Genomic DNA, 72,089 nt, shown 5'->3' on the forward strand with positions numbered 1-72,089 from the left:
GTCAACCTACAGTTGACCTGACTCGCCGAGTTGGGTCGCCAACTCGCCGAGTCTCTATTCTCACTTCTCAACCCTACTCGTGGCTACTCGTCGAGTATGTCATCGACTCGACGAGTCCCCTCTCGATTCAAAAACTCAGGCAATCTGCATCCGACTCGCCGAGTCATATGAACAACTCGACGAGTTGTTCTTGAGCTAAGAAGATTGTCTTGGACTCGCCGAGTTGTATGAACAACTCGTCGAGTCCCTCCATCACTGAGTCTGCCCTCCAACTCACTGAGTCCACTCTACTACTCACAGGTCCCCACTCGACATCACTTAAAAGGGGGAAAAATCAGGGACTCGCGACTTGACTCGCCGAGTCGTTCTTCCGACTCGCCGAGTCGCATTCATGCAGCTACTCTAAACTCGATTCTGCTTGAATCCAGCGTCTAAAACTTATAGATCTGGGCTTCCTTAGCTCGATTAACACGTAAAGATTCTATCTTTACGTGTCCATAAGCATCCATGAAGATTATAAGGCTCAAAAAGCCTAATAAAGGCTAGATCTAGGGTTCTCATGCAAAGCAACTTCAAAAAGGCAATAGATCCGGACTCTACAACTCCTAAATGAACATATCTAGGGATATCTCGACCTATTAAGGCCTCCATATAACTATAAGGTTGGAAAAATACATCAAACTAGCCCTAGAAATGTTTTAATGGAGGTTTTAAGCATAACACAGAAGGATTCCGGGTAATACCTCAATGAACTCTGATTTTGACCTTGGATCTTTGCTCTACACCTCTTCTCTTTGGTCCTTTCTTCTTCTTCTTCTTCAAGCCTTCAAGAATCCACACAAAACACTTTAATCAATCAAGGGATGGGTTTAGGGTTTCTCACAGCTCTCTGAGGGTGAAGGAGGCGAGTTTGGGGCACATAACACTGCTTAAATAGGGAGCAAACCCGAGGATTTAGGGTTTCTTCCTGGCAGGCAGACTCGCCGAGTCCCGAATATGGACTCGCCGAGTCGCCAACTAACACATGCTCGAAATCCCATCTCTACTCGACAAGTCGGGCTATAGACTCGCCGAGTCCCTCTTGAAAACTTCTAAATAAATTTCATGGAAGCAACATACCAGAGACGGGTCGTTACATATTATTATTATATTTGTGTAAATAATTGGTTTTGATGCATCATTTTAATCCCTTCAATTATTAAACATAAAGATATTCAATTATAAATTTATAACATACATAGGTGCATATACATGTTAAACAAATCACATATAATATATATATATATATATATATATATATATATATATATATTTTTGTAAATGTCATATGTAATTCTTGTCGTAGTAATATAGATAAATTACTTTCATATGAAGAACATATCATGATAAGTCCATCATAATTACATATCAAATGTTCAAAATTATGTTATCTTTTAAATATTGTCTTTTAAATATGTTGTGTAGGATAACCTAAAGAAAATATAATAAAAAATTAACATAATCAAAATAGAAAAACTACAATCAAATAAATAAGGCATTGGGTAGTTGAATATATAAATAAAGATGTTACATAAACATACATTTAAATAAAAAAAAAAACTAACATTCGTCAACTTTGCTCGAACAAAAAAACCTATATCCATTCTATGAATCTTCTTTCTTCATTTAACAACATTCAACTATAGAAACTTGATGACAATTCTTCACTAACCTGCAATCAAAATATTTTTCTTGAAAAAGAAGAATCATAAAGATATTCCAAGCAAAACATTGATTTTTGGAGAGTCACGTTCAAGATTGAGTAATACACACAAATCACATATAAAGATTAAATGAGAAACTGAATATAAAGAAAGAATAGAAAAGTTTCATTTGTTTTGGTTGAAAGAAAAAATCATATTACAATTACCATCGATGCGACATAACCCATTTCTTCAAATCATCATATTTGGATCGACATAGCCCATTTCTTCAAATCATCATATTTGGATCGTGAATGCTTCAACTACATGAAAACTTTTGAATCACAATATCTTCAAATCCTTCTTACATGTAAGATTTTATATAACATAAAAGTCACAAAAGATTGGCCTTTTTATACTAAACTTTTCACTAAATGCTAATTAAACATAATATAAGTTATAAAACTTTTGAGTGTTAAATCATAATTAAGAAAACTTTTGAGTTGCATTAGTTAAAAAAGTGGGTTTCAAATGAATGTGGTTTGAGGAAGTTAAAAAAAGGAGTTTCAAATGCATGAGATTCAAGAAAAAATGCTAGATTTATAAGTATGTATGAGGTTCACTTTCTTGATTGTATGTGATTATGCATGATCATGTATGTGTGAGATTGTATGTGCCTATGTGTGTGTGATTGTATGTGTGTTTTAGTAAGTGTATGTATGTGATTGCGTGTGTCTGACAATTTAACTTTATAACATTAGTAGTTCTTTGAAGAAATCTCAACCAAAGTAAGGAAAAATATCAAGAAACTTTGCATAAATTGTATTCAACAATTTAATTTTGTATAATAGTGTTGATTTCAATCTTATAATGAACTTGTTGTGTTAGTAAATGTTGTGGTATGTATTGATAAGATTTTTGTATATTTCATTAAATCTTTGTGTAACGCCTGGGTTTCAGGGCTAAGCATTTTTGTCAATGTAATAGTCTAGGTCAACTCTTGTAACTCTTTTTGAAGTAATAAAGATGAAATATTTGAGTATTATGTGAATTATATGTGTTTATTATTTAATTATAAATGTATAATTAATAAAAAATAAAAATGAGCGTCAAAATTAAAGTGTGAGATAATCCCGATATCTCTACATAAAGTTGTAGAATATGTCTCAAGGTTTCCGTGCATATAAGGAACGCCGAAATCCGAGTTATAACGAAGAAGTTATGACCCGTCGAAGTTTCACGACAGAACCGGCACGATACCGGGAAGCGTGAATAGTGAATTTACGATAGAGCGAGATTTAGCCTTAGTGATCTAAACGAAAGTCGTAGAATATGTTAAACTAAGAACATCGATAAAAAGAACGCCCAAATCTGACTTCGTATGAAGAAGTTATGAGATTTTAAACAGACCAATCCTGTCCCGGCTTGTTAAAAATATAACTTTAAAAATAAAATCAAAATTAGCCGACGGAGTCTAAACGAAAGTTGTAGAGTACGTCTTCACCTACGCGTGGATATAAAGAACGTCAAAAACGGAGTTTGTATGAACGAGTTACAAATTATAATAGCATATTTACGTATTAAAATAAAGTATAAATCATGTATACGTACACATATATATACATATGTATATATCATTAGAAAGGTATCGACGATGCGGTCATTATAAGACTAATGTTGAGTTCTTTCGACATTAGTTTAGTACAAATATCATTAAATCCATTTATAATAGTATTATAGAGGGGTGTTTAGTTGTTTATATAACTAAAAGGTCATTAAGTAATTATGGAGGGTAGTTTTTGAAAATTCAATTAGTATAAATAAGAGCCTTGGGCTCTCATATTTCTTGCACCATTCTCTTGATTCAAGAGTCTTTCTCTCCTTATCCCCCGAGCATTTCGGTCCCTCGTGATTCGACTTCTCTTTCTGTAGCTTAGTATAGTAAGGTGAGCGCTGAAGCGCTGCACGAATCTTTCTTAGAAAGATTCAGCGACGAAGTTCTGCCCCTGCAGAGCCCGACTCCTAGCTAAAACCCCCTTGTAAGTAAGTTATGCTTACCTTATTTTAATATAGCTTATATTTAAAATTAGTATTGTTATTATGAACTTATAATAAATATTTGAGCTATTATTATAACTTATATAAGTGTCGTTATAATATTTTTTTAACTACTCGCGGTACGGGGAATCTGGTTTAAAGGGCCGCATAGGGTTGTTGGATTTCAGAAGTGCTATATGCCAAAATGGTCCTGCCCTCCGGTGTTTTATGTCTGGCCCCTGTCTGTACATAGTGGTTGGAAAATATTGTTTAACGCTTATATAATAATAATAATACTAAGACTAATAGTTGGTCACGGTAAATATTAGACTAAAATTTAGCGATAATAATGCTAGGTTTCGTCGAAGGAAAATAGAATCGTTAGAAGCAAGCGCTGCCCGATTTTGGAATCATCACCTTAACAAGTGAGTGCATAGTTACTTTCAACTTACACATAGATATGGAGTATTTTATATAAATTACGTGCTATGTGTGCATATTATCTGAATACTTGCTATCTATGCTAGATGAACGTTGTTATACATGTTTTCAATGATTTAAACTGTATATGTATTTTATATCTACGAAAATGTTGGGGTAAAACATGGGTAGATGCAATAGGTGATGTGTGATAAAATGATGAGAGGCATCGATGTTGATGTTGTTGATTCTGTCATCTAGCGGAGTATGGATGACGACCACAGACTCTTCTAGACAGTCCAGTGGAACACTAGCAGGCTCGCAACCTGTAGGTGTTTGTGAATGATATGTTCACCGGTGTACTCCATCCTCCACATGGTTGCCTTTAGGACATTTATTGCTGAGGAATCCCCTTAGCAGTAGTGTCCGTCCCGATGATGATCCTTAGGCTAGGTCCCTTATGATAGGTGTTTAGGGACGTAAAGTGAGGATAACGGGAACGGGTAATCAGGTTATTGTTGATCGATGAAATTAATAAACTTATTTATTGTGGGTTGAAAACCCTATGTGCTCACCAGGCTCCCAAGCCTGACCCACTCAGTTTTATGTATTACAGGTAGTGGCGCATGAGCATAGGTGTGATGTTTTGGACGAGGGATTACGGATATAGGCCTGTAGATATGAAATAATGTAGTAAGGCTTATATTGTACTGTTTATGCTTTTGATCTGTACGAACATGACATCCCGAGTCTTTTAATGAAATACATTTCTATGGAAATGCTTTTGATAAATCTTTATCATATTTTTGTTTTGGGACAAATTCCGCAACACTTTCATTTAAAATGTAACTCTGATTTTTAAACAAAGCATAAACAAACCGGTCTTTTCTGGCCGTGATTTTGGGGATGTCACACTTTGTAATGCTCTTCATTAAAAAAATTAACTTATTGAGTTAAGTTTTCTCTTTATAAGGTCTTCTCCATGTATGTGTCCTATAAATGAATTATGAAAATGATAGCATGATCTAGTTATCATGTTTCCCTTATTCTAATACTAGATTGGTTCTTTTGTCTTATAGTATAAATAACGTGCACATCTAGATCACATATGTTAGGGTTAATGACCTAAAAAGGTAACGAACTTTTGTCTTTGTCCACATCTAGGTAATCATGTTTTTTTCATTCATATTTGACCATTGAACTTGTTTGACATGTTCAAAATAGGGTAATATGACCGGTAATTAGCGGTAACATTACCCTATTATGAACAGGTCAAACAAGTTTACTGGTCAAATGTGTACAAAAAAACATGGTTACCTAAATTTAGACAAAAACCAAAGTTCCTTACCTATTTTGGTAATATTGGGTTCTTTATGTTAAGTGCAAGTAGTCATAAGATCCATTGATGTGAAATGAAATTGGGTTGTCCGGTCTTGTGTATGAGGAGATGGTTAAGTCTTGGGCCAACCCAGTTTAGGCCCAGCTAGTTAGGGGTTAGGTTGTATACGCTTAAGGGGCTAGGTTGTATGTGTTTTAAAGACCGAGCAACACAGCTTAGCCCATAACTAGCCGGGACTAAACTAGGTTAGACCAAGCCTAACCTAATTGTCCATTAACTGTCGGAGCTTGATCCCAGGGCACACAGTTGTAACACCTAAAATTTTCAAACAATTTTTCAAATTTCAAAAACATACTTTCATTCATAAATGTTATAAAAATGTCATTGTATCACATATCAATCCATAGTAACACATCCCAAGATCATAATATATAAAAACTCCTCATGTGTGTACTAGTCATGTCGGCGCCTTCCCACGATCCTCACTAGTACCTGAAGCACATAACACAACACCATAAGCATAAATGCTTAGTGAGTTCCCCAAAATACCACATATAACACATAATATCCACTCGAGGCTATAACTCTGTGACCCTCCGGTCCTAACTCTGTGACCCTTATGGTTCTAACTCTGTAAATCCTGGAACATACACGTCATGAATCACATAGAAATAATGCAATGCATCACAATCGCATAAATAACATACAAGATACTCTGTCATATACTCTAATTACCACTCTAGGTAAAGTATAGTGAGAAGACTCGCCTCGGGTAACTCGGTAATCTTGAACTCGGTAAAATCTAGTCTAGCCTCCGCCTAATCACATGGAATAAGCACTCTAATCAATACAACTCTCAAGGCTAGACTATTCCCTCTCTTAGCACTCTCAGAAGGGTAAAAGACCATTTTACCCCTCTCTTGGCTCAAAGACCCTAACGTTGACCAAACCTTAAAAGTCAACAAAAGTCAACTCTCCGGGTTACGCTGCACGAACCAAACCTGTATGCTGGGCGTACCCGGCGACCTCACAGAAACGGGGAACGCGACCCCCTACGCCGCGCATACTAGGATTACGCCTCGCATAACTCTTAGTTTCAGACTCCTTAGCTTTTGGGGTCTTAAACAGTTAAGGCAAACGTCCAGCTTTCAGATGACCATCCCTAAGCCTCTTAATCCATAAAATTGGTGACTTTAAGCCTTTGCATGGCTGCAATAGTCACCAACACCCATAACATTCGATTTCCAACCCTAGAAAGGCTCATAACTCAAGCATGACCCCATAACAACGACCAAATTGGGATTTTTATGGATCTACAACACATATCACTGAAATGGGATAGATCTAGGTCCATGGAGTCCCTTATGCTAATAAAGTCTCCACCTTTAGGACTTTAACCCTAGAAATGGTCCATGCAACACCAAACCAACATAAAGAGGAAAGTTTTGAGCTTTTTACCTCTAGATGAAGCTTCTCCCTCTAAAGAACTCAGATCCAAACTTGAACCTCAAACTCTAGCCTCTTCAAGCTCCTCTCCTTCTTCTTTACTAACACACAAATGCACTTTTAGATCAAAACACTCACACACAAGCTTTGGGACGAAGGAAATGCTCTCTTAGGGTTTCACTCTCTGATATGGTGGCTGGGGATAAAGCCTTAGCATTCCTTATATAGTGCACAAGCCAAATATTAGGGTTTGCATCTGGGCCCGCTACGCCCAGCGTAACCCTGGGTACGCCCAGCGTACCAAGGCAAGTCCGCGTCCAAATTAAGCGCATGAGTACGCGCAGCGTACTCTCCAGTACGCCCAGCGTACTCATTTGCTACAATTTCCACTCAAGGGCTAGTCCTGACAACTTGACAAAAGAGAAGGGTTAAATAGCTTTACCTGGATTTCGGGATGTTACAACAGTCCCTAAGACGGTTCTTGTCCAGTATTACCAAAACGGGTAAGAAACTTTGGTTTTTGTCCGTATTTAGGTAACTATGTTTTTTTCGTATACATTTGACCAATAAACTTGTTTGACATGTTCATAATAGGGTAATATTATCGTAATTACCGGTCATATTACCATATTTTGAACATGTCAAACAAGTTCAATGGTCAAATGTGAACGAAAAAAACATGATTTCCTAAATGTGGACAAAGACAAAAGTTTGTTACCTTTTTAGGTCATTATCCCCATATGTTATTACCAAACATAAAAATAAAATCAATAGATTAAAAATAAAAAATAATAAATAATAAAAATAAAATAAAAATAAAAAAAACTCATATTTTCCACACGATCCAAGCTTTGCATTGTTTCAGAAGCATTAGATTTTGGCGTTTTTTTTTTTACCAAAAGATTGTAATTTGAGAAAGTATTTACCAACTAATGGCATTTTAAATTTTATTTACCAAATAATTATAGTTTTGTTAAAATGTAAAAAGAACACCGAATCTGATTCACCTCACACGCTCTTCTTCCTCAGGTGAATTCAATGTTCAACTCTTGAATGTAAGTTAGTCATCTTTGTTCTCTAAATTTAGTCTGAATGATATTTTTTACCAAGTTTTAAATATTCAATAGAGCTTTGTGATCTAGTAAACATAATAATTAAATATTTGGTCCCTATATTGCATAATTGCATATATGGTCCATGTATTACATAATTACAGAAATACTCCCTTGTGATGTTTTATTTATATTTATGAGAAAAGTACTAACCCTCTTTTTTATTGTTTCAAATGTATTAGGCTATCTTTTTTAGGCACATAAAGATGTGAACGGATTTTTGCAACCATATTATGTGAAAGAACGTAGAAATGGAGGAGGCTATGTACTTTCTGTTATTGTACTTGATAGTTTTTATGTTGAGAATACATTTAATGTTTTTTATTTTTAACATGGGATGTATAAAACTACAATACGCTATTAGTTTTGTTTTAGTTCTAGGAAACTAATGTTACAAATATTTGTATAAACGTTAATGTTACTTTGCAACATTTTATTGTAGTTAAACATTAGTTTCTACTTGCGATAAAATGCCGTATTAAGCATTGGCAAGTGTTGTGTTCATACATGGAGGTGTTGCACATTCTTTGAAAAAGTGTTGTCGTAGGCTATTAGAAACAAAAGAAATATTGCACTTTGTTAAAAATAAATGTTGCTCTTGATTTAAAAGGTGTTGCACTTATAAAAAAATGCAACACTTTAAAAAAGATGTTGCATATACTAAAAAAAAGTGTTGCATTAGGCCTAAGGCGACATTACCTAAGGCAGCACATGATAAAGTAGTGTGTTAGGCATAATGCAACATTTTTAAGGCCTATTGCAGCACTTTATGGGTGATGCATTAGGCTCGTTTGTTGTAGTGATTGTAACATTAAAAAGGTAATATTTTGCATTCAAAAATCAACTAAGTATACTATGTTGAAAGTTGAAATGTTTGAATCATAATTAGAATAATAAACGATTAAAATGTACTAGAAAAGCCAGAAATGAAAATATGAAAAAATGACATTTTTTAGAAGATATAAAATCTGTAATTCAAAATTGGTGGGTTGATTAATGCAAGATGAAGAATGATAATTTCTAATAAGTGTTTCAAAAATATGTAATGTTTTTTTTTTCTTACTACACTTTAAAATACAATGCTTTATTTTATGATGGTCTATTTTATTGTTGTAAACTCTTTAAATTTATGGGCTACAAACTTTTATTTCCTATGTTTTGTTTTCTAATTTTATGTATTACTTTTCAATCATTTATATAAGTCGATCAAATTCATTGATTATTTCCTATAATTTAATGGGTTGATATTCTGATAAACAAAATGAGCAAATATGTGCATTAATATTAATTTACTTCTAAAACGATGTTAATGATCTTATGTTTATAATTCAAAGATTGTCTCTTAATCAGATGCATAGTAGTTGTTATGTCTCGTGAGTATGAGTCTCACTCATTATATAATTCTTACAATTATCAAAGTATTACGAAAGTGTTTTTAATATATTTTTTAATATTTTCGTTTTATTGTTTATAGATATAATATTACGTTTTTAAACACGTAGGCAACTTCCTGTATCGGTTTCTGGATCTTTCCCTTGCCATGAGTATCTTGGAGGTCGATGATCCCTACAACAACTCCACATGAGCAATCAGGTGATCTTGTAGGATTCACAATTTATCCCAAACTTTCTTCAATTTAGTAACATATGATGAAAAAACTTATGATCCTTGTGATAGAGAATATAATTGTTGTTAAACTTGATAAATCGGGGCATCGATTATACATTTGATTTAATCATCCCATATCTTATTTGCAGTTCATAGCAAAAGAGCACTATCTGTTGATAACCATGAAATCGACTCTGATTCCAATGGAGACATGATTTCTGGTTAGGATATTTTGTTGATTTTGCAGGGGCAGAACAAGTCCTTTTTTTACCAAACAGGGAACAGGGCATAGGAAAGCCAATTGAAACAGGGGACAAAAACTGCTATATGATAACAAGGGTAAAACTGGAAATCGGCTTTTCTAGTCCTGTAAAGTGAGCACAGAGTACAAAGAAGAAAAGATAATACTTGAGGCAATGTGATACTTCTTTATTCACTGAACAGAGAAAACAAAAGTCTGGGATACAGCTCAACGTTCACATGCCTTCCAATTTAAACTAAGAACTTAGCAGAAAAATAGGAACTACCTGGCTACATGCTAAAGACTAGGGAATCATCTTCACACGTGGTCTTTGATTTATTCAATGGGAAAAAACTACTTAATACTAATAAAAAATTGTGCAGAAAAAAACAAACTCTGAATTATTTCAACATTTTCCCTCCTAATTCAGAGTTCTCAACTTTCTTCATACCAATCAACTTGCACATTTCCTCATGCTTCACTCTAGCCAGGGCTTTTGTAGGTAGTTCTGCCTTCTATTCCTTTCCATCTACGTGTGCAACTGTGATTTCACCATTCTCCACACACTCCCTGATAAAGTGAAATCTTACGTCTATGTGCTTGCTTCTTCCATGAAAAAACTGGATTTTTCATGAGTTCAAGTGCTGACTTGTTATCCACATACATTGTCACTGATGGGATGTTTTGACCTGTTATTGATGACAAGAGCCTTCGCAGCCAAATGCCTTGACATGCAGTCATAGTGGCTGCCATAAATTCAGCCTCACAGGAGGATAGAGCTACACATCTTTGTTTTTGTGAAGACCAAGAAACCAGATTTCCATTGACATAAAACACCATCCCTCCTGTACTTCTTCTATTATCTAAATCCTTTGCATGATCACTATCCGAATACCCTGCAATATTTATCTTCTTTTCTCCTCTTGTGTAGACCAAACCATGGTCTAAAGTGCCCTTTATGTACCTGAGGATCCCTTTCACAGCTTGAAGATGAGCCATAGTAGGTCTCTCCATGAAGCGGCTTACTACTCCCACTGCAAATGCCAAGTCTGGACGGGTATGAGTCAGGTACCTAAGTCCACCCACTATACTCCTGTACTCAGTGGGGTTGACCAGCTCTCCACCTCCTTCTTTAGTCAATTGGGTCTTGTGCTCCATGGGACTTTTGGTGGGATTACACTCCATCATATGGGTCTTTGCTAGGAGGTTTCTAGCATATGCTTCTTGCTTCAATGAAATAGAGTTATTTTGTTGATTTACCTCAATTCCCAGGTAGTAAGTAAGGAGACCTAGATCACTCATCTCGAATTTTGCATTCATCTCCATCTTGAATTCTTTCACGTCAGCAGTAGAGCTTCCAGTCACCAACAGGTCATCAACATAGACTCCAATAATTAAAATGTTTCCATTCTTCAACCTGGTATATACAGAGTATTCTTGGGGGCACCTTTTGAATCCAAGACTTTTCACGTAAACATCCAAACACGAGTTCCATGCCCTAGGCGCCTGCTTTAGGCCATAGAGTGCTTTTGACAGCTTATAAACCTTATTTCCTTCACCTTTTTTCTCAAATCCTTCTGGCTGTGTAACATATACTTCTTCTTCTAACCTTCCGTTTAGGAAAGCTGACTTCACGTCAAGGTGATGAACACCCCAGCCATTTGAGCCAGCAAGAGCAAGAATAACACGAACAGCTTCAATTCTAGCAACAGGGGCAAATACCTCATCATAGTCGATTCCATATTTCTGCATATATCCTTCCAGTCGGGTCACGCTTTATTTTGCCACGACCCTAGCTTTGTGCTTCAGTATCCTTCCAGTTGGGTCACGCTTTATTTTGAAGACCCACTTCAAACCAATTGGCTTCCGATTTCTTGGGAGATCGACTAAAGACCACGTTTTATTTCTTTCAATCGAGGCTATTTCAGCCTCCATCGTCTGTACCCACTCCTTCTTGCGGCTGGCCTCGGTGTAGGTTGAAGGTTCGTCATCGCAGCTCACCATCATGAGTTCTTCCGGTGGTAATTTAATTTCTTCCGTGTTTTCGTATAGGTCAGTGAGCAATCGGTAACGTTTGGGGGCTCCACCACCTGTGGAGCTTGACGCGCTGCTTAGAGTCGTTACCGGAGCTTGAAGATTTGGAGTAATTGATGGACTGGGTGAACCCGGTGGTGTATTAGCGGATGCATTAAGTGGACTTGAATAGACTGGTGAGGTACTGGGTTGAGGGGTCTCGGCCCAAGTATTATTAATATGCGATGATCCAGTTTCTTGCTCGGGTATATTTGACCCACTTCCATAACCAGGGGTATCCGACACCCATTCAAGATCTTTGCTATTTGCCTCGTCACTGAAGTCAAAGCCTTCAACAGTGAACACCATCCCTGGTGACGACTTGATCTTGGACGTGCTCTCCCATACCCATCTCCGATTTTCTTCAAAGACTACATCCCTACTTACATACATAGAGCCTGAATTAGGGTCTAGAAGTCTGTGAGCCTTCATTCCTTTTTCTGTTCCAAGATACACCAGTTTCTTTCTTCGATCGTCTAATTTCCTAAGATGCCCCTTTGCTACTTTCATGTGAGCAACACAACCAAAGTTTCTTAGGTGTCTAACATGAGGCTTTCTTCCTGTCCATAATTCATACGGTGTGGTTTCCTTGAGGGCTTTCGTGCTTAATCGATTCAATACATAGACTGCGTGAGTCACAGCCTCCCCCCATAAGACATCGGGAACCCCCATCGACTTCAGACAGCTCCTTGTCATCTCCAGCACCGTCCGATTCCTCCTCTCCACGACCCTATTTTGCTGTGGAGAGTAGGGTGCGGTGTAGTGACGCTCCAATCCGGTTTCTTCATAGTACTCATCAAATTGCTTTGACAAGAACTCCCCTCCACGATCTGTTTTGAGTACTTTTAGCTTCTCACCGGTTTCATTCTCAACCTTGCTCCTGAAGTTCTTGAAGGTATGATAGGCTTCATCTTTAGTTTTCATTGGATATACCCACATGACCCTGGTATAATCGTCAACTAAGAGCATGAAATATATGTTACCTGCAGGTGTTGGAGGTGAGACTGGTCCACACAGATCGCCATGGACCAGTTCCAATTTCTTTGTGGCCCTGAAACTTGTGCTTGCTGGGAATGGAGTTCGAGCTTGCTTCCTTTTCAAACAACCTTCACATGGTTCTAAGGGTACCACCACCTTGGAAATTCCTTCAATCAGGCCCTTATCAGCCATAGTCTTTAAAGAGGTGAAATTCACATGGTCTAGCCTTGTATGCCACAGCCATGTTGGATCACTTAGATTGGTCATTAAACATCTTGGTGCAATCTCTTCTAGATGAATTTTATAGAGGTGGTTTGGAGATTTCTTCACTTTCATTAGTAGTCTTCATGTATCATCATGCACCCACTAGAAAGGCTCCTTAATTCTGATCTCATCACCTGCTTCAGAGAGCTGTCCAAGGCTAATTATATTGCTGCAGAGATCAGGTATGTAGTACACGTCCTTCAATCTTCTTTCTTCCCCATTCTTGCACTGGAGTAGAATCGAACCTTTCCCTTCGATTTTTACTTTGGTTTCATTCCCAAATTTCACAACCCCATGGATTTTTCTGTCCAAGTTTTGAAACTTGTTTTTGTCCCCAGTCATGTGGTTGCTGGCCCCAGTGTCAAGGTACCACACCTTGGACTGATTCAAGGCTCCTCCATTTGGCTTCACCTCATGTTTCACTTTTTCTTCATTTAGAAGTACTTCCCCTATCTCTTCAAAGGCTAATAACAGCAAAGCTAGTTCATTATCATCATGGACCAGATTTGCCTCTAGATTTCTTTCTTTCTTTGGGTTCTTACACTCTGTTGCATAATGCCCAAACTCCTGGCAATTATAGCACTGCACACTACTTTTATCTTGGCTGCTGGAAGTACCTTGGCCTCCCTGATTATGGTGACCACCTCTGCCACAGCCACTGCGACCTCTTCCTCTGCCTCTTCCTCTGCCACGTGAACCATTAAAGCCACCCCGGTTTGTCTTTGCCTTTGAGTCACTATCACTTTTCTTCTTGTTCTTCTCTGACCATTGTTGATAAGTCATGAGGAGCTTTCTATCTTCTGGCTCAGCATGACATTTCATCCATTCTTCATAGGCTTTAAGCCTTCCTATTACTTCAACGAACATGGAGTTTATATCTCCAAATTGCTCAATTGTTGAAGCAATTTGGAGAAACTTGGACGGTATTGCCCTTAACAGTTTCTTCACAATGTAGGCCTCCTCTATAGTGTCCCCAAGGGTGCGCATGGTGCTCACAATGTTGCATACTTTTGCAGCAAAGTCATCTATGCCTTCTGTCTCCTTCATTGTCATGGTCTCAAACTCTGTCTTCAATGTCTGTATTATGGCTGTCTTCACCCTATCTGCTCCCATAAACATGGTTTTCAAGGCATCCCATGTCTCTTTGGTTGTCTTCTTCTCTGCCAAAGAGAGTAACAAATCTTCAGGAATACCTTGATAGATGGCTGCCAGAGCTATCTTATCTTTCTTAACTTCCACCACTCTATTCTGAGTCCTGGGCTCCACTACTTCCCAAACTCCTTGAGCTTGCATGAAGACTTTCATTTTTATAGCCCATGCACCATAATTACTTCTGGAAAGCATTGGGTAATGAAGAGTGATCTGACCTTCCTTTTCACCATTTCCATTATTTCCAGACATCTCTTCTCGTGACTGGTATTTGGGCATACACCTGGAAGCTCTGATACCGAATGTTGATTTTGCAGGGGCAGAACAAGTCCTTTTTTTTTACCAAACAAGGAATAGGGCACAGGAAAGCCAATTGAAACAGGGGACAAAAACTGCTATATGATAACAAGGGTAAAACTGGAAATCAGCTTTTCTAGTCTTGTAAAGTGAGCACAGAGTACAAAGAAGAAAAGATAATACTTGAGGCAATGTGATACTTCTTTATTCATTGAACAGAGAAAACAAAAGTCTGGGATACAGCTCAACGTTCACATGCCTTCCAATTTAAACTAAGAACTTAGCAGAAAAATAGGAACTACTTGTCTACATGCTAAAGACCACGGAATCATCTTCACACGTGGTCTTTGATTTATTCAATGGGAAAAAACTACTTAATACTAATAAAAATTGTGCAGAAAAAAACAAACTCTGAATTATTTCAACATATTTCACCATCAACAAATATGAACTTGTTTTTTTGGAAGACATTGCAAATATCATTAATCGTCTCCAAGCTGCAAATTCAGCTCCATCGCATACATGGATACAAGTATAGGACTAGGATTATCAAATAAACTGAGAAAAAAGTAACTTAAAATGTTGATAAAATTGGATTCATCTGAACATATCCTTTAAATCTTTGAGTTTTACATAATTTGATTAAAGTAATGAAAGAAGATGAAAAACATATAAAAAAAAATGGAAGATCGGTTTGAATGCTAAATCATAGATCCATTTTATTGATACTATGGGTGGCAATAGGTTGGGTCATTTTGGACCTGCTTAACTAAATGTTTTGAAAAGCTCAACCCAACCCAACATGTTTAAGTAAACGATTTGGAATTGGCGTAGGCTTTCTATGGGACAACATAAGAGATTTTCAAACAAGGATTTGAATGCTCTAGATTCAGACAAATGCAAGAAATAACAACACACTCTGAAATCTTGAACAACATTTAAAAAGAGAACACAACAATTTCAAACAAACTAGTATCGGAAAACCACAAGGAGTTGAAAGAATTCTATACTTCACAAAGATAGAACAAGAATAACATGAACTTGCCATTTTAAAATTTCACTTCACTCCTATTTTTTCTTCTCCAGATTTCCGCAGTTTCGATCACCCTTTTTACCCTTTCTGGATCAAGCTGAAAACCAAAAAAAAAAAAAAAAAAAAATACATAGTTTTAATTTCTCCAATTATTTCCATGTCAAGATTAAAAAAAATACAAATTACAAATTCATGGTGTTATTTAAGAATAATTATGATCCAAATCATTTCACCATAATTAAAAAAAGAAAAAAAAAAATTAAATGCAATTTGTCAAGATATATACCATAGGGTTGTCTCCATTTTGGACAAAAGCCTCGGCTACATGGCAAATAATGAAATTTCTCATGGTGTACTCAAGAGTGTATTCGCTCAACCTGTCAAAAAACAAAATAGCATAACAAGTAATTAGTAATCACATAATCTATAAATGACACATCAAAATCCATGCAAACCAAGTAGTATGACTCACTTGCATAATGTACTTATTTTTGGAAAGGGTAACACAGCCACATCTTGATCAACATTCAAGGGGTGCGGATTTAAATTTGTTTGTGTACCCTGAGATTCATTATGTAGAAAACATGAGAAGCATGAAGCACCAACAAAAAACATAATATATATATATATATATATATATATATATATATATATATATATATATATATATATATATATATATATATATACACACACACACACACATCACCTGAGAAGTCTCTAGTTTGAGTCCCTCCATCTCCAGCTTTAAAGGGTCTACTTTGAGTCTCTCAAGCATTAGCTTTTCATGAAAGTAAAAGGTCCAATAATCCATACGATTACTACATTTCATATACACATCATGATACTTCAGCTCTGTCCCATAATCAAGCTCTCTATTAAAAAAAGGAAATCATCATAAAATCAGCCATTTTGATTTTTGAGAAACAAAAACCAAAAATGAGTATTTATCTATTTCAATAAAATAACCAAAAAAACAGATTGTATATCAACTTTGTATAATATTGAATATAAGCTAGACCTAAACCCAAACTTATCCAATCCTTCAAACGGATTGGTATCAACCCTCACTTATCTTCTCCTGAAAGTAGGCCAAAAAAGTTGACAACTATAGAAGACTTATATGCAAATACACAACCATTGAATTTTGATTTTCATGGCAAGAGTAAGCAGCACATCAGGATTAAATATAATTTTATTCTGAGAATTGGTCACTAAATTAAAAGGGAAGTTGAAGTTGGACAGTACTTTCTTGGAAAATCAAGAACCCAAATCACATAGAAACAAGACAAGACAAACCCTATACCTTTTACTTCCTCAATTTTTGCTTGACTGACAAAAGTATCAGCCATTATTTTAGATCCAGATCCATGTTTCCTCCAGTAAGCAACAAGGTAGCTTGTCACCCTGGAAAAAACAAAACAAAATCATATATAATATAACAAGTAATTGATATGCTTATACTGACTAAAATTTAAATCACTCACAACACAATCTCCTCTCTGGTAAGTTCATTGGTGTCCATTACATCCCAGAAATCGCTGGCGTCCATCATATCCATGAAACTGCACCAAAAAGAAGAACAATAACAATCTACTCGCTACGTAACAATTTCACATATAGAAACACATTATTAAGCTCGATTTTTGGTCGATTGCAGGGTAGGGGAGTCTGTTCTATTTATTTCAATAACCCAAACGCTAGTTCATCCCATAATCACACCCGGAAAACCATCCATTAAACGAAACGCAGCAAGGTTAATCGACTCTTACCGGAAACGAAGATTGCACGATCTTCGGTCACCCGAATTGCCGGTTATGTGCTCCTTTAATCGACTCTTACCTGCTTGCCGAATACACGATAAGGAAAAGCTACCATGTATTTAAACCAAAAGTTTAATGACGAATATTTACCATAATTAAAAAACAAATTTCCTAATTTATCCGATCCTGTATTTTTTAGAATTATCCAATTAAATATCCTGTATTTTTTAGAATTATCCAATTAAATATCCACATCCCCCCCCCCCCCCCCCCCCTTCAAAACCGGATCCGGGTCTAGGTTCAATTTTCCCGTTTACTTTGTTTTATTTCGACAAAATCACACAAATCTATGTGTTTTACTTTATTTTGTTGTGAAATCTGCAAAAAAAGTCCTTATACGGTGATACTCGTGTTTGTAAGTAATAGATAGGTTTGATGGTGTTTGTTTAACTCGGCATACGTATTGTCTTGAATTCGGTAAAGTTAAAACTCCACTTGATATGAATTGTGTTATCAATGAAGTTGGAGTTGGAATAGATGAAAATGATGATTTGTTAGATAATATTAGTGAATATCATAAACTTGAATTGTGTTATCAATGAAGTTGGAATAGATGAAAATGATGATTTGTTAGATAATATTAGTGAATATCATAAACTTATAGGTAAACTGATTTATTTAATATTAGTGAATATCATAAATAGATGAAAATGATGATTTGTTAGATAATATTAGTGAATATCATAAACTTATTGGTAAACTGATTTATTTAACTATAACTAGACCTGATATCTCGTTTACTATCCAAGCTCTTATTCAATTTATGGATTCACCAAGAAAGTGTCATTTGAATGTTGCATTTCGTGTTCTTAGATATTTGAAACAAAGACCTAGGAAAAGGTATCAATATTGTTAAAAGTGAGAATTTATCTTTGAAACAAAACTATACGGGTTGCGACTCGTTTTCTTTATTATTGGTTGACACACGGATCTTACGATGGGTTACAGGTTTGGTTCGGGTTTACACCAGACTTGAAATGGAAATAAACTTGATCTATATACCGTGGATTGAAGGCTTATTTGTTCATATCTTACTTTTCCTTCTGAAGATGTTTCTCTCATTCTCTCTCGTCTCCTTCATTTGCTTTGGGATTTCACCTGTAATCTATATTCAGTTGTTTCTAGAGTTTGTATGGGAGTTTTAATCTTGTGTTTTCGTTTCCTGTATGAGCATGAGTGTTTGTGTAGGTGAGGTTTGATCTTATTTTTCATAAATAAAATATGTGTTGATGTTGTGATAGTTTTGTTTATATATATATATATATATATATATATATATATATATATATATATATATATATATATATATATATATATATATATATATATATGAGGATAGAAAATATACATTACAGTCCCACCTAAGCTTAGGTACTAAACCTCCTAAAATATGTAGTCTTAACTTATTAAATATATCTGATTTGGTTTTCACTTGTTAAATATACCATCCTCGATAACATTTCTTTCCTCCATTATCGTTTTACCATCCGTGTTTTCTTTCTTTCATTATCGTTTATTACTTCACCCTAGTGAACATTACTTTTTTTCAATGTCACGAAGGTTGAAGATAATCAATATTCTTGCTTCCTTATCAAAACTATTACGTCGATCTTGAATATTCATCTTCAAGTGTTAATCGTGAGTCCCCTAACCGTAATCTTTATATAGTAAAACGACGTATTTTCATGAGGTTTAGTATCTAAGCTTAGACGAGGGTGTGTTCTTCTTCGGATTGTTCCTTTTCACTGCCTACTCCTTTCTTTTGTCACCGGTTCCATCAGGAGGCCTCAAACATTCATCGACCCTTTGCAACACAACTACGACTTCCTAAAACCTCCAACGATTTATAAATGTTCTCGGTTTGGGTTTGAAGCTGCACCAACTTCGTCCTCACCGCCATTGACTGTCTTTTCCACCAACCAAAAGGTGTATATTTTTCTCTCTTAAGCATTATACTTTAAATGAGTTTCCAATGCTTCAAAGGTGACACTAATAGACTCTTAAGTACTTAACTTCTAAAATAACTCTTAACATGAGTTATTCTAATATAGCAATGTATAACTCAAAGTATGCAATGCAACTAATTAAGTGCCCAAAACCCCAAGTCATCTCATGCCCTATCGGGTTGAACTGATCCATTTAAACGAGCACCCATAATAATAACCCATTATGCTTTATCAACTTATATAATATATAAGGTACAAGTTGATCTATAAAATGCAAGATAATCAAGCATATCATGGCCATTAGAATGTCTCACTAGTCCAACATGTAAATAATTAGGATCAAATTTAAGAAACAACTTGGCTTACCTGGAAGTGTGAGAATCAAAGTAGATGATGATGTTATGTTACTGATTCCTTCCTCTTCCCATAATGGTGCCTTATGATTATAATCTGATGGATGGATTGAGATGCACGATCATGGTGTTTTAAAGGAGTTGGAGCATAACTGAAAGGCTCTTCAATTTCTCTCCTGACCGTTCATATACTAAGTTCATCAATTACACCTTATGGAAAAGAGATTGGAACCACACAATTATAGTCCCTTAAGTTATGGACAATTGTCATATCCATCGTACTACAAATATTTATGTCTAGGGACCTGATATGCCATTATGGCAAACGGTAACACCCTGTTCTGAAAATGTAGGGGCATTTCGGTCTTTTATGGGTCTTGAAGTTTTTATTTTAGAGGTTTGGGGCCTAGGTTTGTTGCTAGAAGAGTAGGGCTTCTCGCCACCTTTCCGTGGATATAAAGTTCGTCGGAAATGGACTTAGAACGAAGGAGTTACAGCACTGTATATAAGTGATTTGTAGAGTGGACTCGCGGATCGATATTCTTTTCTACTATCTTTTCGGATTTGCAAGGTGAGTTTTCCTCACTGTACTTTTGGGTTAAAGGCACGAAGTTCATCCCCTTTTGGATTGTTATCCTAGTTTATCGCATGCTTGTATGTCGTAATGATTTCTTATATATGTATCTGGTATATAGGATGATGCTATGCTTAGTGATCTGTTAGATCCGTACGACTGCTTGTATATGCTAGCTAGGGTTTGATATAATATATGTTAATATATGATGGTATGTTGGGTTGAAGCGGTCCTGCTATGTGCTCAAGGCCAAAAGACCCAGGGCGTCCTTAATAGACTGCAGGCCAGTTGGGCGTACCAGTCAAGCCGAAGGCCTGGAGAATATTCCAGATAGGCTAAAGGCCCGGTGAGGCGTACCAGTCATGTTGAAGGTTATGTAATCATACCAGATAGACTATAGGCTGGTGGGGCACTCCAGTCAAACCAAAGGCTCTGTATGCATGTTGTTTACTATTATTATTATTATGATTATGTGTTGTGTTGGTACTTTGGGGAAAACTCACTAACCGTTGGCTTACAGTTTTGGGTTATGTTTCAGGTACTTCAAAGGATCACGAGAAGACGAATGCGTGACCGTACACATCCTCATGTCTTGGACTTATGATTTTGAGAGACTCTAATATTGATAACGTTTTAAAAACTATATTATAAACAATTTATGATTTTGGGATGGTTTTTTAAAAGTATAAAATTTTCATGATTTTTATGGATGTTACACTTAATTTGTTTAAAATATGTTTTGTAGCAGCGAAGACATGCTCGATATCAAAAGGAAGCTATTGCGGAATTGGAAGCGGGAAAATGGATAAAAATCAAAGAAGTCTTAAAACTAGAAGACCTCATTGTAGTTTCCTCAACACGACGTGGTGATGAGGGAAATCCCGATGGAATAGTGACTTGTCAATTACGTATTTTTAATTGTTGGGTCAAAAATATGGTTTATACTTTACTTTTCTAGAAAAATGTATTTTTGTGTCTTGGACCGTAAACAACTTGGTGTTTACGGTCGTAAACAGGTTTACGACTGTAAACCCATTTACGCCCCATGTTCACCAAGCCCATATTCCCTAGTATATATATAGGTGTTAGGGTGAGGAGTAGAGATTGATGAACGAGAGAAGAGCGAAACTAGAGAGCATTTTGTGTGTGTGAATCTTTTGTATCTGAAACTTTAATTCTAATCAATTCATACAGAGATTCATATTATTCTTCTTCACCTTCTCTTCTATTTGATCTGACATCATCCGTTTGATTGGGATTCTGCACCATCAAACGGATTTGATTGATACACAGGCAGATTAGGGACTTACAATTGGTATCAGAGCTTGGTTGTATCAGTCAATTTTGTCAGATTTGGAGCATTATTTGATCTTATTTTCAAAATATTTTTGCATTTTTGGATAGATCTCTGAAAAATAAGGGGGGTTTGTTCTTCGTGTTTTTCATAAAAAAAGTGTTTTTGATCGAGTTTTGGAGCTTCAAAGTCGAAAAATAGGTGTTTTTGGTCGAAATCTGCGAGGGTGTAGCGGAGTTTGCGGCCGGTGGCTAGGGTTTCGGAGTTCACTGCCCGAGGTTCACGGTCCGGACTTTACTGCCCGAGGTTCAAGGTCCGAAGTTTGCTGCCCGAAGTTTACGGTCCGAGCTTGCGGCCTCGGAGTTTACGGTCAGCTTCCGTTTGCGGTCCTTGGTGGTTTACAGCCTCGTCCTCGCATAGCTTCTCGCCTCGCATCAAAAATAAGATGTGATTTGTGTTGAATTAGTGTCTAAGGCTATAACTATATTTGGTAAGTACTTGACCCGGTTGTGCATGGTCCTTTTGGGTTGCCTTCACCATAGCAACTTGATAGGATGATTTGTTAAGAGGGAAGAGATATTATTGTTAATATATTATGAGAATAATATATTAAAGGAATAATATTGTTATTTGATTAATATAAGTCATATATTAATTAACAATTAATTTGGTGACTTAAAGAGGTTAATTGAATAAAGGGGCATAAACTGTCAAATGTGTGATAGTTGTGTTTAGGGCTATGTATCCTTATGGATATGAGGGTGGATGAAATTTAGGGTTTGGGAACCTTAAAATCGTCCAAGCCTAGTATCTAGGAGGATCTTGGGTTGCTTAGGGCCTAAGTTATTCAATTAGGGTTTAAGGTGAAACCCTAGTAGCTCATAGTATAAATAGATCCCTAGGGTGAGGGAAATCGGCACTCATGTAAGGCAAGGAACCCTAGGGATGATTTCTCACCCTCCTCTCTCTCTCTCTCTCTCAAGATCATCTTCTTGCTAGTTGGTGTTTGTAAGCCATTAGAGGAGTGACAATTGTGACTCTAAGCTCCAAGAAGAAGAAGTATCAAGCAAGTAATCCAAGGTATTGTTCTAGATCCAAATTCATATGATTAGATTCAATTGTTTACATTAGATCTAGTATTGTAAGTCTTGGATTCAATGCATGTTCATTTAGAGAAACCTAGATCCAAGCAATTAGGGTTTGCATGTGCACATAGGAAAGTTCTTATGGCTCAAACTCAACAGTGGTATCAGAGCTTTGATTGATTTCTATTGAATTGATGCATTGATTGGTTGCTTGTTCCTTGAAAAAATCGATTTTGTGCTTCTGCCTGATGAACTCGGCGAGTTCCACAGTGGACTCGACGAGTAGCTCCAACTCGGCGAGTCCATAGTGGGAACTCGGCGAGTTCGAGCGTCAGAAAGAGGTAATTTCGGGATTTCTTGCTGTTTTACTTGAGGAAACTTGCCTTAACTGTTTTGGGTCATTAAAATCCGATTTTAACCATATATATGAGTATATTTTAGACCAAACAAAAGATAATTACCAATTAGTTGAATAATAATTTCCTTATATGATAATAATTGATTATTTGAATTGAATTGGTGAATTGTCTTGCAAGTAATATTGAATAAGATCAAATTGAGATAATTTAATTGTTGATTTACATTATTTGCTATTTGATCCTTATGTTTTGAAAAGTTTAAAACTTGTCCTCAAGTTTTGAAATTTAAGTTTTGTGATTAAAAGTTTAATTTGAATAATTTAAATTTCAAACCCTAGAATTTTACAAGTTTAAAATTCAATACTATAATAATATATTATTACAAGCTTAATATATATATATATATATATATATATATATATATATATATATATATGTATGAGTTAAAATATGCTAGTCTTACCATTAGTAGGCCTCATTCACGAAGCCAGTCTATAAGGTGGGTATAAGGTTGATGCCTACAAAATGGCGCTTAATGGGTGTACACTCACACCCACCACTTGCTTGACTGGTGGAGGGTCGTTAGCCGAACGGGTAGGATAGGGCAAACCTCTTCTCATTAATAAGTATAATGAAACTATAAAGTAATTAAACGTGTTTTATAAAATTCCCAATCTTAGTTACTTTAGGAAAAGTGAATTGATGCAATCCCATGAAATTACACTTTGCACCCTTGCTAAGAAGTTAGTGGAGCGTGTGTGGTTAACCGGCACACTAATTGGTTCTAAGTAAATGTGGAAAAGGGTGATTCATTGTTTGTCATAGTTCGATGGAGCATGTGTGGTTTACCGACACATCGAATAGGTGATTGTAACGATGAAGGCGCCATGTAGATTTGCATGGTTATTCACACCCGCTTTGTGATCCTCGGTATCCCAGTCACAAACTAGAGGGACATATCGAGATTTAAACATGTCATTGAAAGGTTTCAATGAATCTCAAAGAAATCTAGGAATTCTCAATACATTTAAAACTTAAAGCTTATGTTTTTCATGGTGAAGAATTAGTGAATCGTCATTCACTTACCTCCAAATTATTTGCATGTTGGATTATGGTATCCCTTTTCCAATATGTAGATAATGTTGTTGGGTCCTAGCCCTAAATTTTCATTTGGGTGTTAATTAGGGACTTAATTCTAATCAACTTTGTTCCTTTCTATTTGTAGATGTCTAACGCAAACAACGTTGCTGCTATCTCATTCACGCTAATGAGCCTTTGTCAAAAAGTGACTTTCGATGGATCGAACTTTAGCGAATGGATAAGACACATTCTCACAATCGCGCGTTACGAGGATAAAGAGTATGTTCTCGATGAGAAGCTCGAGAAGATCAATCCAGAAACTGCTACTCCCGAAGAAATGGCTGTCTTTGAGACCCATGAACATGATGCAACGAAAGTCCATTGCATCATGATAGCCACAATGAACTCCGAATTCCAAAAGTCCTATGAGGACATGTATCCTTATGAGATGCATCTAGACTTGATGGAGCGATACCACCAAAGCGCGAGGCACGAGCGCTATGAGATCATAACGAATATGATCACTGCTAAAATAGGAAGTGGAGAGTCTCTAACCGTGCACTTGCAAAAGATGCAAAGGTATGTCGATCGTCTTCGCAAGTTGAATGTCAACTTTGGGGAAGATTTGGCTATCGACATTGTTCTCCACTCCTTGCCCTCATGCTACAACCAATTTAGGATGACCTACCACATGAACAAGGAAGAGGTCACCCTAAGCAAACTCCAAGGGCTCTTAAGGACTGCTAAGAGCAACCTTAAGGACAAGTCTGTTGCGTCATCTCCCAACCCGACCGCTGCTCCTGTTTTGGCTATTGGGCAGGGAAGGGGCAAGAAGAGGAAGGCTTCATCGAAGAACCACCGCAAGGGAAAGTCCTAAGATGGTTCCTCTTCTAGTGGGACCAAGGTTGATCCTGTTAAGCCCAACCCTAACCCAAAGGAGGCAGAGTGTCATCATTGCCACAAAATAGGGCATTGGAAGAGAAGCTGTCCGGAATATCTGCAAGCCATCAAGGATGGAAAGATCAAGCCATCTTTCGCAGGTATTTACACAATTAAATCTAATGATTCATCTTATGCTATTTCTTGGGTTCTTGATACAGGGTGTGGTTACCATATTTGTTCTGATTTGCAGGGACTATGAAGAAATAGAGATTTGGAGCTTGGAAGAATAAATCTAATCATGGGAAACAGAAGATCGTCGCATGTGACCAAGATTGGAGTGTATTCTTTAGTGCTTAGTAATGGATTGAATTTAGATTTAAATAATTGTTGCTACTCGCCAGATATGCCAAGAAACATCATTTCTTTTCATGATTTATTTATACAAGGATTTAGATATTCGTTTAATAATGAGAACGGTTCGATTTATGCTTATCTAAATGGTGTTTTATATTTTGAAGCAATGCCTTGTAATGGAATTTATGAAACTATTAAGGTTGTAGATAACCTAGGAAATGATGTGTTATGTATGGATTCTTCCAATAGTATGGATATAGCATCTTTGTGGCATTGTCGTCTTGGACATGTCAACAAGAAGCGCATAGCCCAACTCCAAAAGGATGGAGTGTTGGAGTCATTCGACCTTAGGGAAGATGACACGTGTGAATCTTGTTTACTTGAAAAGATGACCAAGTCACCCTTCACTGGCACTTGTGAGAGGGGTGAGGGTTTATTGGATCTTATACATACCGATGTATATGGGCCCTTTAGATCCACCACAAAGGATGGGAACCGCTTATACGTGACTTTCACCGATGATTATAGTAGATATGGGTATATTTACTTAATCAAGCACAAGTCAGAAACATTTGAAAAGTTCAAAGACTTAAAAAATGAATAGGAGAATCAATTGGGCAGGAAAATCAAGATGCTTCGATCCGATCGAGGAGGAGAGTACCTAAGTCTTGAATTCCACGACTATCTCAAGGAATGCAGAATAGTTTCACAATTGACGCCACCTAGGACACCGCAGCTGAATGGTGTGGCAAAAAGGCGTAATCGAACCCTGTTGGACATGGTTCGTTCTATGATGAGTCGTGCTTCACTACCTATCTCATTCTGGGGGTATGCCTTAGAGACTGCCACCCATATCCTTAACCGAGTCCCTACCAAGAAGGTTGCCAAAACACCTCACAGGATGTGGACAGGGAAAGCTCCCTCGTTGGCACATATCAAGGTTTGGGGCTGTGAAGTTTTCGTAACACGGGAGACTCACGACAAGCTCGAACCTCGTAGTGAGTGGTGTATTTTCATCGGCTACCCGCAGAGATCCTTTGGATATCTCTTCTATAGACCGAGTGACAATGTTGTCTTCGTTGCGAGGAGAGGGGTTTTCCGAGAGCGAGAACTCATAAGCCAAGGAGACAGTGGGAGGCAAATCGATCTTGAAGAAATTCAAGAATCAAGCGATGAAAGAACCTCTACCGCTGGCACTCAACCCGAGGAGGAAACTCCGGTTGAACCGATTGACGAGTCCTTACCTCTTAGACGTTCTGAAAGAGTTAGAGTTCAACCCCAGTTTTATGGTTTTCATATTACTACCGAAGGGGACACGTATATTAGTGATGGTACACTAATAAATCTTGATGAACCTAATAGCTATAAGGAAGCCATGGCAGGCCCAGAGTCTGCAAAATGGAAAGAGGCGATGGACAGCGAGATTCAGTCCATGTATGACAACCAAGTTTGGAATTTGGTTGACAATGTGCCCGGACGTAAGACAATTTGGTGCAAATGGATCTTCAAGAAGAAGACCAACGTGGATGGGAATGTGCACACGTATAAAGCACGATTGGTGGCGAAGGGCTTTACTCAAACTCCCGGAGTTGACTATGATGAGACCTTCTCACCAGTTGCTAAGATAAAGTCTATTAGGGTGATGCTAGCCATTGTCGCATTTCATGATGATGAGATATGGCAGATGGATGTCAAGACCGCTTTCCTTAATGGGAAGTTGGCTGAGGATGTCTACATGGCTCAGCCAGAGGGTTTTGTCGATCCGAAGCATCCCAATAGAGTGTGCAAGCTTGAGAAGTCCATTTATGGACTTAAGCAAGCGCCTCGCAGATGGAATCTTTGCTTCGATGAGAAAGTCAAAGAGTTTAGATTTGTACGAAGTGAAGATGAATCATGTGTATATGTCAAGGCCAGTGGGAGTATAGTTAGCTTTCTCGTTCTGTATGTCGATGACATACTGCTCATAGGAAACGACATCCCGACTTTGCAGGAAGTTAAGTCTTGGCTCGGGAAGTGCTTCGCTATGAAGGACCTCGGAGAGGCTTCCTATATTTTGGGAATAAGGATAGTGAGAGAAAGAAGTAAGAGACTAATAGGACTTAGTCAGAATACTTACTTGGATAAGGTACTAAAACGTTTTAGTATGGAGAACTCGAAGAAGGGAGAACTACCGATACAGAGTAATGCCAAATTGAGTAAGACTCAAAGTCCGAGTACCGAAGCTGAGATAACTGAGATGAGTCGAGTACCCTACACTTCCGCAATTGGCTCAATCATGTACGCTATGACTTGTACTCGCCCTAATGTGGCCTTTGCTTTGAGCATGGTCAGTGGATATCAAGGGAACCCTGGAAGAGCTCATTGGATTGCGGTCAAGAATATACTTAAGTACCTTCAGAGGACCAAAGAATGGTTCTTAGTTCTCGGAGGGAGCGATGACTTAAAGGTGCGAGGGTATAGTGACGCCAGCTTCCAGACCGACAGGGACAACTACCGATCACAGTCGGGCTGGGTCTTTACCCTTAATGGAGGAGCGGTGACTTGGAAAAGTTCCAAACAAGAAACCATAGTTGATTCAACGTACGAATCAGAGTACATTGCAGCGAGCGAAGCGTCAAAGGAGGCGATGTGGTTGAAGAACTTCATTGGTGATCTTGGAGTTGTGCCTACCATAAAGGAGCCGATGGAGATTTTCTATGATAATGAGGGAGCGGTTGCCTTGACCAAGGAACTAAGGGATCATGGTAGATCTCGGCATATCGACAGAAAATATCACTTTATTAGACATCGAGTAGAAGAAGGACACCTCGTAGTGAAGAGGGTATCGTCAGAGGATAACCCAGCAGATCCCCTTACGAAGGGACTGAGTAGGGTTAAGCATTTGCAGCACGCTAAGAGCATTGGGCTGAAAGACGATATTAGCTTAGATTAGATAGTTTTGAAACATGTAATAGATAAATGTAATTGACATTTGATGATTAAATAAAAGAGTATTATTTATGAGTAAAGATATTGTCTTATGTTAATTGCTTAACTATTGTTTCACTTTGCATGTTTTGACTTCCTGAATGATTAAGTTATTAAGAATAATCGAATTATTCGAATGGTCCATAATCGTTCATATGTTGGAAGTAGGTATGAATGAAGATTGTCATGAATTGGTGTGTAGATTGTCTAAAAGGGTATTAGACATAGCAAAGGTTTTCTACAACGTTCATGAGTGCTTAAGAACAAGTTTTGAGCATTGGAATAAACCCGCACTTGCTGGAATCACTTTATAGAATGTGACACGAGTGATCGCAAGAAGATAATATCATATGGTCTTAAAACCAAGATATATGGTTTATTGTTTATTAATTGGTTGTGCATTGATAATGCGAAACCGCATCAGTAAATTGATGTTATAAAACGCATTGTTGTGTATAATTGATTAGTAAATAGTAAATGCATATAAGTCGAAGTTTATCTGTTACTTTTATCCTAAGAGAATAAAAGCGATATCACGGCCGCTCGATGATTTGATTTGACTTATGTGTCGGGCCCGGTCAAGACTGAATTGATGTGTTCAATAAAGTTCTATGTCAAATGAATCTGAGATCGAGAAACCAATTGCTGGACAATAAGTTCCATGAGATTGTCTGCATAATATCTAAATAGAGGACTGTACAATCCCTTATCTAAAGGACAGGAGATTGATAAGTTCAGAGTTGACAGCGTCTTTGAGAGCTACGATTGCTAATCGGTTTGTGTTTGCATATATAGTTACTAGACTTATCCAAGTGGGAGACTATTGGATTAGTGTCTAAGGCTATAACTATATTTGGTAAGTACTTGACCCGGTTGTGCATGGTCCTTTTGGGTTGCCTTCACCATAGCAACTTGACAGGATGATTTGTTAAGAGAGAAGAGATATTATTGTTAATATATTATGAGAATAATATATTAAAGGAATAATATTGTTATTTGATTAATATAAGTCATATATTAATTAACAATTAATTTGGTGACTTAAAGAGGTTAATTGAATAAAGGGGCATAAACTGTCAAATGTGTGATAGTTGTGTTTAGGGCTATGTATCCTTATGGATATGAGGGTGGATGAAATTTAGGGTTTGGGAACCTTAAAATCGTCCAAGCCTAGTATCTAGGAGGATCTTGGGTTGCTTAGGGCCTAAGTTATTCAATTAGGGTTTAAGGTGAAACCCTAGTAGCTCATAGTATAAATAGATCCCTAGGGTGAGGGAAATCGGCACTCATGTAAGGCAAGGAACCCTAGGGATGATTTCTCACCCTCCTCTCTCTCTCTCTCTCTCTCTCAAGATCATCTTCTTGCTAGTTGGTGTTTGTAAGCCATTAGAGGAGTGACAATTGTGACTCTAAGCTCCAAGAAGAAGAAGTATCAAGAAAGTAATCCAAGGTATTGTTCTAGATCCAAATTCATACGATTAGATTCAATTGTTTACATTAGATCTAGTATTGTAAGTCTTGGATTCAATGCATGTTCAATTAGAGAAACCTAGATCCAAGCAATTAGGGTTTGCATGTGCACATAGGAAAGTTCTAATGGCTCAAACTCAACACTTTGGAGGTGCTGGGGATCGAACCCGCGACCTCCAGCTCACAAACACAGCGTCTTACCATCTCAGCTAGCAAGCTCCTTGTGTCATTCCTCCGAAGTTTAAAACATAACCCGTCTTTTTCGCTTCAAGTTTCGCATTTTTGACACTTTTAACCCCAAAATTCAATTCCTTTTAATTTTAAATTCCTTTTTCATCCAAAATAAAAAAAAAAATCCAAAAAACATTAGAAAATCAGAAAATCAAAAATATGGTGTTAATGGAATGTGCTTGTAGGAGATGTTTTGGGAAGTGATATAATCATGTGATAACATGCAATCTGAATATGTGTAAGGGTCTGAATCTGAATTGTCTAGGCTCTGTGTTCGATGCGCTGGTAGGCACGAAAGATTTTAAATGGACTTGACTAGGAAGAGTTAAAACTTAAGTAATTCAAGAACTTGACTAACATTGACCTAGGTTAGATCCGTTTAGCCTGACAATACGACGCTCGGATAGGTTGAGCAAGGAGATATACATGGGAATCTACCGGTCACATTAAATAACCCATATCTAGAACTGTGGATTCACTTCTCCTCGATGTGCGGATTTTGTCCTTAATTCCGGTTGGATGGGTTGACTGGGGAATTCCGATAAGCTAGGTCTGTAGAAGGTTATTTTCTTTCTTTCTATCTGTTAGACATATGTTGATTCCTTTGCGTGATTGAAATACATCCGACATGGACTGTAACATATGCAACTCTATTTCTCTGCATCTTCTATCTATGCAATTCTTTCCATCTGTTAGCCATATACTGTCTCCTTTGCGTGGCTCAAAATCCGACCTGGTACATAGTATATGCACCGTTCTCTTCTCAATCCCTCTAAAACTTCAGTTAGTCATATGTTTCATCCTTTGCGTGATTGGAAGAGATCCGACCTGGATGTACAGCATATGCATTCTAAATCTATCTTCTCTCTTAATAATTGTCTGCTCACCCGGTATAAGGAGTATTATGGAAGTCCTTGATGGTTGGAGCATATCAGGAAGCGGGAAACACGTTCTAGTATAATTAAAATTGAACAATTACCAGGTTGTCTGTAGATCTCGCTGCTCAATTTAAGTGGACAACAATATCTTTGGTCGTCGTCAGCTGAATGGTCCTTAAGGAATATTATCTAGGAACTCAGGATCACATTGTCTTGTCACTTATAGTATGTCCTAATTTTGTCACAATCTCTCGTGTTTAAGTGGACCACAATACCGGCGATTGACCAGATATATTAATAAAGAGAGAGGTACTGATAAACGGATAAAGGTTGTCTAAAAACTTTGATCTCAAATCACTCTTAAAGTTAGCTATTATTTTTGTTTTTTTGTTAAGTTTGTTCATAGTGTTCTTCTAATTTAAATATAAGGGGGAGAATTAAAAAAACAAAATAAAAAAAAATTAAAAAAAAATCAAAAATAAAACAAAAATTAGAAAATTCAAAATCCAAAAATATTTTTATTTCTGTTTTATTTCTTATTCAGAAAAATCAAAAATCCAAAAATATTTTTGCTTCTATTTTAATTTGTGTGCTAAGTTTTATTTTAGTTTTGTTTTGTTTTGAAAAGTGATTTCAGGTATAGATAAGACTCATGGAGTTTGTGTTGAAGATTTCTGAGCTAAGGCTTCGTCCGTGAGCATCGAAGAATTCTCATTCGAAAGAGCAAGAAATGAAGATTATTCTTTCAATATTCATTCCTTCAACCCCAGTAGCAAGGTGAAGCAGAAATTGAAGATTATGTGACGGATTGCATTGAAGCCTCCTCAATCAGTCTGCTATTATCGTTGTACCCGCTGAAGTGATCCAGAAGATTTGTTCCCTCTGATGTTCTCTCTGAAGATTCTTAAGCTGAAAGCGCCATCTTTCAAGAATCAGTACAAGAAGTCTCCTCACCCAATGTGCGTTCAATGTCAAATTCTGAAGAAAAGTCCAACTGCTCAAGATGAAGTCATTCATTGAAGATTCATCAAGTACATCTTGAAGTTGTGAAGAATTTGAAGATAAATGTTGAAGCCAATCTTCCAATGAAGATTAACAAGAGAAGTCAACTACTTTTTAGGGGGAGCTTGTTGGGTCAATTAAGAAAAGAAAGTTATAAACCAAGGGAGAGATTGTTGGGTCAAAAATATGGTTTATACTTTACTTTTCTAGAAAAATGTATTTTTGTGTCTTGGACCGTAAACAACTTGGTGTTTACGGCCGTAAACAGGTTTACGACTGTAAACCCATTTACGGCCCATGTTCACCAAGCCCATATTCCCTAGTATATATATAGGTGTTAGGGTGAGGAGTAGAGATTGATGAACGAGAGAAGAGAGAAACTAGAGAGCATTTTGTGTGTGTGAATCTTTTGTATCTGGAACTTTAATTCAATCAATTCATACAGAGATTCATATTATTCTTCTTCTCCTTCTCTTCTATTTGATCTGACATCATCCGTTTGATTGGGATTCCGCACCATCAAACGGATATGATTGATACACAGGCAGATTAGGGACTTACATTAATGAAGACCACGTCGTGGTAGCGGTCAACCACGACGTGGTGGGCCAGATTCGGAAAATTATAAATATTGCGATTATTCTCTCAAACCTAACGAATGTTTGGAGTTTTAGTCGACTTTTGGAGATCATAGAAGTATTGGAACACATAGGAAGCTCAGATTTCGATTCAGGTTTAGATTTTGAAGAAATTTTAGGCAAATTTACTTCTTAAAACTTTTTTACTTTGGTATTCACTATGATTTACATTGTGAACTTCGTTTTTAAGAGTTTGTTTCCATAAATAATGAGCTAAAAACCTAACTTATGTTTAGAATAAATGATCATTATGACTATGTGTTGATTTATTGGATTTTGGATTGTTGCTAGTTTCTTATTTGTTATAATAGTTTGTTAAAGATCATTTTGTGTTAATGATAACTATCTCTTCAATTTATTGCTGAGTTTTTCTGAATTGGATGACTATTCTTATTTAGTAAACATGAATCTTATAAATTTGTGACCATCAAAGTTGTAAGACTAGTATTTTGACCATAAACATAAGGTTAAATAGAAGAATAGGTAAGTTAATGTGGAAGCTAATATGTGATGACCATTCATGTATTGAATTGATGTTATTACCCATTAATGTCAGTCATAGTTCAAGTCTAGCATAACTCAAATTAAATATTAGTAATCTTATTTGTTTGTTCACCTGATCAATGTATGAATGAATTAGCTTTACTAAAGGATTATTCTTTTAACCATAAAGTTTAGTCAACTTAAGAATCGGTATGCAACAATCAACATAATCCATTGCACTTATCCAAGAAATCAACCATAGGAGTATTGTGAATCGAATCTAAACAGAAGTTTATTTAATATCTTGTCATAATTCTTAATTTGAATTGCTTGTTAGTTTAATTGCTCTTAGTAATAATAGTTTTAAGTTTGTAGATTTGCAAAACTAGAAAAAAAAAAAAAAAAAAAAAAAAAAAAAAAAAAACCTTTTTAATTAATTGTTTGAATTAGTTAACATTTAGTAGTATTTAGTTGATATGTTCGTTCCATGTGTTTGATACCTTACTTACTTGTCATGCTATTCGATTAGGTACATTGTCTATCGCGTATTAGTTAGTCTAGATTAGTTGGTTTATTACTTAGTACATAAAATATATATCACTTCCAAACATGATTGTTACCTGACAATAAAAAAAATGTTGAATCATGAACTTGCAAAAGCTTTCTCGAATCATGTCGTCGTTGTAAAGAAAGATTGCTTCGACATGAGTAGCATTCGGTTGATCCAGATCTGCTTGACCATTTAAAACCAAACAAGTTTTATTTGCATGAGTTCGCAAAGTACTATTATTGTCTTTGCACATAATTAAGTCACGCATTTTGCATTGTTCTTTGTTGTTGGACATTTAACACAAATCAAAATGCTCTCACGCTTCCTTATTTTGATTGGTTGATAAGACTTTCATAACAATTAAGTCCGATTTTCTACTGCCAACGGTAGAATTTATTGAACTCGTCCTTGAAGAGTTTTAGGGTGTGCTCGGCAAAACTAGTTGGTAGCAGCAGGTAACGTGTAGCCAGTAGCTGGTAACCGGTAACTGATAACGAGTAGCGTTTTGTTAAACACTACATGAGATAGCTTTTAGATTTTAAGTGTTTTGTTTAAACTAGACACTAAAAGTTTGTTGTTCAAAACAGAGTGTTTTGTCAAACGCTATGTGTCAAACACGCCCATAACAAACCAGATAGAAGTGTTTTTGTGTGTGTTGAAAACTAACATGCAATATCTATTTGTGTTAAAAGGGTCATTAAAGTCACAAAAGAAAGAAAAAAAGTCCAACAAGCTGTTTTTTGCATTATTCCAACAATTGGAGAAAAAAATCAAAAAATATAGTTTTTTAACGGGTAGAAAACAGAACTTGTTTAGGATTTGGAGGTAAATATGTTTTTGCATCCGAAATGTTGAATCTGTTTGAATTTTGTCTGGTGGATTATCCGATACATTTTTGTCTAAAACCAGCCATGGCGGAGCTATATGGAGCGGTGGGGGTACTATTGCATCCCCAATATATATATATATATATATATATATATATATATATATATATATATATATATATATATATATATATATATATATATATATATATATATAAACATTTTTAACATTATTGTATCCCAAACTTAAGGGATTATACCATGTTTTTAATGTTCGGAATAGGATAACTACATAAAATATATCTTTACAATATTTGTACGGCGTATCAAAATTTATGGTTGCGCCAGTGAGAACCGGTTACAAACGAATTTGGGTTGGATCGGAACCATACCAGGATCCAATTTTCGTGTGCATCTCCAACCATGTTTCATTCTATAAACTATATGTCATACCTCCTAACATATCCACAATGTGAAGATTTTGGACACAAACGAGATATAGTACTAGTAAGTCCTAAACCCAAGCCGGACTTGAAAAGTGAAAACTAGCATTTCAACCTTCAGATAAAGTTGGGGTTGGAGAGTCTAACCTAATCCTAAAAAATTAAGGTAAACTCATTTTTTATCAATTTTAATTTTATTACATACCAATATATTCATCCAATGACACGTGAAGCAAATCATAGATATCATTATGAAGCAACAAGTATCAAATAACGAAAAGCAAAGGGAGAGAAAGAGAGCATCAAAGACTTTGTTAGTAATAATTAACATGCCGGTAACCAAAATATTTCACATATCCTACAATACAACCCAAACCAACACACAAACAAGCAAACAAACAAAAAAAAATCCAATTACAAAGCAAGTTTAGTGTCTACAAAATTATACCACACCAGTAAAATGACATGATAAAATCTATGTAGTAAAAGTGGCAAATCACACCCTATTTCCTCCTAACTTCTTCTCTACACTCGCTATACCTAAAAAAACCAACTTACCTTACCGATTCAGAATGCATTTTTCATAAAGAGACACCAGGTCTTTCTTATTAGGATTCTTCAACTGTAGCAGCTCAGCACCAAAGTTATGTTTGGTAAGCTCTTGTTTCAGTTTCGAAATCGTAAACTTTGTATGATCTTCATCGCCTTTAAAGACAGACCCACCATCTTCTGTAGAAGCAAATTTCAGTGGGCTAGTCGTACTCCTAGACCTCTTATTTACTCTTTTACCCCCAATCCCAACACCATCACCATTACCATCATCAACATCCATTTCTTGAACAGAATCCAATGTGTCTTCAACCCTCACACGTTTCCCATGTGAAGCGGTTTTTAACCTACCATCTAACGCAGATTCATTAAGGCGGACAGTAGTCATTTGTTGTTGGAGCAGATCGAGTTTCCCTTGAGTTGCTTGAAGCTGAACCGAAAGCGCTTCCGCCCGGTTATTCGCTTCTGCCCGAGCTGCCCGTTCTGTTTCCAGAAGCGCTTCCAGAACTTGTACGGTACTAGCTCGTTGTTCGTTGTTTGATTCCAGAAGCTTCTCGATCTCTTTCTCCCTTTCCCCGACTCTCGCTTCCAACATTGCCACTTTGGACACCGCGTCCAGCTCAGCAGACCGGAAGCTTTCCAGCTCATCCGCTAAATCTTTCGTTTGTCTCTCGAGATTTTCAATACGCCTTTCGGATCTTGCAATTTCGGTCAGTCGTTCGCCTGCTAGTTTTTGGATTTCGTTTTTTTCTTTTTGGGCAGTTACGGCTTCTGCCCGGGCAGTGTCGGCTAGCTGAGTTGCCCGTTTTGTTTCCTTTTCAGCGTTTTTACATCTTTCTTGGACTTCTTCAAACCGCTCAAACTCTGACCGGTATTTTTGTTCTAGATGAATCTTTTCTTGCTCTAGAATCTGCGCTTCTCGTTCGTATGATTGAGCTCTTGCGTTTGCACCTTCCAACCTCTCTCCTAACTCCTTCATTTGGCTTTTGAACGAAGATATTTCCAAGTCATAATTCTTTATCTTCGACTCTGCCGTCTACAGAAACAGCAATATACTTTATAAAAAGCAAGCCAACACATTAAGTCAGAAAGTATATAAAATATTTATCTTACCTTCAGTTGCAAGCTTAAAGTAGTGACACACTGCTCAGCATGTTCAAGCTTTGATGCCCTATCTTTCAATTCAGCTTCCTATAGAAATAAATATTCAAAGCAAAGTTGATTGGTATTATTATAAGATAAAGAAAGGTATTATATTGAATAAAGAATTGTGAAGATGTTTTTTTACCTTATCGGCCATAGTACCGGAGAATTCTGCTCTGAGAACATCTTCGCGTTGTTGAGTTTGTTTGTTTGACCGGTCTTGAATAGCAGCAGCCTTTTCAAGAGCGGTTTTAGCTTCCCTGACAGCAATGTCATATTTACGTTTCCACTCCTCGGCCTCTTCTTGGGCAGACATGGTTTGTTCTCGGGCAGCAGCTAATCGTACTTCAGCTGCATTGCTTCTTGATTTCAGATTTGCAACTTCTGAGGCGGCTTGATTTTCTGTGGATTTTTGTTTTGATAATGAAGCTTCGTATTTTCGTTTCCATTCCATGGATTCGTGTTTTGTGGATTCGATTGTTTTTGTAAGAGTGGAACATCTTTCGTCTAATGAGCTTGAGTTTTTTTGGAGATTTGTTATTCGGCTCATGTAATCTTGTGTCAGTTTGTTTTTGTCGTTTATGGCGTCCTCATAGCGCTTTAAGTAATCGGATTTGTACTTTTCGCTTGCTTCTAATTGTTTGGTGAGGAGTTCCATTTTGTCTTCGATTGAGCGACATTTTAGATTGAGAGAGCTTTTTTCAGAGGTGATTTGATCGATTTGTTTCTTTACTAAATCAAGAATTGGGCCTTCCAAACTACAAAAATAAAATGTTACTACTTAGAATATACTATATATAAAAATAGATAACAAACTGGATTTGACAAACCTTTGGCGTAAGAATGAAGTTAGTTTCTGCCATTTTTCTGGACCATGACAGGTTGATTCATATTTTGATAAAAGCCGATCAAGAACCTATATGACAAACAACAGCCATTTCAATTTTCAACAACATTAATCACTATTTAGAAATTAATTGATATTATAATAACACTTCAATACCTTCAAAACATCGTCTAATTTTGTGGAAGGAGACTGACAGGTTTTTCTTAGTTCTTTTTCCATGTTCTGTATGGCAGTTGTGCATTGCAAGTAAGCCTCTCTAAAGGCATTCCTTTTATGATCCTGCAAGAGTTTAATATAACCAATAAAAACAAAAACAGGAGGGGTTAAACAAGAAACTTAACTGTTAAATCTTAAAAAGGAGGCAAAGCACAAGAAAATTACCTCAAAAGCCTTTTTCAAAAAAGTATGAAAACGTTTTTCGTATTTTTGTCTAGCAGAACCAGATCCCACTGCAATGGCATTAAAATTGGCCATTGCCTTTTGAACAGCCTCTTCATGTGCTTCTCTCATTGCAGCCTACAGTGATTTGAGGGAAGATTTTATAAACACTTGTCCAATGGTTTATATAAAAAATAAAAGAAAATAATAAATCATACTTCCTCAGGTGGCTTTGTACGATCAAAGATTGACACATAAAGATCAGTAGCTGACTCATATGCCCTTTCACACTCTGCTTCTTCAACACTCTGTAAATTGAAAATAGTTTAGGAAAACACAATAAAGAGTAAAAAAATTATTTTTTATAGAAAACTAACCTGCCATGAAGAGGTTATTGTAGGCACTGCACCATTATTAAGAGCATCTAGAAAAGACTGAGTGATACGTGCAAAAATAGGTCCAGTCATAACTGTGGACCCCATTTGCTTGGGCCTAGTCCTCTCAAAAACAAACCTTGTTAAAGCATCAAGTCCTGCTTTGAACTCTGGCCTCATGTCACCCAACTACACATCACAAAACAAAATAGAATTAACAGATAAAACAGATGACTAACTATTAACACATTTTATTGTATTAATAATATTTAAGTTCGTTAAAATAATCACTTACCGGAATCTGGTCAAGTCGTTGGAGCTCGTTCTCATTGTTCACAGGTCTAACAAGAGTGAAGCATTCTCTATCAGGGAAAAGAGCTCGAATGGATTCACGAATCTAGCAATTATGAATTGTTAATTAGTAAAATGTTATGCACAAAATGGGTTATAGTGAGTTTGAGTTTTAATGTGTAACTAAATAACTAACCTCATTCTTGGCAGCAATATCTCTAACAGCACCATTAACAGGCCTCAAAGCAAGCTCTAGGTAATCACGAGGAGTTATTTTCCTATTATCCTCAGCTAAGTCCAAATAAAAGTCCTGTAATTTGAAAACTTTGTAGTAAGAAAAAAGGATAACAAGACCATTTGATGTAATTGTAAACAAGCAAGAATATGTTGTTACCCTTAAAAGCCAGACAAAGATTGGGGAGAATTGTCCAAGCTCAGAAGCTGTAGTCTTTCCACCAGAGGCTCTTACACGAATATGTTTAGTCATTTCTGTTACAAGAGAGAGGCGATCAAGTGCAGCCTCATCAATACCTCCCATTTGGTTGTATATGAACATGCTTGATAAGAGGACAGCTAGAGAGAAGATCTGTGTGCTGTATGTCCCCTGTATAATGGACCATGAAGGAAAAGAAATTTACATAAGATTATGGGGAAATTAGTAAAAACAGAAGTGTGTTTGTTATACTTAAATGAATTTCAAAAGATGAACTGATTTTCAAAGAAGTAAAGCCAACCGTTTGATCGTAGGCATCAATTCCTTCGCTATCTAAGAGTAACAGGCTGTATTCAGTTCCATCAAGAGCAGTTCTCTTTATAGGAGTACTCCATAGCCAAAGGCCTTTTGTACATGGGCGATGAGTTGATGCCACTTGAAATCCACTACTCCTACCAAGAAGCTACAACAAAATATAAACAAACTGTTAGAACAAAGACAATCAATCATCGAGTCCACTCACCAACAAAAGATGAAATAGTCTCTTTCAAAAAAAAAAAACACAAGATTAAATAGTAAAAAACACCAAACTGCAGAAAAACTAGAAATCAAAGCAATTATACATCACTGATTTGCAACTAATTATAACTAAAAAATGTCATAAGATATTGCAGGTTTTTATCAGAATAGATATAATGAATTCTACAGCATGTGTGACATCCTAAACTGGGAGCAGTCCAGCCAATATATGTAACCGATAGTCATTCCACGATGTTGATTCTACCTAAAGGCTAAAACCCTAGAGATTCAGAATTACTAATTCAATTGTGCACAAAGCCGCAGGTAAATCATACTACATTTTAAGAACTTCCCCTAACATCCTAAATTTGAGCAATCTATAAGCATTGTACTTGAGTTAAACAATTTCTCCACCTAAAAATAGAAACAAATTTTACAAACCCTAAGTCTTTCCTGCCAAAACCCCAAAACTACCTGATTCAAGATAAAACTCTTTCCCTGTCGAGCACGACCGCAGACCGAAACAACGCCAACGGGTTCTTTGACGAGTTGAAGAACAGAGACAGCTTCCGGATCCATCTGGAACTTCCCTTTCTCGTCACAGTAGACAAGGCGGATAGCTCTCGCTTGGCCGGAGGGTACGGCGCTGGATGAAGGAAAATTAGGAGTTGAAGGAGATGCCGTCGCCGGCGATTTCGGCGACGAGTCATCGGAAGAGCCTCTGCCGAAAAATCTCATCGCCGGTGGGTAGATCGTAGGGTGTAAAGTAAGTCCTGTGAGTTGTGCTTACGAGATTGCTTTTTGGGAACGATAAGTGTGGGGGAATTTTGAAACGGATGGCGGTCGGAGGGAAAAGAAGGGTTTATGGGCCGCACGCTACCTTCGTCGTCTATATTTTTGGGTCAAATCTTACTTATCATTGGTCAAATATTCTATCATTTAGCTAACTCGTGTAATACAGCAGATAATATTGTATCCATCCTTGTTAAATAATAAAATATTATAAATTTGAGAAATTTAACTAAATTAAATTTTAGTTTATAGGTAATAAAAATAATCATTTTTTTAAAACTAACCACTATGTGGCCATTCCGGACCTCATGAAAACGGGTCAAACCCAATGTTATATATATGGACTCGACATATAAAAATCCAGAAATAAAGGTTCTTAATTATAAATTTTAAAATTTCAAAATTGTTCTACCCGTATTTCAAACAAAGTTTTGATCATAATTCATTAAACCAGACGAGTTCTACTCTTTAAAATTACTTTTATTTTTATAGTAATGTATTAAAATGTTGTTGAAATTTTGTGTTTGCAAATAAAAAACGAAGATGTTGAGTTAAAAAATAATAATAATAAATCATCAAAAACACCTATAAAATTAACAAAAAAATCAGAAAGGTTATTAAAACTTAAATTGAAAACAGATAGAACTCTGAAAGATGAAAGCGGAGCAAGTTTAGACAGACTTGTTATAATAGACTAGATGCAAATTAATAGTTTTTGTTACGGATACGTTTTAGCAAGTTGGTTTTAATTTTGGATACGTTTATACAAGTTGGTTTTTAATGCGTATTTTAATGTATTTTAATTTCAGTTCCAACCATCCAACGACTCGATCGATGAGGATGTGTTTTCAATAGAATATGAAGTACTACGTCTTAAAGATGAGCAATGACGTCTTGTTGATACGACAACATTAGGAATGATTTGTGATTATCAACGTGTGAAACAACGAATCGTAATACTGGAAATCTCATTACCGCCTTTTGCGGTCGAGGAGCAAAGAAATTTAGCATTATATAATATGCAACCTCATTACGATGGCTGAAGATATACGACAGTTTATGAACTCAATGCACATCATCGAAGAAGCATGTAGGACAAATGCAACAACAGGAGGTCGAGTCCACATTATTGATAATTGATTCGGCCTAATCGAGACCTACATGGATTTGTTTGAAAATCATGTAGACACCGCTAGTTTGTATCATATGCAAGTTCTCGGTTATCCTGGAAATGTGCTCTAATTTTTAAATGTTGTAATGTCCTTTGAATCTTAATTATGTAAAAAGAATGGTAGGGTTATCTAAAATAGCAATCTTTTTTCTTAACATTAGTACAACAATCTTTACAAATCTTAATACATACTTATATTGGTTTCTATAAATTAGAAAATTGTAAGAGATACATATTTTGTCCGTGGTCGATAAAATATCATATAATTCTAACATCTGTTAGACGATCTCGTTCTGCACGAAGCTTATCAATTTCCGTATTTGCATCTTGAATTCATTTCTCAATTTTTTTTTTTGACTTTTTCCATAGCTTCAACAACCCACTTTTCTTTTTCATTTATTTGTTCCCCTAGATCGATTGGACGTTGATTGGGTTTCCGAGTAATTTCAGAGTCTCATTTGTTTGCTTCTTCAAGGAATCAACGACCTTCATAGATTGGAAGATGTCATCAAACATTTTATCCTAGAGTGGGAAATCTAGGGCTTCCGGAAACGGGTTAATATCTAAACAAGCATACCAATCTTCTTCTTCACAATGTCAAACACTAAACTCAGATGAACTTATTCTCAAGTTTGTCTACGCTTACGATGTACGATAGTTGCATAGTAAGAAGGTGAATGGGTGTCCGAAATTCTTATCTGGAATATGTATCCAAAATATGTTTTCATGAGTTCGTGAGTTGGGAATCTATGACATGTATGATTGATCTGACTAAACATGAACAATTGATATGACGTCTGGAATGTCAGTCCGAAATGGAATTCCATAATGACTAGTAATTCGAAATGCAGCACTATAGTGAGGATAACTCACCTCGCAACTGCCGACTGAACAGATAAACCTAAGCTGCTCCGACCACTGATACGATCTCCAACACTGGCCAACACCAAAACTCTGAACTCAAAACAACAGCCAACAATTACCAAAGTGCCCCTGGAAATCAACTGGTCGACCCTTGGTCAAAGTCAAAGTCAAAGTCAAAGTCAACCCCTAACTGACTCTACTCACCGAGTCAACCCGATGACTCGCCGAGTCCCCATGCACAGAACTTTCCCAATCCGCGACTCAACTCGCCGAGTCCAACAACTTTGAATCCTTTCACACTCGACTCACCGAGTCATCCTTTGACTCACCGATTCACAGCTCAACCAGAAGAAAGGTTAGGACCTCACGACCAGACTCGCCGAGTCCAAGAACAGACTCACCGATTCCAAGGCTATCTTCAACCAACTCGCCGAGTTGTTCTTCCAACTCGCTGAGTTCCTGACCATATTCGTCCAACTCGTCGAGTTGTTCTTCCAACTCGCCGAGTTCCAGCCTATCTTCAAGCAACTCGCCGAGTACACCTGTGTGACTCGCCGAGTACCTCTAGATCTGAATCCATACAGAGGCTTTCCAAGCCATGCAGTTGATCCAAAACGTAGATCTACCCTTCTACAACCCATCCATCACGTAAAGTGGCAAACTTTACGTGAATCCAAAGAGATCTAGGCATTAACACTTTAGGGCTAGGGTTTGGGACAAGATGGTTTCACCAAACACTAAAGAACAGGGACTTTAATGCACTTTAGACCTTCTCCATTCCAGATCTGAGGTAGCAACCTCAGATCTAACCTTCAAACTCGAAATACCACAAACCAATCTTTCCACACACTTCAAAATGACGATTCTAGATGAATAACAGCCCAAGAAACGAAGTAATACCTCAAAAGGAAGCCCCAACAGAAGAGAAATTTGAATCTTAGCAAAGCCCCTTGCTCCAAGCCTCCTAACTCTCCAAGATCTCCTCCAAAATCTCTTTTCCAAGGTTCAAATGCACTTAATCCACTCACAAACGCATCTTAGGGTTTTTTGGACTTCAAGGGAGGTTAAATAGGCTGGGGAGAGGGTATAATGTCCTTTAAATAGGGCTCATCCTCCGAAATTAGGGTTTTCTCCACTTAGCACCAACTCTTCGAGTCCAGCTGACGACTCGCCGAGTTGGCTACTTGACACGCGACCAGAGTCGCGACCCTACTCGTCGAGTCCACTCATGGACTCGCCGAGTTGCCCTTTCCCATTTACACTTTTAGCCCTTCAACTCTACTCTTGATATTCCGGTATGTTACAATTCTCCCCCACTTAAATTAGGCTTCGTCCTCGAACCCTGCGGCAACACGACTCCATAACTACTCTCGCAATGCACCACCTGGCATTAACTAGACCAGGTTCCTCAACGCACAATCACCGAAACCCAAACCCAATTTTCCTTCCCGCGGTGTTCTGACCACCGCTTCAAGCTGGCCACCGGCCTCACCCTCTGACAACCACACTTACCAACTTATCAATTGAGTATCATTCCATGATACTTCACCCGCTCTAAATCACAATAATCAATCGACTCAACGAGCTAGAAATAACCATGAACCACCGGAATTCCCAGTTTGAGCCCAACTTTATCCATTCCATGCTAACAGGATGACACATCCTTCAGCCTCAGAGCAACTCCCATGAGTTTCTCCACTGCAATCTCATACCCATGCTGAAGTGGCTCTAGCATCTTCGGGTGGGGAAAACCCGATACACTGACAACACCTCCAAACATCCCCTAGGATGAATTTCCATCATATACATAAATCCTTGATCGAAATCAAACTGGAAATCCAAGATACCATTTCTGCATTCCTTCCGAGCCTCAACAAACATTCAACCCATATGTGATTCCATACCACAGCCGCAGACACACTGCTCATCAACCATGATTGGAACACCCCAATCAAAACTTTGCACTACTATTTTCCCCTATGTGAACTTACACTCCATCTCGGAGCTATATTCTTTTCCTTTCCTTACCAAGGAAATCCACTTGGCCGCCTTGTCACTATGACAAGTGTCACGGTGTTCACTCAATACTACACCATTCTCTAATAGCATAACCGCTATCCCATGCACCACACATGCTTTGGATCCACTCACAAGGACTCTCAAGTCCATGCTCTACCTTCCACTCACCACGATCAATACCCGAGGCCAGACCTTCTGACACTAACACGTCACGACATACTCAATCCATTTCCTATTACCGATCTCTCAACACAAGCAGAGTCTTCAGCATGACTGGACCGCCTTTCCAAGCCTTTAGCCCATCTGGACCACTCTCGGAACCTTCAGCAGGTCTGGACCGCCCTCCATGGCCTTCAGCCTGTCTGGACCATTCCCCGAGCCTTCGGCCTGACTGGTACGCCTACCGGCCTTCAGTCTATCCGGACCGCTCAACTAGCATTCTCCATTCCGATTTATCCCTCCGGGAAACTCTCCCATGTATACCGTTCTAGCCCTCTAGGGGTTCCGAACTCTATCTCCACCCTACGTACTCAATCCCGGCCCGATCCCAGACCTTCCACAATCAATCACCCTTGGTCTGTATCCCGCCCCGCATACCTATCACTTACTCATACCAGCCTATACTCTTGGCTGACAGAACCACTGTTGAATCCCAAACAGCTAAGCAACCTCTCATGCCCATCGACCTTCCAGAGAATTTTCTAATTCTCCCCCACTTAGAGCACTGACTATCAACCACCGGTCGCCATCACCGACCTCCCTCAACAACCCTACACAACACAAAACACTTACACGCGAACTGATTCCCACTAGAACGAGCAACCTTCACAAAATCACATATCAACACAAATCATCTCGGCTCGAAAGAAACCCGACCTTCAGCAACCACTCCTCAGACTGCAGATGATACCCAACATTCGGACTAAAAGCCAAATTCCCACTAATAACTCTCATGAACGATAACCAATGAAATTCCCAACACCAAACCCTTAACTATACCATAACCCTCACGGAGCAACGAATACAATACCAGAAACCACACAACGAGACTAGCATATATACAATACTCCATAATAATCATAAGATAACAAGACATCAAGAAAGAAACATACCCGCAGCTGCATCCGGCACTGTCCTGACCTCCTTTGTTGTAAGCTGAAAAGCACGACCCTGAGCCCTTGGGGGCTCCGCTCCACCCTGACCTCCACCCGTAATCCTCAAAGTGGCTGGTGCTGGAGCCTGCACCGGTCCTGCAGCAACCTGTGGACAGTTGACCCTCAAGTGTCCAACCTGATGACAATGATAACAAATCCTCAAATCCCGACCCGGGGCTGCCTGCCGACAATCCCTCGCATAGTGCCCCTCCTTTCTGCACTTGCGGCATGCACCACCAGACCTACAAACCCCGGTGTGACCCTTCCCACACTTCCCACAAGTGTGCCTACTCTGATCTCCCAATCTAGAATCAACGGTCCTGGACCGTTTCGGCGCCGGTTGCGAGTGCACCGGAGTCTGCCTATGCTCTCGCAACTGTAACTCAATCTATAACTCACGCCGCCTGGCGACCTCCTGCAACTCTAACAACGTCTTGCACCTCTGCGTAGACACAAACTGCCTGATATCCCTCTTGAGCATACTCAGGTATCGAGTCATCTGAGCCTGCTCCGAAGCAAACTCGGGGAAAAACATCGCCCTCTCAGTGAACATCCTGGTGATCTCCATCACCGACTCCGAATCCTGCTTCGGCTCCAGGAACTCCTGAGCCAACCTCTCTCTCTCTCTCAACCCACGGCACATAACGAGTACTGAACATCTCTCGGAACTGATCCCATGAAACCGCAGCTCTCTGCGCATCCGAATACGACCCCGTGGTTAATCTTCACCAATCCTTCGCCCCGAGCCTTAACAGGTTCAGAGCACACCTCACCTTCTGATTAGCAGGGCATGAACACGCGAAGAAACACCCCTCCACGTCCGACAACCACCTCATAGCAACAATCAGGTCCTGAACCCCGTCGAAGGTAGGAGGCTTCGTATTATCGAAGTCCCGATACTGAAAACCCCGACCAACTCCTCCCCTTGCCGCTGCTACAGCCATTGTAGCCGCCGCGGCAGCCGTCTCTGTGAGGGCCGCATAACGCTCATCAAAATACTCAACCATGGCGGTCTTGATCGACCCAAACAGCTCCGGCAACTCAGTCCGGAACAACGCAGCAACCTCCTCATTCAGGATCTCACGAATCCTCGCATCCAACTCGCACGTGCTCATCTGACCAATAACCTTGGGCGGTACTGACCCGCCCTGAACTCCCTCTCCTGCTCCCGATCTTGACCCGGATCCACTCCCAGCATGCCTCAGAACCTCCATACTGAAATAAACACCACGGGATCTCATATACTTCCCACTATCCCAGGAACCAACTCCCAACCCAACCCTAGAGGTCATGGTTTCCCTGATACGCGTATGGGTCCTGTGCTTTCAGTAGTACGGGCCCATAATACCTTCCACACCTACCCATATTTGTATTAAGTACTACCACAACATCCTAGTGAAAACATACAAAACCAACGCTCAACCCTCGCTCTTAGAAGAACACTGGAAATCTCCCACAAAGGAAACCCTAGGCTAACAGGCATCATAAATCAGGCAACATTATCATGAAATCCTGAAGATCCCTAGCCTAGTACTAGCATGTTGTTCTATCAAAGCTCAAAACAATTATCATGTATGGTATTTTGGGGTTACTTACTGGCTCTGGCTGATCGTACCTCCGCGTCCTCCTTTACTCATTTTGAAAACCATTTTAAATTCTCTTTTTTAAAAAAAACTCTCCCTGATTTGAGACTGGATTCACACGAATGTTCCTCCAATTCACTCAAACCAAGGCTCTGATACCAACTTGTAACGACCATAAAATTCCAACCAATTTAAACTTTTCAAAAACAACCCGATTTCATAAAATTATTGCAAAAAGGTTTTCAATACAATTATTTCAGAATATTCTCATAATCACATCACAAAACACAATCATGAGGAGCGGTACGATCACGCCTTTGCCTTGCCACGGTCTCCTGAAGAACCTGAAAAACATTAAAACACAACTGTAAGCCCGAAAGCTTAGTGAGATATACCCAAAATACCAACCACATATACCATACACGCATAACATTCCATATCATAATAGAACACAGAACAACCATGCACTTCGGGTCTACTGTGTGACTGGTCCGCCGCACCGGCCAACAGTCCACCTGGTCCACCCTCCGAGTCTAGCCATATACATTGAGTCTACAGTGTGATTGGTCCGCCCGTACCGGGCCTTCAATCCACCTGGTCCACTCTCTGAGTCTACAGTATGACTGGTCCGCCCGCACCGGGCCTTCAGTCGGTCTGGTCCACTCTCCGAGCCTCAGCACGTTTGGTCCGCCCTCTTGGGGCCTACAGCCTATCCGGACCGCTCGTTGGGCCTTCGGGATAACCGGTCCGCCCTGGGTATGTTGGACTACAGCACAAAGCAGGTCCCGCCTCAACCCAACCCCAGTCCAACAACCATGTGCACATAAACATTCAATCATATAACATATCATATCCCATCAAAACGATCTAACAGATCACATAGCATAACATTGTCCTAACCAGGATACTGACCTAACCGGTCACTAGCATAGCATCATCCTATATATCAGGATGCAACATATCAAAGCAATAACATAACAACGATACCCGGATCTCAATCCGATAAAGGGCCGGCCTTGGTGCCTTAGACCCTGTTGATATAGTGAGGATAACTCACCTCGCAACTGCCGACTGAACAGATAAACCCAAGCTGCTCCGACCACTGATACGATCTCCATCACTGGCCAACACCAAAACTCTGAACTCAAAACAACAGCTAACAATTACCAAAGTGCCCCTGGAAATCAACTGGTCGACCCTTGGTCAAAGTCAAAGTCAAAGTCAAAGTCAACCCCTGACTGACTCTACTCGCCGAGTCAACCCGATGACTCGCCGAGTCCCCATGCACAGAACTTTCCCAATCCGCGACTCAACTCGCCGAGTCCAACAACTTTGAATCCTTTCACACTCGACTCACCGAGTCATCCTTTGACTCACCGATTCACAGCTCAACCAGAAGAAAGGTTAGGACCTCACGACTAGACTCGCCGAGTCCAAGAACAGACTCACCGATTCCAAGGCTATCTTCAACCAACTCGCCGAGTTCTTCTTCCAACTCGCTGAGTTCCTGACCATATTCGTCCAACTCGCCGAGTTGTTCTTCCAACTCGCCGAGTTCCAGCCTATCTTCAAGCAACTCGCCGAGTACACCTGTGTGACTCGCCGAGTACCTCTAGATCTGAATCCATACAGAGGCTTTCCAAGCCATGCAGTTGATCCAAAACGTAGATCTACCCTTCTACAACCCATCCATCACGTAAAGTGGCAAACTTTACGTGAATCCAAAAAGATCTAGGCATTAACACTCTAGGGCTAGGGTTTGGGACAAGATGGCTTCACCAAACACTAAAGAACAGGGACTTTAATGCACTTTAGACCTTCTCCATTCCAGATCTGAGGTAGCAACCTCAGATCTAACCTTCAAACTCGAAATACCACAAACCAATCTTTCCACACACTTCAAAATGACGATTCTATATGAATAACAGCCCAAGAAACGATGTAATACCTCAAAAGGAAGCCCCAACAGAAGAGAAATCTGAATCTTAGTAAAACCCCTTGCTCCAAGCCTCCTAACTCTCCAAGATCTCCTCCAAAATCTCTTTTCCAAGGTTCAAATGCATTTAATCCACTCACAAACGCGTCTTAGGGTTTTCTGTACTTCAAAGGAGGTTAAAGAGGCTGGGGAGAGGGTATAATGTCCTTTAAATAGGGCTCATCCTCCGAAATTAGGGTTTTCTCCACTCAGCACCAACTCGCCGAGTCCAGCCGACGACTCGCTGAGTTGGCCACTTGACACGCGACCAGAGTCGCGACCCTACTCGTCGAGTCCACTCATGGACTCGCCGAGTTGCCCTTTCCCATTTACACTTTTAGCCCTTCAACTCTACTCTTGATATTCCAGGATGTTACACCAGTTGTGGACTAAACAATAATAGATTGCATCCGTTGAGGCTTAGATAACCATTGTGGATGATATGGTTGTCATCGGTTTGCCACATGTCATGTACGGATCACATTGGGTCCGATTGAAAGATATGTTTCACTATGAGTTATATGTTGCAACGTATCGAACTGAAGAAGAGTTGAATATGAAGTTTTTAAACATATGTTGAAAGGTGAAGACGTTTATCAAAATTTACCACAAGATCGACAACGGATTACTTGGTGAAGATGAACAAGTAATTTTGCAGTTGGCAATGGTGGAATACAGGAAAAAAAACGGGGTTGATTTTCCATATGAACATGCTTTGGATCTTTTAAAACATGTTTCATATTTTTAAATTATCTATTTTGTTATTTGTAGGTTTAATAAGGTTATGGTATTTTTAAATTATGTTTTGTAATCTTTGTAATATGTAACAAATATTATGGTAATAATAATTTTCATTAGTCACTTTAAATCGATTACAAACATAATTAATTACGACTACATAGACATTAAAACGACCATCAATGGGCTTTGTATTTCCCATTCAGATGGAGGGGGAAGAAGGTGCACATTTTGTGTATGGTAGGTAGTTCGAAACACATCAGTCCAGCAATATATATGAACCGTATCGGCTAATTATGTGATGTTTGAATAACGTGATGGCGCAATAATATGACCACACGTTATACACAAATTGCACCATTTCCTACATGAACATGTATGATAGTTCAGATCTACAATACAAGTTGTTTTAAAATTAAAAACCCGATAAATATCAGACGGTAACGAAAACAGGATTTCGGGCGGGATCTTTGTTACATGCCACCGAACAAACTTTTGCATCCTCTTCTGAAGCACTATCTTTACATACGGGGTGAGTACGCTAGTCAACCTCGTTGAAAAGTAAATATTATCATTTACGGTTATTGTACAAGTAAAAAATAATTTGATATTTTACAGTATTTTACCTATCATGAAATTACGTTAAACAAAAAATTCGTTGAATGTAGTCACAAATTGCCTCAATAAGCATTAATATCGGTACATTGCGTTGATTAACCAATAACACCAACATAAATTATGGAATATCTATGTTCATTACATTCCAACGAATGTTATAGAAATAAAGTCTTGCCCATTTTCGCATGACCGATGTTGGCAAGCACCTCATGTGTGTCATGGGTTAGTTGACAGAATGTTTGTTGAAAATCATACATAGTATATGATCTACATGCAGCGAAGAAAAAATGTTCCAATTGTTTGTTTCCACCGATTATTGTTCGCGGATACATGAACACGCTCTTACAACAATACCCATGATAAGAATCATGGAATACCTGACGTATGCAAGAACTAATGACATTGTCCATATTGGTTATGAACGATACTTCCCTACCCTCTCTGAGAACTTCCTTCAACCTCATTAAGAACCAAGTACAAGAGTCGACGTTATTTGTCACGCCCATACCAAATGTTGTATGGAGGGTCTGGTTGTTCCCATCCATAGCAACCACTACAAACATTGTCTTTAGTTAGTCCCCTTTTAGACGGACACTACCAATAAAAATGATACAAAACAAGCAACCTATGAATGCATTGTAACAACCCGTTATTTCAAATCAATGTAAATCAAACATGTTCAAATAAAAAGTTTAAATTGCAACCACGTGTAAGTAAATTCACATCATAACGGTTATACAATAAGAACTTTGAATGCCATAAGGGCATGTTTATATAAGTTATTGTATGGACATACTTTGAAAACCACACCTATATAAATTATACATACTTACATTTTGAAAACTATACTTATATGGGTTATATATATATATATATATATATATATATATATATATATATATATATATATATATATATATATACACACTAGCCGTTTACCCGCGCTAAGCGACGGGTACAAATAATTTATTTCAAAAATTAATTTATTTGAAATGATTAATTTCTTAGTTTCACTTCAATAATTAGTTTGTTTTAAGAAATGTATCATATTAAAAATAAAACACATTGTATTGTTTGGGCATTTAAGGTTCACCCTTATTTTTCTTTTCTTATCTCTTTTAATTTGATCCGTTTTGAATAAGATTAGTGAATTCTTTTAAAAGTGGAGAAAAATAAAACACATTGTATTGGTTGGGCATTTAAGGTTCACCCTTATTTTTTTATCTCTTTTAATTTGATTGGTTTTGAATAAGATTAGCGAATTCTTTTAAAAGTGGAGCCAACTTCACTACAAGTGTTAAAGGTTATATTGATCGTCATTAAAATTTTGTAAATGAGGTCATTTCTGTTTTTAAATAAAAAAACAGTTATATAAAATAATTATAAAAACGTGTCATATTGAATTGTTTATAACCAATTATAGCGGTTTATTTAAAAACCGTTATGTGAACGTGTTTCACAACAATATTTTTTGTATAATGGTTACTTCACGTAAAATTCAAATTCTTTCACCATTACATTATTATAATTTAAATATTAAATATTTTTTCAATCCATCTACATAAAACTATTTTAGATCTTTATATATTAAAAAAACATGCCTACTTCAAAGATGATGATTGATATGTGGGTCCAGAATTTCATAAATTTTAATTTATCTTTTTTTCTATTTTATATAAGTTCATTTATTTGAACTTAAATTAAACGAACAAAATAGTATACAACTCTATGGTTTTACTATAGAGCATAATTTCTACATTAATAACATACATAATACCACAAATACATGATAAATTGTTTTTATAAGTTACTTCATGGAAAAGAAATAAACAAACTTAGTAAGATACATTCACAAAAACAAATATTAAAAGTATCCTACTGAGGAGCATGAAAATTAACAGGAGACAACAAACCATCAAGGATCATTATATCCTCCATATCGTTAGAACAACACCAGGATATAGCAAACACAATGCGCCTGAACCGAAACAACTATTATATACCATTACATTGGCCAATCTTGAATAGCAGCCGAAGAAGGGAAAACAACATTTCGTCTGGGCATACATTCTTCTACAATAAATGATGTAAAAACACTAATTTCAATAAATATTGAAAAAAGAAAAAAACGCAGGCCACAGTAGATGCCTACAGATTTAGACAAAATGTCATTGCCCATGCCCCCTACAACAACCCCCTGTAAAATTAATCTCTTACGCCATGCGCTTGACATTATTATTTTTAATGATTCAAAAAACATAACCAATAAGATGAAATATCACAGAAGAAGTTAGCAAGAAAAAGATATGTTGAGTAACCTGTAGAAGTTTGAGAGGCTACATCAGACCTTGTACTAACTTCTTCATTATTTCTTTCATATCCATCTGCAATAACCAAGAGACTAAATAAAAAAGTGAAAACAATTAAGGTCAAAATATTTTATAGTCAAAATCCTACAAGAAGGATAAATGAATTAATGGAGAAATATGGCTAAAACAAATATAAATATAACTTCTCGTCATTTTGATTAACCTTATGAGGAAACAACTTAATAGCATAAGATGTTTCTTTTTGGCTTAATGCAGAAATGACTCAAACACCTCATTAGGTATATTAATTGACAGATTAACAGACAATGATACTTTCTTATATATATGTTGGCATATTAGCCAGGCTGAAGCAATTGGATAAATTATTAGGAATCTTTCCATTTAGATTGCTGTCAACTTGTCGGTTAAAAATTGCAAAAATAATAAAATATGTTAAATATAGAATTAAGTAAGAATTAATAACAGAAGAAGAAAATTAGGTTACATAGTTAATGTTTTATAACTGTCCCATTTCAATTTTATAGCTTTAAAATTACCAAATTACCCTTTTTTTAGCTTACTGAGTTTGTTGAGAACATTAGACTTGTGAGAACATTAGATGCATGATATTTCTCAACAAATTAGTTGTAAAATTATCTTTACAAAATTGACAGGTTATGGGATTGTGAAGCTCTTCTACACTGATGGAAATATACCTCTAATAACACCCCCAAAAGCACCATATTCAAAAGGATATATATGTTTGTTGACCATTGATATGGACCTGCAAATCACATAGTTTTGCCATGGCTGCTTGCAGGTGGTGGTTCACTTCCGATGGTGACGAAGAAGAATAACATTTTTCTCTGTTTCTTTCATACACGTCCATATACTTAAAAAAACATATAAAAATGTGCAACATAAACACATATAGTCTTTTAGAAAATCCTTACAGTGGAATGCCTAACTAAAAATTCGATTAAATGGTGTGAAAGCAGGCGATCAAAATCTTATGGAGTCCTAACATAAACCCCTAAACTCAAATTTATCAAGAACCAACAATCAAAAATAGACCGTTGAAATCATTGTTTTACAAGAAATTCTTTTAAGTAAAATTCAGTTAGGTCAATTCTAGTACTGGTTCAATTAAATTATGTAAAAAAAGCATGCCCTAAGTTCTAATGTATAAAAAATTAGAAAGGAATAGAATAATACATTATGCTAATTTCAGAAATTGATGGACAAATTTAAAAAGAAGAAGATGACCATATACAATAAAAATCTACAAGAAAATCATACCTTTATCCATACTATTGTTGCCTTAGCAGGCTTCTTTTCCCATCTCCTAAGCAAAAACTACAAAGCAACCATAGGGGAAAACAGAGATGGCATGCAATGGTGAAGGAGGCGACGATTTAGAAGAGATAATAGGGTTTAAATATTAAGTGGTGAAATCATCTGATAGTGGTGGTGATTGTTGAAGAGGGTTTCCATTTCTTCTGATGGCGATCGAGAGAGAGAAAGAGAGGCGACAGAGAGAGGGAAAAGTAAACCCATAGGCGCTGAGACATCTGTGTCATCTCTTTCAGGTCTCAGAAGAGAAATCTTTAAGGTTTCCGATCTTCTTTGGTTTGATGATGGAACGTCTTCAGTGGGGGAGGTCGGCAGCCATGGCCCTTCGGTCGGAGACGTTGGTGGAGATGGATGAAGAAGTAAGGACGTTGGTTTCAAATCATTGATCTCGATTCCAGTTTTTCTAATTTGGGATTTTCTCTTTTCTTTCTTGATGATCTTCTTAACTTCCCCGAGAATCTTGGTTGATCTAAGTTTTCTAGGGTTAGGGCTACTCGTGTGTGACGGAAAAGGTGGATTGCATCTTTGGTGGAGACGGATGAGAATTGGTTTGATGCGGCTATTGTGTTATTAGGAGATTAGGGTAAAGGTCTGTGTAGTATATGATTGGTTATATGCTTAATATTATTGTACATATGAGGTATTACATGTTGTACCTCTTAATTTTCAAGAAAGAGGCAATATGTTTAATAATATAGTAAATATATATATATATAATTTTATGTGTGAAAACCATGTTAGATTTAATTTATATAAGTCAATGCAAGTCAAAGAATTAAATCAAAAGCATGGAATGTACCCCCACCACCTAGGACCGGAATCTAATACTTTTGTGGTGCTAGATCCGAAAACACCCCCTTCTAGAAGACCTAAGCCGGAAACTCTTGCTTTTGGGATGTCATGGCCGAAATCACTTTACTATTTGAACCTTATGGTCGAAAACCCTTTTCTCTTGGGATATATTGGCCGAAAGCCCTTTACTCTTGGGACATTATGGCCGGAAACTCTCTTTTGAGAGTACTTATGTGAGATTTCGGTCATACTTGACAGTAAACACTTCCTTTTGACCGCAAACCTCTTCAATTTGGCAGTAAACTCCTTAAATATCTTTATATCTTATCCTTATTCATTTTCCCAATGTGGTAATCCCATTTACCAACGTAGACATCACATCACCTCCTCATAAATTACTTCATATATAAGCCACACTTGAGATAATTCTTCATTTTCGCTTCCAGTAAACGAAATCACTCTCATTTCTCTCTCAAATATCAAACCCATTTCCTTCATAATTAATAGCAAGCAACCTCCAGGACATCTTCACTTCAAATTAGTTATAAACTTTGGTAAGTTTTACTCAAAAAACTAGTGTTATACAACACTTATATTAATAATATCATTTTAACCACACATTATTATGTGTTTAAAACTATTAGGATCACGACTTCTTTCCCGTATTCTAGCTCGAAGTCATCGTTTCTATCCCGTTATCTAAACCGCTATCACGGATGATCTGAAGTAAGCATCGAACTACGTGGGATATCATTTATATATAAGGGATGATTTTTTGGTAATTTGTAACGAGTGTTTGTGACTTCGTATTGTCACATCAAAGTACGAAGCTGACAACCATACTTAGATTTTTGTTTCAGGCTTCTGGAATGTACGGAGCGGGTAACGTCCCGAAAATTACAAAGAGATTTTTCATTTAGGAAATAGGTTAACCGATAAAAAACATTTAACTTAGAAGCAATAAGTGGCATTCATTTGTTTGAAACCATAATGTTATCAAATTTGAATTACAAGACAACGGAAATCATTATCTTCGATGCATGTGTACAGTCCCACCGAGCTCTTCTCACGAACAACCTGCAAAACATTTTATCCACAACTATAAAAATAAAGCTTAGCGAGTTCCCTAATATACCACATATTCCATCATACATATATATATATATATATATATATATATATATATATAATGCATCCACATAATTTCCTCGGCTCTAACGACAACTTATTTGCTCTTCTCTTCACAAGTATACAACATACGTAACCAGCCTAACCCAAACATACATAACAGACCCAACCCAAAGAGTATAACATGCCCAACCATAACTCATATAACGGGCCTCGCCCAACATGCATAACAGGCATAACCCTAACTCATATAACGGGCACAACCCAATATACATAACAAGTAAATGCCATGGGCCAGATCTCGATATTTCATACAATTTTCAGGGGCCAGATCCTAGTCTTCATATAATACATAAAGTCATATGTAGTCAGAGATCATATAGACAGTCGAATAGATGGTCCACCCCAAAGTAATAAATCAAACAAGAATCATGCAATGAGGCTTTAGACCAAGAGTTCTCAAGTTATCCAACATAACCATATACAATCATTACTAGCATCACCATAACCAATAATGACACCTAACAATATCATACGGTCCACATGCAAAACCTTACCAGTCTAGCATACCATGACACCAAGTGTCCTACACTGCACAAACAATATAAGGAGTTATCACAGTCAACAAGCATGCTCGTACTCTAACAATACCTATATCATATCATGCAAAGGATATACAATGTCATACATGGCATAGTGAGAAAGACTCATATGAATCGTGAAACCAGAGAATCTCCTCAACACTCTTACCCCTTGCAGTGATCAATCTCGCGAAACGACTAACACCAATTAAAGATAAAATCCTTAATCCTCAACCCAAAACCTCCGAGTTTGACCCATGATCAAACTGGTCAAAAGTCAATGGTCAACGACCAACAAAAGTCAACATTCAACCAAGTCAACGGTTACCACAACGTGGTGACCTCTTGGGCATGTCCAGACAAAATAGTTGAGTTGCATGATATCACGACGTCGTGGGCCCTTATTAGCCACGTCATGGTTTCTGCTAGGGTGCCATTTTTCATTAAGAACTTAATCCTTACAAATCAACGCCCATAACTTCATATATGATTATTCCCATTAACTCAATGGATACAATTTCTAACTTTATCCATTAAGACCTCACCATGAAGCAAGATCTTAAACCCTAAGTCCAAATAAGCTCTTCCAGGGCTAAATCTTTTGCATGAGATCAAGAACACCCAAACTAGGACCTTTTTCACATTTAACAGAAGTCCGTGACAAAAAGAGTGTCATAATAAGCTCTAGAGTTCCTCAAACTCCCAGAGCATCCATGAATGGGACCAAAACCAACTAAAAAGGAGCATAAACATGGATCTCAAAAGAACAAGGTCAAGGTGTAAGCTTTATACCTCAAATGACTCAAGTTGGAGTTTCTTCTTTCACAAGCTTCACAAGATCAAGGAGATAAGCTCTAAACCAAGCCACCAGGCTCACATCCATGGAAGGGAGGCTAGGGTTTCGAAAAAGGAGAATAGAGGCTGAAGAGGGTGCCCTAAATCTGGATTTAATGCCTTTAAATACGAGAGAAACCCTAAGATATTGGACTTGGGTTGCAACAACCACCATGTCGTGGCCTCCCTCTTGTCACGCCATGGTGTCCATCCGGACACAATTTTCAATTAAATGTCATGTCACATTGTGGTCATCAACACACCACGTCATGGCATAAGGTTTTCCCCAAAAACCTTATCTTTGACATCATTAAGTTTTCAGCTGATTCATCATTCATTATGGAAAACGGGTGTTACATAAAGGTGATTATTGTTTCGGACCAAAAACTCCGGAATGAATACCTGGAATGCACTATTTTAGAGATAGTGGTCATTTTACAAAAAAAAAAGTTGGTTATTATGATTAAAATAGTCATTTATATGAGTTAGATTGCTCAATTTCCCTAAAATATTTTATTTGCCCGACTTAAAATTAAAATATGATATTTCCTATTTTTAACTTTTAAAATATTATATTTATCCAAATTCATTTTTAAACATTTTTAATATATTATAATCAATTATTTTATTATATAACTACTATAATTTTAAAATGGTAGTAAATTGACTATATCACCCCTAGATATTCAAACCCTTTTACAAAAATTGAATTGACAACATTGCCCCTAACCTTTTTGGAGCAAAATCATATCACTTTTTTTTTGTACATTCTCACAGTGTACACACATGTTGGATCATCAAGCATTCAAATACCCTAATCACATATACACTCTTCAAAACACAAGGCTCAAACATCGTTATCCAATTGTCAACATCAAATCAACACATGTGTATATATCGAGTCTCTCCTCTTGGTTTCTTAATTTGTAATTGTGGAAATCAAATTCTTTCTCTCCAAAAGTGAAAGTGAAACCGAACCTGAAATTGAATTAAACAAGTATGGGTTGAGAAAATGGTGGAATGAGACATGTTCGTGAGTGAAAGTACGACATTAAATGCTTCATTGGCTGAACGAAAGGTAAATACGATACTTTATTTTTAAGTTTGGCAAATACGATATTTTGTTGTTTGACAATGGTATATACGAAATTATCCATTAAGTTACTTAATGATTGAACTTTAACATCTTGTAAGCCAGTATCATTGACTAACAATATGGTTGGCTTAATTATAGAAAATATCAAAGAAATATCAAAGGACTTGATTCAAGGTATTAAATTTGACATGAAGATCAACGAGCCAAGTGATAAGATCCCTTCATGGATTTTAAATATGAATTAACTAAGTCAATTTGAGAAGTTCAAAGCTTTGACCAAGATAAGAAGTGATCCTATTAATGTACAATTTTTTGAGGGGAATTGAAGAAAGTGATAGAGAGGCTCTGGTCTAACATTTTGGAAGGGTAATATTATCAAGTGGGATGTTTATTGGATGTTGATTGATATTTTGGATTTGTAATTTTTTTGGTATCTTGGATTGGGATGTATCGAAAGATTTTAAGTTACATTTTTTTGTAACATTGTTGGGATATGTGTTGAGGAGTGTGATAGATTGTTACGTTTTTTGGTAACGTTATTGGGTTGTGTATTGAAATGATCTTAAGTTATGATGTTTTTTGCATTATTTTCGCGTTATATTGACGTGAATAATTAATCAATAAAGTGAAAATTTTACTATTTTATAATTTATATAATGTACAATGTATCTTTTCAAATAAGTAAGAAAACAAAGTAAAATTAAGATTGTTATACATTGACATGAGCTAAAAGTATTTTTCGCGCTATATCAACATGAATATGTAGTGAAGAAGGCGATAGATTGTTACTTTTTTGGTAACGTTACCGATGGCGCTTTGGTTGTTTTCCTGACATTCATCCGTGGAGATGGTTATCCAATCGCGGGGTAATGCAACATCTTCGTATTGGGTCTAATTTTAGGACCTTTTGGTGTTGTGATCGTTTTTCATTCCTTTTCCGATTTGGTTGTTTGGATTGTTGGGTTTTCGATATGGTTTCTTCTGGGATGATTGAATGGGTGGTTTTGGGGATAAATTTGGTTGAAAGGTTTGTTGATAGAATGGTTGTTATTGATAAGGTGGTTGTTGAAATGGGTATTGTTGAACGGGTGGTTGTGGAATTGGGTTTTATTGTAAGGGATTTTATTGAAAACTTGAAATGGTGGTTGCTTTTGCTTAGAACCTTGCATTAAACTTGTGAAAGCATAATTTTGGGAATTAATAAAATGTTGATTGTATTTCCAGCTCCCTATAGGCGTTGTGTTTCGACGAAAAGGGATTTTATGTGTAGGTGTGTTTGTGTTTTGGTTGGATGTTATGTGTGTGTGGGATATGAGGAAGAAAGTTGGGATATGAAAAAAAATAATATATTTAAATTGCCAATGGTCACCCTCACAAACGTCCCCATTTCTATCTTTAAGCTTTATTTTCCTTTTCTTTCGAAATGCCTTCTTCTTGTTTAAAGTGTTATGAGTTTTATGATGCTCACTTCTCCACCTAAAAAAGCAAACTAGTCTTACATTTAGAAACTCTATATTTTTGTATGCTTGGGGGGAGATACTTATTAAAACTAGTTTATTTAGCTTATTCCTAACACAATAAGCTGATTTTTAAGGATTTTATCCAAACACTTAAACTTAGCTTATTGTGGTGGGAATACGCAATAAGCAATAAGCACCCTTTTTTTTCCTATCCAAACACCCCCTTACTATCATGAGAAACAGACCCCATATCTAACTAGTATCACTATAGCAACTATTACCTTTCTCGCTCTGAAGCTAGAGCAAGCTCCGTTTCAATCCAAGGAAGGTTCGGAAGGTAATACCAGGAAACTAAGAGCAACCCAATCGAGACGAAAAAAAGAAAGAATAGCAACTACATCAACAACCTTGATTCCTGACGTGAACGGCCGCTTTCTTGGAACTAATTCATATGGTGAAGAAATACGTTTTGTTCTTCGAGATTGTTCATATCCTAAAAATGTTCATCAGTGGATAGAGAAGGATAAACGATTATCTGTTAGTATGTATGTGTTTAGAGTTTAGGTTATGCTATTTATATATCCCTATTTATATGAGGTTTAACACTCATTATTAATTAAACAATCAGTTATCTTATATTATCTTATATGGTATCACAACTCTAGGTTAAAACCCTATCGATGACCACAACCCGCAACCACCGCCCTCCATCTTCGACGACCTTCTCTAGTAATCGTCTGAAGTGTCCTCCCTATCCATTTTTTCTCATCTCAATTCTAGATCTTCTCATCTTAGAGAAAACCTCTCTCATATAAACAACCGTCATAGTCTCTGTTGTTGCCTTCTCTAACCTCTGTCGGTGTCGACTTTGTTGGAGCATCAACTCTTCCCCGCCATCGATGAATCTAGTTCTAACCACTAAAGTCGTCGCCACTGTCGTTGCCTCAAGAATCAAGATCTAGTCGCCACCGTTGTCGTCGTCATCGTTATCGCCGATGCGTCCAATTCTTGATCTTCGTCGACCTCCCTCTTTTGTCGTTTATCTTCATCTATATTCTATACTTTATATTTTATGTTTATTTGTTTTCCGAATTCAATCGTCTTCTCTTGATCAAACTGTGTGTATGTGGTTGGGGGGGGTGTTAGAGTTTAGGTCATGCTATTTCTATATCTCTATTTATATGAGGTTTAACCCTCACTATTAATCAAATAATACATTATCTTACACTATCAACTTTGGATACTCGTTTTAGATCCATAATAACAAAAACAAAGTACATTAATAGTACAAATATTATTCTTAGTTGAGTAAATTACAAATGAAACAAACAATTCCACATGGACGTCAAGCAGTCATATAGACGACCAAATGACTGTTTATTCTTCGAAATTATATAGATAAGCATTTCAGATTTAGTTTGATTTGGCGAGGTGATGGTTCTCAATATCTTTGGTGATACGAAGGCATAAATCCATCAAACTATTAGGGTCATCAACACTCTCATTAAGCTTCTCATAGTGGAAAGTCCACGTCACAACGTTCTCTTCTCCCTTGGTGTCCACATGAATTGTAACGAAGAAGCTTTTGTAAGCCTCCAATATCTCACCCCCTATCACCTTATAACGCACTAACTTTTTCTCTTTGTCAATTTCTTCGATTACCTGTTTAGCCACTTTTTCCTTCCCGTCTGCCAAATACATTATAGTTTATAAATACTTACAGTTTAGAATATGAAAAATATGAGGTTTATATATATATTTTTCCAAACTGGTGTAAAGAATTAAGCTTACCATGTGTAAAATTCCACACAGAAATGGATCCAACAATACCCCATTCACCATCATGCAGATCAACACCTTTTATGAAATCGGGTGTCATTTCAGATATATGGTATGGTCTGTTTCCAAATAAGTCATGGAAAACATCTCCATCCGATTTTATTATAACTTGCTTAACTAGCACACCACTCAGAGCCATGTTTCTTTCCAAATATAGAAAATAAGAGAATGATAAAAAAGGTTCGAGCACCTTCTAACTTTATATAGAGCATAAAAGTTTGGGTACTTTCATCCAAATTCTTTCAAACTACCATAAATTGCATAATTTCCACATTCTCATCCTATAAAAGGTGTTTCTCGAGGATACGGTGTAATTAACTTTTTCACAAATAAATATACACACATACGAATATATATACACATATATATATTTCTAAATTTATATGTGGCATTTGGCCAAATGGTATATTTGATGTGGATCCTCGCAACTACTTTTAGGTCATGAAATAGTTCAAGTGTCTTTAGATTGTTGCTTTTGGCACTTGGATAAACGTTCAACCACTTCATTCCATGCTGCAAAAACAAAACAGCTTAAATGAAAGAAAGTCGCAGGAGTAAATGTTAAAAAGGTCTGGCTAATAAGATAGATAGATACCTGGTAACTTTTTATAATCAGGATCAATTCCATTTCCATTTATGTCCAAATGATTTGGTGTGACATATTTCCCAACAGTCACCACTACCCCTGATCCATCATGTAGTTCAAATACAGACTGAATCAAACCCTACAATAATAATCAAGAATCTTATCCACATTAACTAAGGAATAAAAAAAACATTTCATTTTTATTTAATTGATAAGAATGTATACAGACCTTTCCATAGGTCTTTTCACCAACAAGAATGGCTCTACAGTTGTCATGAAGTGCAGTAGCAACCTATTCAAACTATCACTCATTAGACTCTTATCATAACTTTAATGAAAGAAATTTGAACATATAATATGGTAATATTAGTGCTCACTATTTCACTTGCACTAGCAGTATTTTTGTTCACCAAAACCTGCAATAAAAGAACATAAATCAAGAATTCCAAATTTATAAATAATGTTTATTAAAGTAGGTAAAACTTACAATGACAGGAGTTGTAATAAGAGGCTCTGTTTCAGCTACTATACTTTTTACATTTAGAGTTTCTCTTCCAGCAGTATATATTACTGTCTCCCCTTCATTTAGAAACAATTTAGCAATTTCAATCCCCTCCTGAAAGAAGAAATTCCCTTAACAATACAATCAGATTCAGATCATTTACAAACAAAAATTGATCAGATTTATGCAAGTTTACCTGTACTAATCCACCAAGATTATCTCTAAGATCAAGAATGAAGAATGAGGCACCCATCCCTTGAAGTCTCTTCATTGCTGTCAATATTTCTCCTTCAAGTTAGTTACTCAACAATAACAAAAAAAAAAAAAAGGTGAAAACTGAATCTATCTGATCATTGTTCATTGTTGATTTACCTGTAACCAAATCCTTTCTAGCAAGTGCATTAAACTCTTTCAGACGCATGTATCCAACTGAAGTCTTGCCATTATCCATTTGTTCCAATCGATAAAAAACAGGGGTTTTAGCAACAAGTTGCCTCTGGACATCTACAGATTGTATTGGACCACAATTGCCATGTTTGACCTAAAAATCATAAACATTTATCACAAACACTATATGATATAGTAGAATAATGCATGAGTTTACTTACTTACCATGATGTTTACAGATGTGTCACTTGGACCTTGCAAGATTGATAAAGCTTCAAATGCTGATTTGCCCTTTAAGTTTACTCCATTGACAGATAATAGTTCATCTCCTTGTCTGACGCCAGCGGCATGGGCAGGGCCATCTAAAATGAGCCCTAAAACCTTGAGTTTTACTTCACCGTTTTCATCTGGAATTTCCCTGAGGTTGACTCCGATTCCAGACATGTCATACCTTGCCATCTTTGAGAACTTTGAAGATTGAGGAAAGGAACAAATGCCATGGAATAAGACACTGGAAACGTTTGTAAGTGAAAACAACAATTATACAAGCCATCGGTGGATTGTTTATGCAAAATGAGTAATCTAATAGAAAGCGAAGAAGAAGGTTCGTGAGAATGAAATATCAAATACCTCTGAAGGAGATAGAAAACGTGTATAAGGGTCGCCTAAGGTAGATAACATCCTACGGATTACATCGTGAGCTTTAGATCTTGTTTGGAGCGATGTCCCAATAATGTCTTCCTTCTTTTGCTATAAGAGAAACATAACATTAAAGAGATTTTTCAAATAAACACGAAGACACGTTGAGTAAGTGAAAGAGAGGGATAAGATACATACAAGCCAAGCTTCAGGTGACCATCGATTTCGATCAGTGTCAAGAAAGCTATCATTAACAATCTGCCAAGCCTCCTTCACAATCTCTTCATTTGTGACCAATTCAGGAGCCCTTTCGAGCCTTCTTTCCTCTTCAATTCGCTGATCTTCTTCGCGACATTCCAATTGAGAACCGGAAGAAGTAAAATCCGAAGCGATTGAAGGTGGAGGAAGTGGAGAGAGAGGCGAGAAGAAGAGGAGGTTGAAAGAGAGCGCAGCTCCAGTTAATGAACGGATGAAAGACGGGTTTTGAGGAGTGGCGAGAAGGGGTTTTTGAGGGCGGCGAGCAGTGGGCGTTGGGGGTGGTGGAAAGAGGGAAGAAGACGATGAATTACAGAGGAAGACCCTCATCTTCTTCACTCTTTGCTGTGCGAGAGGGAACGAGAAGGATACGGATTCTGCTTTTGTTCGTTAATCCGTGATATTTAGCTTTTTCTTTTTCTTTTTTTTCTTTTTGGTTAAAAAAATGCAGGGAAAACTCAAGAAAAAAATCATAACATTTTATCCTAATTTATGAAAAAAATTTCAAATTAAAATTTATTTACGAAAAAACATGAATTACCAGTAAAAAATAACGATTTGACTCATTTTTTCCAGTTTACCGGTTTTATTACTTACCCGGTTTCATTAAAATATCATTATTTTACCATAATTTACGAATAAGCCTCAGACTAAAATTTAGTGATGATTTGATCATTTTCTCATTGTAACATACATATAATTGGTTTCATTGTTGACCTAAACCCTTAGTCATTAAATAAGTTGAGGAAATGGAAATATTGGGTTATATAATGTTATGTTTACCATAAACCATGACATCCTGATGTATTGTATATTTTTTGGTATAAAATGCATCCATCGAACATAAACTAGCAACAACTTCGCTAATTTTTTAATTTATAAGAATTTTCAAATCAATATGTGTTTGTTCCTTCTGCATTCGATATATTTGGTTTTCTCGCACCAGAGACGGTGGAGCTCCTCAATAGAGTCCAACGGGTCATGCATTCTAATGTCATTTCTCCTAGATCCACAAACGTAGTTTTCAAAAGAATTGGTTTTGCTATCCAGAAAGGGCTAGCGGCGCAGCTTGTTGCCCGTTTGCCTTCAATCGATATGTATTGAACTATTATGTAACCCAATATATCCATCTCATTCGACTCATTTCCCACTATTATTCCCAGAAACATATATTTATAGCTCTTGCACGGGTGTCCTGTGCTAAGTAGATGCCCGTGGGCGCGAGGCTTTCCCGGGGCGGCCGCGGTTAGGAAGGTCTCAGTCGTGCGACCCGCCTGGTGATATATTTGGCATGGCTAGTCATGTCTCTTGGCTTGCGCCAAAGGGCACATTATCACGTTTTGATTTATTAAAGTTTAGATCTTCGAAACTTAGGACATTATTATGGATAAAGTTGGAAGTTTTTCCATCCAAACATCATGTTGATCTAGATCTGGAGGTTGGAGACTTTGACATAATGGCTTAGGGTAAGAAAGACGCATCTTTGGTCCCTTTGAGACTTAAAGTCTAGATCTTGCTAGTTTAGACATTCCTAATGGATAAACTTATAAATTTTATCCATTAAGATCTTGGAAAATGATCATATATGAGCTTTGGAGCTCTTGAAATCATAAGAAAATGGATTAAGCTCGTTTAAGTTGTTTAGACCAGTCCCCACGACGTGGTCTTAGGTTGCCATGGTGTGGGTTGTGGCGAATGGGGAATCAACGACTGTATTGACATTTTGTGCCCACGGCGTGGCCAATGAAAGCCACAACATGGATGGTTGTTGTTGGCAATTTTGACCTTGACTTTGACTGTTGACATTTTGACTTGTTTGGCTTTTTGTCAAACTTGGGTAAAATTGAGTATTTTACTAGGGGCTGGACTTGGTTTGGTTTTAGGAAGCGTGGGTTTGTTGTTCTGGTGCTGAGGTAGATGTTGGGTTTCTGTTGAGCAGTGCATGTGAGTCTCTTCACTATACTCGTGGGTCGAAGGCACCATTGTCGGCCCATTAGATTATGTATGTAGGAAGCTATCAGTATTTGTGACTCTGGCTGATACGATTGTATTCTTATGTATGTGGGTGAAATAGACTCAATGGTGAAATAAAGTTGTTTATTATGTATTTGTTGTCTTTGTGACTCTTGCTAATATGCATGTATGTCATATGTATGTGAGGTGAAATAGACCTGGGGGTGAAATACACCCGTTCGGTTGAAAAACACATATTAAGTTGAAACAAATTGGGGGTGAAATAGACCCAATGGTGAAATAGACCCGTATGGTTGGAAAATATCTATTGAGTTGAAATAAACTCGGGGGTAAAATAGACCCGTACAGCTACGAGCTGATATATATGTATGATATGAAGTATTTTTGAAAACTCACAAAGCTTTGTGCTTATGATTTATGTTTAAAATGTTTCAGGTACTTCTGACTTCAAAAGTAAGGGTCCGACTTTATCGCATTACATCCCTTGAAGATTTTATTCTGCACTAAATGTTTACGAATTACTTTGATGTTTTGAGAATACTTTGACACTGATCGTCTTTTGGAACAATGAATGAATGATTTTGACTTATTTAAAGTGAATTTTTTACTTGGTATTTTTGGGACGTTACATATCAAATTTAAAAAAAAGTTATACTAACAACTTAAAAACATGATTTTTTGTTAAATTTTGATAGCACAAAATCATTGTTATTATATATATATATATATATATATATATATATATATATATATATATATATATATATATACACACAACAGGGCCCCCATGAGGGTTTGGGACGAGACTGCCTACCCCCTTCCTCGCCCCGGAAGTTAAAACGGGGGTCAAACTTGCCATTTCCCCCGCCCTGTCCCCAGTTTTTGTAACAAATATCCCCTATATGAGATCAGATCCCACGAGACTTTTTGATATCTATTCCACTAAAATTTAATTCTATTTCTAAAAGCAATTACATTAAGATTGATACATTATGTCAGGTTCTATTCCATTAAAAAGACAATACATCAAACTCAATTCAAAATGCATTCCACTCCATTACATAAGAATACAATAAATACACCACAATACTTAATTAATAATCTTAAAAACTGTGACATCCTCAATTTCACGGCCAGAAAATACCGATTTATTTATGGTTTGTTTTAAAATAAAACACGTTGTAGTAATCATCAACTTGACACTTGAACAAAAATAGACAATTGAATAGAAATTGGTGTAAAGAAAGCTAATAAAGATGGAGTATTATCTATATATACTCTTAACTTTTTCGCTCTCGATGCAAAACAAAAAAAAGGAGGTGAAGAAAAAATACCGTGGAAATGACATCTCAAAGAAAATATGTGGTTCTCAACTTTTCAAGGATTTTAAAATTAGACTAAACATGGTTGGTATGCGCTTGAAAGAAAGGAGGCATGATGATAGTAGCCAAGAAATAGGTACCTATACAATGCTTTACTTGATTATTAAATCTAAAATAGGACAAAACATCAAGGTAATTTTAAGTGTTGCACATTTGACAAAAAAAACATTATGTCTTCATAGTTTGTAGTTATAATTATTCCATGTTTATTGCTTTTATGTAAAATTGGAACAATAATCAATGAGTTTTGCAAAATGAGAGAAAATGTTGTAAAATGAAAGTTGGTGATGTTGTATGTATCATGACCATTTATAATTTAAATGGTGAATCATAATGAAATCATCATAAAAAATGTTGTTTAAGGGTAATATAGTTATTTTGTACAGTCAGTCAAATGTAAAATCAAACAATAAATTTCAGTCATAAGTTAACTTAGTCAGAACTTCTAACTCAGTCAGTTTTTAGCACATTCAACTTTGATTCAGTTAACAACTATCAAAGGATTCATAACTTGGTGAATTTAAATTTCCTGCTAAACAACGGTTAAAAAAAGTTATTTTATATGGAAAAATAGTAAATTATTTTTAAAAAACAAGACCATGTTTTTTTAACTATTTTTTAAAAATAATAAAAAATTGTTTTCAAAAACACTTTTCTTTTTTCAAAATATTATTTTAAACACGTATTACATAATTTTGTTACCCAAATATGCCAATTCCCAGAAACAAATACCGAGAGACCCTACTTTTTTGAAAGGAAAAAAAACCTCTGATACCGAAGTTTCAACCCTAATCGGAAAATCCACTTTCTTTGCTGAACTTTCAAGGAGACGCGAACAAAGGAAGACGAACTTTCAAGGAGACACGAACAAAGGAAGACGATCTCTTTCCAGAGTTTATCGCCATCATTCCATTGTTTTATTCTCATTTCATATCCAGCTTTGGCTTATAGTATAATGGCTTCCTGCCAAGAAAAAGACGAATTCCGCTTCAGGTAACCCAGTCATTTAATGTTCGATTTTAGTTATTTGTGCGTTTTTACGTAAGGTTTTGTAATAAATCTAGGGTTTGTTCGTCGAGTGCTCCTCACAGTTCTATGTTTGTAATTTAGGGTTTTAGAAGGGTGCTAGTACGTGCCATATCTACATACGCGGAACCGGTGAGAGTTGAGTGCGTCTAACAACGGTGCATTCTTCTTCTCCTACTGATTAATCAATTTGGTACTGCATTTAATCTTGATCTCCTATCGATTTCTGACGTCACTTCTCTCACATTTTGTCAACCATTTTCTGGTCGACGTTGCTGAGAAAATTCTTTAACCATTTCTAGTGCATTATCCTCCATTGTTTTGAGGCTATGGCTTCTTAGATATTGTCTACACTAACTGATTTATTGCGCCCATGCAAACTGACCCAAAGGTACTGAATATATTTTTTTGCTTTCAGTTTCACCGATTATTGAGAAGATCCTATACTGGAGGTAGGAGGCAGAGCGAGAAAGAAACCTGAAAAATGGTAAGTTATGAGTTATGGTTAGTTGGTGGTCTACTGTATATCAGAATGTACTTATTTTTCAATTTCGGTGTGTCTTCTTCTCTTTTGTCTGGTCATTATTCGGAGAATATAACTCTTTTCTGGCTTGAACTTTGTGTTCCTACAGCAGCCAGATATTAGAAAATGGTTCATGAAGCAACATGACAAAGCAGATGATAATGGCAAAGCACCAAAACCTGCAAAACCCACACTTGCGATACCTGGGAAGGTGTCAACTGCTAAAGATGCCTCACCTTCATCACCTGTGAAATCCGTAAGTATAAAAAAGAGTTGATTATAGTTATAGACATCACAAGGGTTTTGAAAATTTATAAAATGATGAGTTTGATGTTTGTGACTTGTAGGCACAAGGTGGTCAAGAAAGTTCCGGGAGGCGGAAAACCAGTAAATACTTTGCCAGTGACAAACAAAACAAAGAAGATCCTACAGAAATATCTGAAGTCACAGCAAAAAGAAAGGCAAAGAGTGATGATGTGAAGCCGTCACCTGTAAAGAAGTCACGGAAAGTGGATGATGATGATGATGATGATGACGACTTTGTAATGCCCAAAACTGAAAAAAGCTCAGTTGAAGCAACTCCTAGTAAGAAGCTTAAGAGTGGTTCAGGTAAGGGAATTCCCATTGCAAGTGTGAAAGAAGATGATGTTGTGATAAGTCCTAAATCTGCTGGAAGAGGTCGTGGTAGGGGTAGGACAGCTGGTGGAAGGGGGACAAAGTTGGAAAGTGATGAGGGCAATGCTGATGATGATGAGGATGCTAAGGAGGTTAAGTCTGCTGGCCGTGGTCGTGGTGGAAGGGGTGGTTCAGCGGCGGCAGGTGGTGGAAGAGGTGGTGGGCGTGGTGGATTCATGGCTTTCGGTGAAAGAAAAGATCCTCCCCACAAAGGAGAAAAGGTTTGTGGATCATTAGTTGAATTTCTAATTGCCAAATCCAAATGCTTACATATTATTTTAACTGACAGGAAGTTCCGGAAGGTTCTGCTGAGTGTTTATCTGGTTTGACATTTGTCATCAGTGGAACACTCGACAGTTTGGAAAGAGAAGAAGCTGAAGATTTGATTAAACGATATGGTGGTCGTGTTACTGGATCTGTTAGCAAGAAAACGGTTGACTTCTTGATGCTTTCCTGTGATTTTGATTTTGATTTTGACTATGCTTGTGTGATTTTGACATTCTTTCTTTTCTTTTTTTGTTTCTTTATGAAAGAATTATCTTTTATGCGATGAAGATATTGGCGGAAGGAAATCAGCAAAAGCAAAAGAGCTAGGGTTTGTAATCTTGATTCTTGCATTGATATCCACTTTCCTTTGATTTATTTTTCAATCTAATTTTGTGACTTTTTTTTTTTTTTAAATCTTTATGAAGTACTGGTTTTCTCACTGAGGATGGATTGTTTGACATGATTCGTGCATCAAATCGTTCAAAATCCACCAAAAAAGAAGATCCCAAGAAACAAGTGGACAAAATAGCAACACCTTCAAAAGCAAGCCCTATTAAAGGAGGAAATAAAAGTATGAAACTTTATATAAAACTTTAACAATAACCATCTATCTTTATGTGTTGACCATTTTATTTGCAACATTTTAGAGGAAGAAGTTTGTGAATCTCCACAAAAGGGTAAAGCTACCACGCATGCTAGTCCAGGTGTCGCTTCTTCCATGCGGAAAAAACCAACAGTGGGCCAGTCTTCACTACCATGGACAGAAAAGTACAAACCAAAGGTTCCAAATGATATCATTGGGAATCAGTCTCTAGTTAAGCAGCTTCATGATTGGTTGATACATTGGAATGATAATTTCCTAAATGGTGCCAGCAAGGCGAAGGGAAAGAAACAGAGCGACTCAGGGGCAAAGAAGGCAATATTGCTAAGTGGTACACCTGGCATAGGGAAGACCACGTCAGCAAAGTTGGTTAGTCAGATGCTTGGGTTCCAGACAATTGAGGTTAATGCCAGTGATAGTCGTGGAAAAGCTGATGCCAAAATTGAAAAGGGAATTGGTAGTAGCACTGCTAATTCTGTAAAAGAGCTTGTTAGTAATCAATCTTTAAGTGTTGACTTTGACCGGTCAAAGCATCCAAAGGCGGTGTTGATTATGGATGAGGTTGATGGTATGTCTGCTGGAGATAGAGGTGGTGTGGCTGATCTTATTGCCAGCATTAAAATATCTAAAATCCCTATAATTTGTATATGCAATGATCGATATAGTCAAAAACTAAAAAGCTTGGTCAACTACTGCTTACTTCTTTCCTTCCGGAAACCAACAAAACAACAAATGGCGAAAAGATTGTTACAAGTTGCAAATGCAGAAAAGATTCAAGTAAATGAGGTGGCACTTGAGGAACTAGCTGAAAGAGTTAATGGAGATATGCGTATGGCTCTGAATCAATTACAATACATGAGTCTCTCAATGTCTGTCATTAAGTTTGATGATGTGAGACAACGCCTTCTTACTAGCTCTAAAGACGAAGACATTTCTCCATTTACAGCAGTTGATAAGTATGAACCAATAACAAGTCTATGTTTTTGTTATATTTATAAAAAACAATCCATGGCTAATTATTTGGGTTTTTCTTGTTGAAGGTTGTTTGGTTACAATGGTGGAAAGCTACGGATGGATGAACGGTTTGATCTGAGCATGAGTGATATGGATTTAGTACCTCTTTTGATTCAGGAAAACTATATAAACTACAGGCCAAGTACAGCTGGCAAAGATGAGAATGGTCTCAAGAGGTTGAACTTGATCGCACGTGCTGCTGATTCAATTGCAAGTGGAGATATAATCAATGTACAAATAAGAAGATATCAAAAGTGGCAACTCTCTCAAAGTAGCTCGCTCGTGTCAGCTATAATCCCGTAAGTTAGTTTTAATATTTTCAGTTATGTGGATAATTGTTGATGATGATAATTTTTTTTTGTTTTGTTTGAAAAAGGGCTGCTTTGCTACGTGGACAAAGGGAAACACTTGAACAGGTAAAAGTTCTTTAATTGGGTGTAAATAAATCGATGTATGTCTTATTTTTTATATGTATATAGGGTGAACGAAACTTTAACAGA

At 37.1% G+C, this 72,089-nt stretch overlaps 5 protein-coding genes across 8 annotated transcripts in view; 1 reads left to right on the forward strand and 4 right to left on the reverse strand.

The window, feature by feature from the left end:
* Positions 1-15,505: 15,505 nt before the first annotated feature.
* LOC145100089 (uncharacterized) lies at positions 15,506-17,591 on the reverse strand. The gene is made up of 7 exons (XM_079037488.1): positions 17,452-17,591; positions 17,167-17,244; positions 16,986-17,086; positions 16,389-16,554; positions 16,152-16,240; positions 15,966-16,056; positions 15,506-15,776 (listed from the first exon to the last, which is right to left on the reverse strand). The coding sequence occupies exons 4-7, from the start codon at positions 16,509-16,511 to the stop codon at positions 15,696-15,698; spliced, it is 384 nt and encodes a 127-aa protein (XP_078893614.1). The 5' UTR covers positions 16,512-16,554; positions 16,986-17,086; positions 17,167-17,244; positions 17,452-17,591; the 3' UTR covers positions 15,506-15,695.
* Positions 17,592-35,307: 17,716 nt separating this feature from the next.
* LOC145101432 (uncharacterized) lies at positions 35,308-40,320 on the reverse strand. The gene is made up of 13 exons (XM_079038628.1): positions 39,927-40,320; positions 39,235-39,396; positions 38,895-39,104; positions 38,697-38,810; positions 38,505-38,606; positions 38,213-38,398; positions 38,054-38,143; positions 37,839-37,973; positions 37,614-37,736; positions 37,441-37,526; positions 36,756-37,368; positions 36,581-36,658; positions 35,308-36,503 (listed from the first exon to the last, which is right to left on the reverse strand). Exons 1-13 carry the CDS (start codon positions 40,188-40,190, stop codon positions 35,478-35,480), a joined length of 3,189 nt encoding a protein of 1,062 aa, XP_078894754.1. The 5' UTR covers positions 40,191-40,320; the 3' UTR covers positions 35,308-35,477.
* A 20,860-nt stretch (positions 40,321-61,180) lies between these two features.
* On the reverse strand, positions 61,181-61,897 carry LOC145101434 (kirola-like). Its single transcript, XM_079038630.1, has 2 exons — positions 61,711-61,897; positions 61,181-61,607 (listed from the first exon to the last, which is right to left on the reverse strand). Exons 1-2 carry the CDS (start codon positions 61,895-61,897, stop codon positions 61,333-61,335), a joined length of 462 nt encoding a protein of 153 aa, XP_078894756.1. The 3' UTR covers positions 61,181-61,332.
* Positions 61,898-61,927: 30 nt separating this feature from the next.
* LOC145101433 (Peptidase S41 family protein) lies at positions 61,928-64,517 on the reverse strand. The gene is made up of 10 exons (XM_079038629.1): positions 64,071-64,517; positions 63,864-63,983; positions 63,459-63,701; positions 63,219-63,387; positions 63,043-63,119; positions 62,832-62,960; positions 62,722-62,760; positions 62,574-62,636; positions 62,354-62,483; positions 61,928-62,271 (listed from the first exon to the last, which is right to left on the reverse strand). The coding sequence occupies exons 1-10, from the start codon at positions 64,455-64,457 to the stop codon at positions 62,210-62,212; spliced, it is 1,419 nt and encodes a 472-aa protein (XP_078894755.1). The 5' UTR covers positions 64,458-64,517; the 3' UTR covers positions 61,928-62,209.
* A 3,691-nt stretch (positions 64,518-68,208) lies between these two features.
* The window catches only part of RFC1 (replication factor C1), a 5,140-nt gene continuing 1,259 nt past the window's right edge, over positions 68,209-72,089 (forward strand). The window contains exons 1-12 of one of the 4 annotated variants that reach the window (XM_079038631.1): positions 68,209-68,476; positions 68,594-68,702; positions 68,928-68,996; positions 69,142-69,288; positions 69,380-69,928; positions 69,997-70,140; positions 70,241-70,302; positions 70,400-70,545; positions 70,622-71,531; positions 71,616-71,888; positions 71,966-72,005; positions 72,069-72,089. The exon at positions 72,069-72,089 is cut by the window's right edge and continues 104 nt beyond it. In XM_079038631.1, the coding sequence (XP_078894757.1) occupies positions 68,994-68,996; positions 69,142-69,288; positions 69,380-69,928; positions 69,997-70,140; positions 70,241-70,302; positions 70,400-70,545; positions 70,622-71,531; positions 71,616-71,888; positions 71,966-72,005; positions 72,069-72,089 (2,295 nt within the window). In that variant the 5' untranslated portion in view covers positions 68,209-68,476; positions 68,594-68,702; positions 68,928-68,993. The remainder of the gene's footprint in view (positions 68,477-68,593; positions 68,703-68,927; positions 68,997-69,141; positions 69,289-69,379; positions 69,929-69,996; positions 70,141-70,240; positions 70,303-70,399; positions 70,546-70,621; positions 71,532-71,615; positions 71,889-71,965; positions 72,006-72,068) is intronic. The other 3 variants (XM_079038633.1, XM_079038632.1, XM_079038634.1) reach the window with 3 other exon arrangements.

The sequence above is a fragment of the Lactuca serriola genome, chromosome 4 (assembly GCF_051521515.1).
Source record: "Lactuca serriola cultivar US96UC23 chromosome 4, Lser_US96UC23_V15, whole genome shotgun sequence".
Classification (NCBI taxonomy): Eukaryota; Viridiplantae; Streptophyta; class Magnoliopsida; order Asterales; family Asteraceae; genus Lactuca; species Lactuca serriola.

Excerpts from the sequence above, each read along its gene's own strand:
- LOC145100089 (XM_079037488.1), bottom strand. The coding sequence starts at position 16,511 with ATGAAATGTAGTAATCGTATGGATTATTGGACCTTTTACTTTCATGAA. Across the intron at positions 16,241-16,388 it reads TCAAACTAGAGACTTCTCAG|GGTACACAAACAAATTTAAA; the intron begins GTGATGTGTGTG and ends AATGAATCTCAG. Across the intron at positions 15,777-15,965 it reads AAAATGGAGACAACCCTATG|CTTGATCCAGAAAGGGTAAA; the intron begins GTATATATCTTG and ends TTTGGTTTTCAG.
- LOC145101434 (XM_079038630.1), bottom strand. The coding sequence starts at position 61,897 with ATGGCTCTGAGTGGTGTGCTAGTTAAGCAAGTTATAATAAAATCGGAT. Across the intron at positions 61,608-61,710 it reads TGTGTGGAATTTTACACATG|ACGGGAAGGAAAAAGTGGCT; the intron begins GTAAGCTTAATT and ends TGTATTTGGCAG.
- LOC145101432 (XM_079038628.1), bottom strand. The coding sequence starts at position 40,190 with ATGAGATTTTTCGGCAGAGGCTCTTCCGATGACTCGTCGCCGAAATCG. Across the intron at positions 37,527-37,613 it reads AATTAGACGATGTTTTGAAG|GTTCTTGATCGGCTTTTATC; the intron begins GTATTGAAGTGT and ends TTTGTCATATAG. Across the intron at positions 37,369-37,440 it reads ACTTCATTCTTACGCCAAAG|TTTGGAAGGCCCAATTCTTG; the intron begins GTTTGTCAAATC and ends TTATTTTTGTAG.
- LOC145101433 (XM_079038629.1), bottom strand. The coding sequence starts at position 64,457 with ATGAGGGTCTTCCTCTGTAATTCATCGTCTTCTTCCCTCTTTCCACCA. Across the intron at positions 62,761-62,831 it reads TTATTACAACTCCTGTCATT|GTTTTGGTGAACAAAAATAC; the intron begins GTAAGTTTTACC and ends CTTTTATTGCAG. Across the intron at positions 62,637-62,721 it reads CTGCTAGTGCAAGTGAAATA|GTTGCTACTGCACTTCATGA; the intron begins GTGAGCACTAAT and ends TAGTTTGAATAG.